The sequence below is a fragment of the Garra rufa genome, chromosome 21 (genome assembly GCF_049309525.1).
Source record: "Garra rufa chromosome 21, GarRuf1.0, whole genome shotgun sequence".
NCBI classification, from domain to species: Eukaryota; Metazoa; Chordata; class Actinopteri; order Cypriniformes; family Cyprinidae; genus Garra; species Garra rufa.
In genome coordinates this window covers 1,613,292-1,685,380 of record NC_133381.1, presented here as the reverse complement: position 1 = coordinate 1,685,380, position 72,089 = coordinate 1,613,292, and the positions used below count along the sequence as shown (strand labels likewise).

The following is a 72,089-nucleotide window of genomic DNA, read 5'->3' as shown; positions in this document are numbered from 1 at the left end:
GTAAATGAAGTCATAAGCCTAAACTTCATCATCATCATTTTCACACTCATTTCTAGAGTTGAATAATAATTAGAGATCTCATTACACAGGACTGACTCTGGCAAGTGCTGACAAGATCTCAGACACACACACACACACACACACACACACACACACACACACACACACACACACACACACACACACACACACACACACACACACAGCTAAAAATAAAGGTTCTTTTATTTCAGTGAACAGTTTCTGGCTTAGATTTTTCTTCTGTTTTCAGCCAAAATATCTACAAATTCTTAAATCAAGAAGCAGTTTCTATCTAGACGAGTAAAAATGATTGTCTTGTATTCAGGAAAAAAAGTCAAAATTAAGTGCATTTTTGCTTGAAACAAGCAAAATAGTCTGCCAAAGATTTTTTTGCTTACCACGTTGGCAGATTATTTAGCTTGTTCTAAGCAAAAACTGATTTTTACTCGTCTAGAAAATCCATCTTGATTTAAGAATTTGTAGATATTTTGTCTGGAAACAAGACAAAAAATCTAAGCTATAAAAGCATTTTTTTTTTCAGTGTGTAAAACATTTAAAAGACCTAAAGAACCTTTTTCGGCCATAAAGAACCTATTCTGCATGTGAAAGGTTCGATAGATGTTATTCATGGAACCATCAATAAAGAACCTTTATTTTTAAGAGTGCACACTCTAACACTCAGATGCAAGCAATATTGATTCTTCAGTGTGTTTCTGAATGATCTGAGTGTGTTTTTGTGAAGGCCAGATGCTCTCAGACTCGGTGCTGTATGTCTGACAGAAGCAGGAGCTGAAATCCGTCCATCTGCTGGTGTAATTCGGCTGCGGGCAGACGGCCAGCGGATTGACTTCCTGATCGCTGTGACAGATTACAAACGCCACAATACCACTGAAAACCAACACAAGCAGCACATGTGAGGAGAAACTGTGAGTGTCTGGTGTCGCGTGGACATTCAGTCAACTTCACTTCATCAGAACATGATTAACGGTCAGTCCACATCATCAAATATTCACCACACCGCTTCAGTAAACACTACTGCATTCACATTCCTCAACAAGAAGAGCTTCACAATAATCCACACCACTCCAGTCCATCGGTTAAAGGAGAAGTTCACTTCCAGAACAAAAATGTACAGATAACCTACTCACCCCCTTGTCATCCAGATGTTCATGTTTTTCTTTCTTCAGTCGTAAAGAAATGTTTTTTTGAGGAAAATGTTCTCCATATAGTGGACTTCTATGGTGCCCCTGAGTCTGAACTTCCAAAATGCAGATAGATGTAGTTTCCAAACTGAATTCCTGTAAATCAAAGCCATAAATCTAAAAAAAATTAAATAAGTTGCGCTCCAAATTTGAGGTTGACATCACAAAAAATGCTTTCTGTCAGATTTGCGAGTGGCAAATTATTAAAAAATTACTTTAAAATTTTTTTGGGAAAAAAATATCTGAAGAATTTTAACCATTAATTTCCTTTAATAATATCTTGTTTATTATGTTTACGTGCTAAATTCATTACATTTAATGTGTGCTATACCAGCTGTTGATTTAAAATGAAATGGATTAGATCAGCTTTAGATCAGGTTCCAACAACTTAATTTTTTTGAGTAATCAACCTAAAAATGTGTTTATGCTGCTAATTACCTAGTTTGTTGGACAAACCTAATTTCATTATTTAATCGAAAGTTGTCATAAATCAAAAAGACTGAAGCAAACTGTATTTACAGTTATTTATACATTTATTTATTTATTTTTAAGCTACAACATTTTTTTTTTTTTTTTGTAGTGTGTGAAACTGGAGCTTTAAAGGACTCTAAACGATCCCAGCCGAGGAAGAAGGGTCTTATCTAGCGAAACGATCGGTCATTTTCTCAAATAAATTAATATTTATGCACTTTTTAATAGGGGTGGGAATCTTTAGGCACTTCACAATCCGATTCAGATTCTGGGAGTCCAAAACGATTTTATATCTAAATTTTTTCCCAAATGAATTCTTCTACTGTACAAATACATATTTACAACTTTACACTTTACACAAAATGTAAAATCGCACTTTCAATGCTTTTTGTCTCTAGTTGTAATCTCTGTATGTCAGTACTGCCATCTTAAAAGTAGGGCTGTGAATTTTCACTGGTTTCAAGATTAAATTTTATAATTTTAATTGTCAACTAAATATCAGGATGCGTCACATTCTCAGTTTTCAATATTACTGCACATGGCTACATTTTTACATACATGTTATTTAGGTAACACTTTACAATAAGGTTCATTAGTTAACATTAGTTAACCATATTAGTTAACATGAACTAATAATGAACTGGACTTATACAGCATTTATTAATCTTTGTTAATGTTAATTTCAACATTTACTAATACATTATTAAAATCTTGTTAACATTAGTTAATGCAGTGTGAACTAACATGAACAAACAATGAACAACTGTATTTCCGTTAACTAATGTTAATAAAGATTAGTAAATACATTAACAAATGTATTGCTCATGGTTAGTTCATGTTAGTTAATACATTAACTAATGTTTAACTAATGAACCTTATTGTAAAGTGTTACCGTTATTTATTTTGTGCAAAATTTGCTTTATTTTTTATTATATAAGCAGGCTACTCCTAAAAAAAATGTACAATTTCTATACTTTTTAACCTCAAATACTCATTTTGTCCATTTTGACTCATGCGTACTCTGTGTACTCCAGTTCAAGACAGTTAGGGTATGTCTAAAAACTCCCATCTCATTTTCTCCTCCAACTTCAAAATCGCCCTCCATCGCTGCAGAAGGACAGAAGTGTTTACAAAGTGAATGTGCAAAGAATGTCAAACACCTTTTACAAAAAAAGGTACAACAGCGATGTAGGATGATTCTGAAGTTGGAGGAGAAAATAAGACGGGAGTTTTTAGACATACCCTAACTGTCTTGAACTGTTTGCATGCGCCTCAGAGAACTAGACAAGACCAGCATTTGAGGTTAAAAACTATACAAATTGTTATTTTCTAAAAAAAATTTTTTTTTTCGCTAGATAAGACCCTTCTTCCTCGGCTGGGATCGTTTAGAGCCCTTTGAAGCTGCATTTAAACTGCATTTTGGAAGTTCAAACTCACAGACACCATAGATGTCCACTATATGGAGAGAAATTCTGAAATGTTTTCTTCAAGAAACAATTTCTTTACGACTGAAGAAAGAAAGACATGAACATTTTGGATGACAAGGGGGTGAGTACATTATCTGTACATTTTTGTTCCAGAACTGAACTTCTCCTTTAACATCTTGAGAAGAAACAAATCCATCATGAAGACATTTTTAACTACACTGCAAAAATGCTTTTCTTTTCGTTTCCAGCCAAATTATTTAAAATTCTTAAATCAAGAAGGATTTTCTAGACAAGTAAAAATAATTTTCTTGTTTTCAGAAAAAAAAAACAAGTCAAAATTAAGTGTTTTTTTATTGAAACAAGATAAATGGGGTAAGCAAAAAATCTTATTTCAATTACCCCATTGGCAGATTATTTTGCTTGTTTCAATAAAAAGCACTTAATCTTGACTTGTTTATTCTGAAAACAAGAAAATAATTTTTACTTGTCTAGAAAATCCTTCTTGATTTAAGAATTTTCAAATATTTTGGCTGGAAACAAGACAAAAAATCTACGTAAGAAAAGCATTTTTTGCAGTGTAAAATGCGAGTCCATAATCCTGTTGAAAAAGTCCATCTGGTGTTGTCTCTCATTTGTTTAGAGCTGTAAACTGTGCTTGATGTGTGCAGATTTCTCTCCTGGTTCAGGTTGTGTTCTGCTGAGTGTGTGGTGTTGTAATTGTAGTGGTGTGTCAGTGATGGACTGAATGTGTTATCTGCTCTCTCACAGTGTGAGGATGAGGATGACAGACGTGATGAAGCTCAGACACATTCAGCTCTTATCATGTCAGCACACGTCTGCAGCGCCGCACAATAACTCAGCTCTACGCTCATTAACCAGCTAGTTATCTCACCTCATCTGATGCCTCTTATTTTCTCTTACTTCTTCACTTCTCTCATCGTTCCCCTCTCTCTCTCAATTTTTACATTTTCAATTTCTACTTTAATAGCACATTTGTGTTTACATACAATATTATGAACAAAAACACATTACAATTTCAATTACAAACAACAATTAAAAAAAGCATTAAAATAAGGCACTATGTAATTTATAAAAATAAGATATAAAGTTAATTATTTATAATAATATATGAGGGTCAAAGATGTTGAAATGTCCACATCAAAAGAAATGTACAAAAGTGATTTTATGTCCATAGAAAGCACATTAGATGTAAGTAAAGTGTTTACTTTTAAGATTTCAAATGTATTTGGAGAATAAAATGTCACAATTTGATTGAAATAATGTTACATTGTCATTGAGTCTAACAATATTTATGTAAAAATATATTTAGTTTATTCTGACTTGTACATATTAAAATATATAAAAGAATAAGGGCGCATATTACATTTTATTGTGTTTTAAATGAATAAAAAAATTCTTACTGACAAAATTTATAAAATTGTAGAATTACAACTAATTAGTATTTGGGGTGAAAGTAATTCATCTTTTAATATGTCATAAATTGATGTTTGTTGTAAATATGCCAGACGAGATTGACACTGAATGACATTTTAGTGAGTGTCTTCTGTAAATTAGGGGAAAATCTAGGATATTTAATGTAGGATATTTTTAATTTTTTTATACAAAAAAATGCAATGAAATTCAACAGATTTTCTGTTTATTCAATAAAATATTTTTTATTTTTATTGTTTTGAAAAACAACAATTTAAAGCAGTATTATACCTATTGTTTTTATGCTTAATCCCTTTTTCATCTTTGACCCATGATATAAAAGAGAGAGAAAAAAATTCTTTCTCTCAAATTTTTAATTTGCTATTTTAAATATTATTGGGATGATTGTATTTACATGCAATATTAAAATAAAAAATAAAAATAAAATATTAGAAATAATTGAAAAAAACTTAAATAATAAAAAATAAGTTAAAAATAAGCTAATTTTCAGCTAAAAAATATGTTATAAGAACTTTTTCCATAATGTTCCCGTTCATTCAAACCAGGCATTTTTTTTTGTTTTAAAATGTTTTCGAATGTCTTTAAAGAAACATTCACTTTTGCAAACATTATGGGATTGTTACTTTTAAATGGTTTTAATGTTCATATTTGTTCATATATAAACATCTATCAAAACATGCACAAAACGACCCTTGAATTTAAAATACTGTAACTCTCTCTCTCCCTCCCTCCCTCCCTCCATCTCTCTCTCTCTCTCTCTCTCTCTCTCTCTCTCTCTCTCTCTCTCTCTCTCTCTCTCTCTCTCTGTGTGTGTGTGGGTCAGTGAGGAGGACGCAGCGCTCACATCTCACTCACGTCTCACTCCTGTTCCTCTCAGGATCTTCATCTCCATGATTTGTGGTCCGGCGCTGGAGCAGCTCACATTGACTCTAGTGTGAGTGTGTTTGTGACGTCTGCAGATTCACTCGTGTTCAGATGGAACATTTCACTCAAAGTGGATTTATAAGCACTGGAGGAGTAAAAGCGCAGACGTTCAGCATGTTTACCTGAGCACATCTGCTGCTGGATGAGTCTTCTGTAAGTACAGCTTCAGTCTCTGGAGAACAGCGCAGAGCGGGGCATGTTGTCACACTTTTCTTTAAATCTGGACTCCAGCATTAATTGAAGATCACTGGACACACGCTGAGCTCTAGAGCGGGGCATGTTGTCACACTGTGTGGGGTAAGTTGTCACAGCTGTTTATTAACTTGAATATCTGTCTTAAGTTTACAATGTTGCTTTCATGTCATTGTTACAATTTTCTTTACTTAATTATATATTTTGTATATTTAACATATTTATTTAAATATAGTAAAAGACTCATTTTAAATAATAAAAACAAAGGATTATTAAATATATAAATAATATATAAAAATATTCAATCAATGTATTGACCAACTGGAATTGTTACTGATCAATTAATATTAAGAAGAATTAAGAAGAAACTATATATAACATATGTGACAACTTGCCCCGACCCAACATTAAGGACAAATGCTGAAAACACAACTCTGTGTTTATTGACTTGAATATCTGTCTAAAGTTAAAATTTCACTCTCCTTTTATCTTTACATTTACATCTTATAAATTATAAATTATCTTTATAACCTGTATATTTAAAATATTTAGTTACTAAATAAAATAAAGGTTTTTAATAGCTTTCAGCAAATTGCTGAAAATGAAATAAATATATAAATAATTTACAAAAATATTAAACCATTGTTTTGGCCAATTAAAAGTCTTGCTGATTAATTAATATTAAATTAAAATATATAAAATGCATGTGACAACTTGCCCCGATCTGACTTTAATGACAAATACTGAGAACACAGCTATGTGGGGTAAGTTGTCACAGCTGTTTATTGACTTCAGTTTCTATGTAGTTAAACTGTCGCTCTCCTTTCTTCTCTACATTTTCCTTTATTTAAATACAGTGTATTATTTAGATATTTAATGTCTTTATTTATAAAATATAGTAAAGGTTTTTAATGGCTCTCAGCAAACTGTAAGTAATAAAACAATGATAAAAATGTATGAAATAAATATATAATTTACAAAAATTTAAAACCATTGTTTTGGCCAACTAAAAGTCTTACTGATTAATTCATATTAAATTAAAATATATAAAATGCATGTGACAACTTGCCCCGATCCGACTTTAATGACAAATACTGAGAACACAGCTTTGTCACAGCTGTTTAGTGACTTCAGTTTTGCTCTTCTCTCTTCTCTACATTTTCCTTTATTTAAATACAGTGTATTATTTAGATATTCATTTATTAAATGCAGTACACCTTTTTAACGACTCTTAGCAAACTGTAAGTAATAAAACAATGATAAAAATGTATGAAATAAATATACAAATAATTTACAAAAAAATTAAACCATTGTTTTGTCCAACTAAAACTGTTTATAATTTAATATATATTTAAAAAAAACACATAAAACGTGTGACAACTTGCCCCGAGATGACTTTAGACATGAGATTTAAGAGCTTGAGTGAATTTATATGTGTGGATCTGTTTGTCTGGAGATCACATGTACGTTCACACACATTCACCATGAATCTGAAGTGAATCTGATGTCTGTGGAAATACAGCTTGTTCACACTACAGATGTTTTCATCACGTCTGGAGTTTTTCAGACTGTGCTGTAGTTTAGTGTTTCTGTCCGTCTCTGGTTTCCTCTGGACCATCAGGACTAATCACACATGAGCTGGACGCTGATTAGAGTCGCTCAGCCGTGATTTTAACGAGTCCTGCAGAGATCTGACCTGAGACACTGTAAAACATTCTCAAATCAGGCATATTCTGCTCAGATCGGTTTAGAGACACTGCATTTGTGATCAGGCTCTTTAGCATGACCGATGAACAAATATGAACATAATTATTGTTCACACAACTCGAGTATTAATCCAGCTGACACATCACCACCTTTCAACAGTGGAATGTATCAGTTTTGTATCAAAGTTTCAGTGAAAAAAAATGTTGAAACAATGTTTCATGCTAAATTTGAATTCATGTTAAAGCACTGAAATCAACACTGAAATTGTTTCATGTTTCAATATTTCGTCCATGCTTATGGCAAAAGAAACTTTTTTTTCTGGCAAAAAATTGCAAACAGTGAAACTTGAAATTAAAAATAAATAGTTTTACCAAAAGTTTTGTATACCAAAATATATTTTTAAATGTATTTCAGATCCAAGAAAATACATTTCCAGTCTTACAGTAGCCTACATTTACACTTTATTCATAATTCATTTTTATTAATATGTGTTACAGACTACAAATATAGTTTTTTTCAAATGTGACATATGGATTAGACTGAAATATATTATAGGCAAATGTATGTTTTTAATGCTCTTAAAATATATATTTTTTAACATTTCAACATAGTTTTATTATGGCGCTTTCTCCTATATATCTTCTTATATATACTGTATATAGAGTATATGTTTGTGGTCATATATATATATATATATATATATATATATATATATATATATATATATATATAATATATACAGTAGTCAACAATTGAAGTGGATCAAAAAAGTTCATCAAAGTTGTCCTAAGTTAAGAACGGGTATTCTTTTTGGTTTTAGGACAAATTTGATGAAAGGTTTTGATCCACTTCGAATGTTGACTACTGTGTGTGTGTGTGTATATATATATATATATATATACACACACACACACACACACACACACACACACACTACCGCTCAAAAGTTTGAGATCAGTACGATTTTTTTAAAGAAGTTTCTTATGCTCATCAAAGCAAAAATGTAATATTTTAAAATATTATTATAATGTAAAACAACGATTTTCTAAAATTATATACATTAAAAATTGATTTATATCTGTAATGATGATTTATCAAAGTTGAAAAAAGTTGTGCTGCTTAATATTAAGTTTGAACCTGTGATACTTTTTTTAGGATTCTTTAATAAATAAAAAGTGAAAAAGAACAGCTTTTATTTAAAATAAAAATATTTTGTAACAATATAAACTGCCATTTAAAAGTTAGTCAGTATATTTCTTCTTTGTTGTATTGTTTCTTTTTTTGAAAGAATTAATTATTTTATTCACCAAGGTTGTGTCAAATTGATAAAAAGTAATAGAAAAAACTCATATTGTTAGAAAAGATTTATATTTTGAATATATAGATGCTGTTCTTCTTAACTTGTTATTCATCAGAGAATCCTGGGGAAAAAAAATCACAGGTTCCAAAACAATATTTGGCAGCACAACTGTTTCCAACATTGATCATCTAATAATAAATCAGTATATTAAAATGATTTCTGAAGAATCATGTGACACTGAAGACTGGAGTAACAGCTGATGAAAATTCAGCTTTGCATCACAGGAATAAATTATATTTCAAAGTATATTAAAATAAAAAACATAATTTTATAATGTAATAACATTTTGCAATATTACTGCAATATTATTTCAGCTTTGCATCACAGAAATAAATTATATTTCAAAGTATATTAAAATAAAAGACTGTTATTTTAAAATGCAATAATAGTTCATAATATTACTTTTTTTTCTGTATTTTTGATCAAATAAATGCAGCCTTGATGAGCAGAAGAGACTTCTTTAAAAAATATTACAAGTCTGACTGACCCCAAACTTCTTTAGAGCTACACACACACACACACACACACACACACACACACACACACACACACACACACACACACACACACACACACACACACACACACACACACACACACACACACACACACACACACACACACACACACACACACACACACACACACACACACACACACACACACACACACACACACACACACACACACACACACACACACACACACACACACACACACACACATAAAGACCTCAGGACCAAAATAAATGCTAAATAATGTATGCTGTGACCCCTTTAAAGCATGCTGATAAATTATGAATGATGAATATAGAGAATATTCCTCAATAATCTGAATAATCAGGCCGTTTACAGGGTCACAGAGCAAAACCCTTGAAGCTCAGAATGTGAATGAGTTTTGTGTTTTGTTGACTCATTTGTGACATCAGGACTGAGTTCCCTACAGGAGAACACGTTTATCAAGTTCATTCTGACAACATTAATGGAAAAGTAAATGATCATTTCTCTGAAACACATTGATGTCAGCAAATAAGTGAGAAACACATAATGAGACGCTGGAATCGCTCCAATACAATTATCTAAAGTCTCTTAAAGCAAGATCCATAAGTTTGGAGGAGCAAAATGACAGAAGTAAAAGGAGAAATTGGTCAGAATTAAATTAATTTAAGCTTAAAATGAAAACATATCTACCAATAGGAACAGAAAAACCTGAAACTCAATTAATTTTGGCCAATTTCTCAGAAAGACTTGCATCTAAAGTAAACCGAATGTGATTTAAGGATGTTTAGATGTTTGTACTGGAAAACAAGACAAACATACTGAGGAAGAACATCAGTTTTTGGAGTGCACACTCTTATAAATAACGGTTCTTTATGATTCCACGAAGAACATTTAAAAAACATTCATGGAAACTTTAAAATGCAGAAAAGGTTCTTTATAGTTGAAAAAGAGTCTTTAGATCTATAAAATGTTCTTCAAAATGGTTCCTTCAAGAACTGTTCACTGAAAGGTTCTTTGGGGAACCAAAAATGGTTCTTCTATGGCGTCACTGTAAAAATACTATTTTAGAAGCTTTATTTTTAAGACTGCAGGAGTTGCAAAAACCACAAAAGCATGTTTAAATGATTTAAACTAGAAGTATAGCCTGAGTTTAAGATCAAATAAACTTTTTGCGCAGTATATTATATCATTTAACACTGCAAAAACTGATGTTCTTCCTCAGTATTTTTGTCTTGTTTCCTGCAAAGGTATCTACATTTACTTGTTATGCAAAATGAAGAGAAATCAATCAAAATTAAGATTACAATGCAAAAAAATGCTTTTCTTATTTAGATGCTTTGTCTTGTTTCCAGCCAAAATATCTAAAAATTCCTAAATCAAAAAGGATTTTCTAGATGTATAAAAATTATTGTCTTGTTTTCAGAAAAAAAAAACAAGTTAAAATTAAGTGCATTTTTGCTTGAAACAAGCAAAATAATCTTGTTTTCTGTTTGAAATAATATATATTTTTTGATTGTCTTGTTCTAAGCAAAAACTCACTTAATTTAGACTTTTATGAAAATCCTTCTTGATTAAATTTTTTTTAGATATTTTGGCTGGAAACAAGATAAAGCATCTAAGTAAGAAAAACATTTTTTGCAGTATATGCTTAAAACGAGCAAATATCTAACAATAGGATGAGAAAAACAGAACACTGCAAAAAATGATTCTTACTTTGATTTTGTGTCTTGTGTCCAGCCAAAATATCTAAACATTCTTAAATCAAAAAGAATTTTCTAGATGAATAAAAATGGTCTTGTTTTCAGAAAAAAATGGTCAAAATTAAGTTAAATTTTACTTGAAACAAGCAAAATAATCTGCCAATGGGGTAAGTAAAATAATCTTGTTTGAAATAAGATTTTTTTTTCTTACCCCATTGGCAGAACATTTTGCTAGTTCTAAGCAAAAACTCACTTCATTTTGACTTGTTTTTCCTGGAAACAAGACAATAATTTTTTATCTTTTTTTGTCTAGAAAATCCTTCTTGATTTAAGTTTTTAATATTTTGGCTGAAAACAAAACAAAAAAATCTAAGTAAGAAAAGCATTTTTTGCATTAAAACAAGAGCAAATATCTGACAATAGGCTCAGAATAAGAGTTTCAAAGCTTCGTTTTGGTCAGTTTCTCAGAAAACCAGACTGTTATTTTGCATTGCAGGTGAATTCATTTAGATGTAAATGGGTATAGATGTTTGTACTGGTGAACAATGCAGAAGAGCAGCAGTGTTTTTTGCAGTGTTGTAGAACACAAACGCACTGCATGATAAATGAGCTGCAGGATCTTCAGCGTCAGCAGCTTCACCTGAGACTCAAACTGCAGCGCTGGAGGAAGTCTGACCGTCGCAGCACAACTCAGGGACATTAGACACGGGTCAGATCACCGCGTACACACACACACACACACACACACACACACACACACACACACACACACACACACACACACACACACACACACACACACACACACACACACACACACACACACACACTGGAATGTGACGTGAGACGTTCAGAGACAGGAAACACACTGTGAGTCTCAGAGGTCGTCACTTTCATTACACAGCAGCTCTTAAATGGGTCACATCATGCAATATTTATATTATTTGTGACCCTGGACCACAAAACCAGTCATAAGGGTACATTTATTTAAATTAAGCTTAATGCATCATCTGAAAGCTAAACAAATGAGCTTATTATGACAGGACAATATTTGGCTGAGATACAACTATTTGAAAATCTGCAATCTGAGGATGCAAAAAAAATCTAAATATTGAGAAAAACACCTTTAAAGTTGTCCAAATGAAGTTCTTAGCAATGCATATTACTAATCAAAAATTAAGTTTTGATATGTTTATGGTAGGAAATTTACAAAATATATTCATGGAACATGATTTTAATATCCTAATGATTTTTGGCATAAAAGAAAAATCTGTAATTTTGACCCATACAATGTATTTTCGGCTATTTCTACAAATACACCCACTACTTAAGACTGGTTTTGTGCTCTAGGATCACATTTATGTATTTGCCCATTATAATAGTCAAGGTTTTTTTTAACAGGTGTAAACATGTAACTTTCTTGCCCCTGAAATACATTTTGAAATATATTTTAGATTTATGAAAGTTAAAACTAAATATATTTTGAGTTTCAAACATATATTCAACTGTTTACAACATATATTTTGCATATACACTGCTAAAGGAGACTGTTCTGCTCATCAAGGCGGTGTTTATTTGATTAAAAATACTGAAAACAACTGTAATATTGTGAAATGTTCATGCAATTTAAAATAGTGTTTGACACGACTGATGAAACTATAGTGTGACAAAAACACCTCTCAGATTTTGCTTCCATATCATGCTTTCTTTATTCTAAATTTTATTTATATGACCTTTTATTCCTAAAAACATAGTGAAAATGTGTTTGTTTTCTGTCTATTGACGGTATTTTCTGATTTTCTGAGTGATAAAAAGAGAAATCCAAATTTCCCTCTGGAAAAGAGCTTTGAATAAGGCTTTATCCAGTGTACAGATTTATGTGTGCAAATGAGTGCATATTGACATAGATAATGCATCATTTGAATATTTTTAACAGCATTTCAGAAGACTTGCAATACAAGATTTAGAATGGCTGAAAAACCTAATTCAAATTTTGTACTTAAATATTGTCAATATTAAAATTATATTAAAATTTTACTGGGCATAATTTCAGTTACTTTTTCAAACTACTTTTCAACCAATCAATATAAAAAAAATAAATGATTTGTGAGGTGAATGCATGTGTTTGTGAGTAACAGATCAGACCATCCGTCAATCATTTATTCATCTGCTTCCTTAGAAATCTGCCCACCACATACAGCACTGTGCCTTCACACAAACTCAAACTCACTTCAGATCTGTCTGTTTAGGAAGTCAGTTTTAGGGAAACACATGAAATGGTTTGGTTTTGCTGCAGCTTTATACACAAGAGTGATGCTGTGATTCAGTGAGTGATCATCAGTCACAATAATAATGATAATGAGAGAATCTGTGCTCAAGTTTCATCGAGCCATTATGCTGTTGAAATCATTTCAGTTCTGACTTAAAGGAGAAGTTGTCTTTCTTTCTTCAGTTGTAAAGAAATAGTTTTTTTTTTTTTTTTTTTTTGAGAAAAACAATTTAGGAATGTTCTCCATATAGTGGACTTCTATGGTGTCCGCAAGTTTGAACTTCCTAAATGCAGTTTAAATGCAGCTTCAAAGGACTCTGAAACGATCCCAGCCGAGGAAGAAGGGTCTTATCTAGCGAAATGATCAGTTATATTCTTAAAAAATAACAATTTATATACTTTTAACCTCAAATGCTTGTCTTGTCTAGCTCTGTCAAGACAGTTAGGGTATGTCTAAAAACTCCCATCTCATTTTCTCCTCCAACTTTAAAATCGTCCTACATCGCTGTTGTACCTTTTTTTTTATTTTTTATTTTTTATAAAGGGTGTTTGATCTTCTTTACACGTTCACTTTGTAAACACTGGGTCGGTACTTCTGCAGTGATGTAGGATGATTTTGAAGTTGGAGGAGAAAATGAGATGGGAGTTTTTAGACATACCCTAACTGTCTCAAATCTTGCACAGAGTTCATGCAGAGCTATAGACAAGATGAGCATTTGAGGTTTAAAAGTATATAAATTATAATTTTTTTTTTAGAAAATAACAGATCATTTCGCTAGATAAGACGCTTCTTCCTCGGCTGGGATGGTTTAGAGACCTTTGAAGCTGCATTTAAACTGCATTTTGGAAGTTAAAACTCACGGACACCATAGAAGTCCACTATATGGAGAGAAATCCTGAAATGTTCTCCTAAAAAAAAAAAAAATTCTTTACAACTGAAGAAAGAAAGACATTATTTTATCTAAATTATCTGTACATTTTTGTTCTGGAAGTGAACTTCTCCTTTAATATGAACATATTAGACTAAACTCCAGTGACTTCACTCTTAAAAATAAAGCAGGTTTTCACAGGAATGCTATAGAAGAGCTGTTTTTTTTTTTTTTTTTTTTTTTTTAAAGAACCATTTGTTTCTTAGTGTGAAAATTATTTTAATACTCTAATGAAACCATTTTCCACTATAAAGAATCTTTTATGCAATGCAAAGGTTAATGGAAGTTGAAGGATCTTCATGGAACCATCAATGCCAGTAAAGAAGCTTGATGTTGAGACTGTAGGTCTTCTTTCTTCTGGTTTTCTGGCAGGTCTGATCTGAATAATCACATCTGTGCTTGTACAGTCGTGGCCAAAAGTTTTGAGAATTACATAAATATTGGAAATTGGAAAAGTTGCTGCTTAAGTTTTTATAATAGCAATTTGCATATACTCCAGAATATTATGAAGAGTGATCAGATGAATTGCATAGTCCTTCTTTGCCATGAAAATGAACTTAATCCCGAAAAAAACTTTCCACTACATTGTTAAGAAGGCTTCAGGGCGTCCAAGAAAGTCCAGTAAGCGCCAGGATGGTCTCCTAAAGAGGATTGAGCTGCGGGATCGGAGTGCCACCAGTGCAGAGCTTGCTCAGGAATGGCAGCAGGCAGGTGTGAGCGCATCTGAACACACAGTGAGGACAAGACTTTTGAAAGATGGCCTGGTGTCAAGAAGGACAGCAAAGAAGCCGCTTCTCTCCAAAAAAAAATCAGGGACAGATTGATCTTCTGCAGAAAGTATGGTGAATGGACTGCTGAGGACTGGGGCAAAGTCATATTCTCCGATGAAGCCTCTTTCCGATTGTTTGGGGCATCTGGAAAAAGGCTTGTCCGGAGAAGAAAAGGTGAGCGCTACCATCAGTCCTGTGTCATGCCAACAGTAAAGCATCCTGAGACCATTCATGTGTGGGGTTGCTTCTCATCCAAGGAAGTGGGCTCACTCACAATTTTGGCCAAAAACACAGCCATGAATAAAGAATGGTACCAAAACACCCTCCAACAGCAACTTCTTCCAACAATCCAACAACAGTTTGGTGAAGAACAGTGCATTTTCCAGCACGATGGAGCACCGTCCCATAAGGCAAAAGTGATAACTAAGTGGCTCGGGGACCAAAACGTTGAAAATTTGGGTCCATGGCCTGGAAACTCCCCAGATCTTAATCCCATTGAGAACTTGTGGTCAATCCTCAAGAGGCGGGTGGACAAACAAAAACCCACTAATTCTGACAAACTCCAAGAAGTGATTATGAAAGAATGGGTTGCTATCAGTCAGGATTTGGCCCAGAAGTTGATTGAGAGCATGCCCAGTCCAATTGCAGAGGTCCTGAAAAAGAAGGGCCAGCACTGCAAATACTGACTCTCCGCATAAATGTCATGTAATTGTCGCTAAAAGCCTTTGAAACGTATGAAGTGCTTGTAATTATATTTCAGTACATCACAGAAACAACTGAAACAAAGATCTAAAAGCAGTTGAGCAGCAAACTTTGTGAAAACTAATACTTGTGTCATTCTCAAAACTTTTGGCCACGACTGTACATTAACTAGAAGCATTTGTATTGGTGTATCAAATGATTATTCCTGTGGGCTTTGATTCGTCTGTTCACATTCTCATCTAAAGGACACGTTCTGTCACGTTAAACGCATCCAGAAGGCACATGCGCTCGTCCTCGAGTGTTTGTTTGGTTTGTCTTCAGCGTTTCACTCGGATGATGTTGATTTATCATTCAAAAGAAATCACTCCTCCGTTTCCCTGGAAACAAAAAGCCACAGAGACATCAGCGATGAGCGTCCATCCGTCCGTCTGTTCACGTGTGCAGCGACTGCCAGAAAAACTTGACCTGTTATTTAAGCCATTATGTTCCTGTTGTAAATTTATAGTTGAGGTTTAGTGATGACTTCTGGATAATAATAATAGTCACTTTGATTAGTACGCATTATAGGCAATAATTCAGATCAAGTTTTACTGGTTAGTTAGTCCTTGCTGGAAGAAGTTTCTAATTACACCATTTGAATCTCCTCTTTAAAATCTTTGCAAGTATGAAACAAATCACTGTTATTTCATGATATTGCAGTACACGTTTATTAGTGACCGATTGGTTCTTCTTTAGAGGCTTATAAAGTGTGAGATGGACTAATATCTGGTGATCTGTCTGAGGTTTTAGTAGATGATTTATAGTTATTTGTGTGATTGTGGTGACTGTATGTGGTATGAATCTCACAGATGCAGCATGAAATGTTGAATGAGATCTCAGTTCTGCCCTCTAGAGGCACTTCACACTGAACAACCCACCATGCATTTATTTCCAAATGGACTTTATTTTAAATGGGATGATGTAATGATTTTAAACGCAAAGGCAATAAGTATAATAGCTCTTATCGTAGCTCTTGTCATTTAATCTTAAGAGCTCTAATGTATTTTTAGATGATTATGATGATAGCAATGACATTCTGATTATCTAAATCAATGAACCTTCACAAACCATCTTACTAATTTCTTTTTAAGCAGTTTAGAAACATTAACAGGTACATTAAGATTTCTGACAGACACTTTAACACAGTCTCTTCAGATTTTGTTTCTAAAAAATGATCTAAACCTGTGTTATTTTAGTATATAATATAGCTTTTATTAAAAGTTCTAAAAAAGTTTAAATTTAAGTGCTTTCAACATTTCTACATTTCTTCATTTTTTTAATATGTCTATTTAGATTTTTATTTCAGTTTTTATTTGAACATTTTTAGTTCCATTTTTTATTTTTATGTATTTCCAGTTAGGCATTTTATCACTTCAACTTATTGCAGTTAGCTGCTAAAGCAATGTTTTTAGTCATATGTAATATATTACAGTTAAAAATTTTAGTTTTTTTTTTCAATAAACATTTTTAAATAATTTAACTTTTAGTTAACAAAAACAACACTAGATTAAAAGTCCAGACTATTTATTTATTTATTTATTTATTTAGAGTTTTAGTCTTTATTTATTTTCAGTTAGACATTTTGGGCTACAGCTTAAACTTATTTTAGTGCTAATGCAAAATTTATCATTTTCAGTATTATTTTAGTTTACAAATATAACTCCACATTAAAGGTCCAAACTATTTAGATTTTTTTTTTTATTATTATTTATTTATTCATTCCATTTTTAGTTTTTATTTCATTTAAATTAGACATTTTTTCATATAATATTTCTATTTGTGACCCTGGACTCAAAATCTGTCATAAGTAGCACTGGTATATTTGCAGCAATGGCAAAAAATGCATTGAATGGTTCAAAATTATAAATTTTTGTTTCATTAAGATCATGTTCCAGGAATATATTTAGTAAGTTTCCTATCGTATATATATATTAAAACTTAGTTTTTGAATTATAATATGCATTGCTAAGATTTTATTTGGACAACTTTAAAGGCGATTTTCTCAATATTACATTTTTTTTTTCACCCTTGGATTCCAGATTTTCAAATAGTTGTATCTCAGCCAAATATTGTTCTAGCCACAGCATGGTAGAAGCTTTCCCATTCTTAGTCATTGTTCTGATGGCATCTAATGTCTGTTTTTGTGTTTCCTCAGGAGATGGCCGTGCTGAACCGCATGTGAATCACTATGGATGGAGAGAAGAACATCACCATCAGCGCCAACATCTCCGACGCGCACCTGCTCCCTCACAGCTTGTGGGAGGTGGTCACCATAGCGACCGTCTCCGCCGTGGTCAGCCTCATCACCATCGTGGGCAACGTTCTGGTGATGCTGTCCTTCAAGGTGAACAGCCAGCTGAAGACGGTCAACAACTACTACCTGCTGAGCCTGGCCTTCGCCGACCTTATCATCGGCGTCTTCTCCATGAACCTCTATACCTCCTACATCCTGATGGGCCGCTGGGCTCTGGGCAGTCTGGCTTGCGATCTGTGGCTGGCTTTGGATTACGTGGCCAGTAACGCGTCCGTCATGAACCTGCTGGTCATCAGTTTCGACCGGTACTTCTCCATCACGAGGCCGCTGACGTATCGTGCCAAACGGACGCCGAAGCGCGCCGGAATCATGATCGGTTTGGCTTGGCTCGTGTCTTTCGTCCTCTGGGCTCCGCCGATCCTCTGCTGGCAGTATTTTGTGGGGAAGCGAACGGTTCCTGAAGGACAGTGTCAGATCCAGTTCTTCTCCGAACCCGTGATCACATTTGGAACAGCGATAGCCGCCTTTTATATTCCCGTATCCATCATGACCATCCTCTACTGTCGGATTTATAAGGAAACCGAAAGACGCACTAAAGATCTGGCTGAGCTTCAGGGAGTCAACTCTTCGACCAATTCAGACGTTCCGAATCAAAAGATTCGTTCGTGTTTCACCTCTAAAGAGACGTCCTGGTCGTCTAAACCTGTGGACGAGCAGCTGACCAACTTTAGCTACGCTTCATCCGAAGATGAAGAGCGCTCGGCTTCTCCTTGCGTCTCCAAAGAGGAGAACTCCAAGACGAGTCCTGCTCGAAACAAGAAGTGCGTTTCTTATAAATTCAAAGACGTTCGTCCGATTAAGAGCGCTAACGGAGACGAAAAGCCTTCGTCTTTCTCATCAGCCGAGTCTGTGAATGCTCCGTCCTCCTCGTCTTCTTCCAAACCCATGGACGGCACGCTGAAAAGCCAGATCACCAAAAGGAAGAGGATGGTTCTGATCAAAGAGAAGAAGGCGGCGCAGACTCTGAGCGCCATCTTGCTGGCCTTCATCCTCACCTGGACGCCCTACAACATCATGGTGCTGATCTCCACCTTCTGCTCCGACTGCATCCCACTGTCGCTCTGGCATCTGGGATATTGGTTGTGTTACGTTAATAGCACTGTCAACCCCATGTGCTACGCGCTCTGCAACAAGACCTTCCAGAAGACCTTCCGCATGCTGCTGCTGTGCCGCTGGAGGAAGAAGCGGCTGGAGGAGAAACTCTATTGGTGTGGACCCAACCCTGCCGCTGGAAACAAACTCACCTGAGAGAGTCTGGACTGAGATCTGAGACCAAACTTTGCGATTCCATTCGGACTGTCAAATGCACCGGACACCTTCACCACTGTTCAGCTTTTCAGGTTTCTGAAAGAAGTCTATTCTGCTCACCAAGGCTGCATTTATTTGAAAATTACTGTAAAAATGGGAGATATTATTACAATTTAAAATAACTGTTTTATATGTTAATATCTTTTAAATTGTAATTTATATCTGTGATAAAAGCTGAATTTTCAGCATCATTACATCATTTCAGCTTCAATGTCACATGATTCTTTAGAAATCATTCAACATGCTGATTTGCTGCTCAAGAAACATTTCTGATTATTATCATTGTTATTATTATCATTTATTTTCATCAACAAACATTTCTGATTATTAGCAATGTTAAAAACAGTTGTGTCGCCCAATATTTTTGTGGGAACACTACCTGTGATACACTATTCAAAAGTGGGTTTTTTTTTCAAAATAATATTTGTATTCATCAAGGATGCATTAAATGAATCAAAAGTGTCAGTAAAGACATTTATAATGTTTTAAAAGATTTCTGTTTTAAATAACTACTCTTCTTTTGAATTTTCTATTCATCAGTGAATCTTGAGAAATAATGTATGACAGTTTTCACAAAACAATTGGGCAGCACAACTGTTTTCAACATTGCTTAAGTTATAATCAGAAATGTTTGTTGAGCAGCAAATCAGCATATTAGAATGATTTCTAAAGGATCATGTGACACTGAAGACTGCAGTAATGATGCTGAAAATTCAGCTTTGATCACAGGAATCAATTACATTTTAATAAATATTCACATAGAAAACAGCTGTTTGAAATTGCAATAATATTTCACTGTTTTTGATGTTTTTCACTGTTTATAAATGCAGAATTGTGAGGAAAAGAGACGTCTTACAAAATAATAAAAACTCTCCAAAAATGACAAAAAAGCCCCATAAAAATATCCTAAAAGTACCATAAAACTGGCTCATATGACTTTTATGACTATATGTTCATATTTGAAGTGGGAACGATTTAGTTAAAGGATGAATCTGCTCATTTTAAATCAGTTTTGTATTATTACAGCAGTGCAACCAGATCATCCACTTGTTTGTCAACAAATATCTGGCTGATGATGTAAAACAAGTCATTTAAAGGATTACTTCACTTCCAGAACAAAAAAACAGAGAATTTACTCAACCTCTTGTCATCTAAGATGTTCATGCCTTTCTTTCTTCAGTTGTAAAGAAATATTTTTTTTGAGGAAAACATTTCAGCAATGTTCTCCATATAGTGGACTTCTATTGTGGCCGAGAGTTTGAACTTCCAAAATGCAGTTTAAATGCAAAGGGCTGTAAACAATCCCAGCCGAAGAATAAGGGTATTATCTAGTGAAACGAGTGAAATTAAAAAAAATAATAATAAATTCAATTTATACACTTTTTAACCACAAATGCTTGTCTTGTCTAGCTCTGTGATGCACATGTGTACTCTGTGCACTCCGGTTTAAGACAGTTAGGTCTCATCTCATTAAAAAGTGTATAAATTGTATATTTATTGCAGAAAATAATTGATAGTTTCGCTAGATAAGACCCTTCTCGTTTGGGATCATTTAGAGCCATTTGAAGCTACATTTAAGCTACATTTTAGAAGTTCAAACTCGCGGGGCACCATAGAAGTTCACTATATGGAGAACATTCCTAAAATGCTTTCCTCAAAAATGAGGAACTGAAGAAAGAAAGATATGAACATCTAATCCTTTATATCATTCGTCAGACATCTGACAGCTGCATCTTCAGCCAATTTTTATTAAAAAAAGCCCCTCTTTCAGCAATGAATTCTTCCTTTAATATTTTCATAAATATTATTCCTTTAACTCTGTTGGAACTCATGTGTGAGCTCTATACAGCAGCAGCAATGTTCAGATAGATCGTTTGAGTCAGTGTAAGTCTATCATTGGATTCTGTGATGCTTTCACCACATCGATCCATTATGTCAATATCATAAGAGTATGATGAAGGACATGTCTCATGAGTTCAGAACAAACTCCCCATCAGAGATGATCTTCTTCATGTCTGTCAGTCTTAAAGGGCTAATGTTGTATTTCAAAGGCTTGATGTCGATTGTACCACTTCAGATGCCTTATTGTGCCATTATGAACGGCTTTAATGACGCAAGGAAACTCAGAAACGACTCTGAAGATGCAGTGATCTCTGGATGTTTGCCGTGTTAATGAAGTGAAACAAACTTATTTTGTTTTAATGAGGACGTGTGATTTTTATCTATAGGTGCTCAGAAGATTTGTTTCGATGTGCCGTAAACAACTCAATGAAGGTGATCAAACATGCCAGAACTATATTTCATCAGCTTTATTGCTCGTTCATTCCCAGTAACCCATGACCGTGTGTGATTTTGTATCAGTTTCATGAGACCTTTTGGACTCTTTGGTACAAATATTTCTGACGTTTAAATGTTTATTGAATAAAATGATATATTTGGTCCAGATAATTTATTCTAATGTGTTGAATGGGTTAATAATTGTTCCCTTTCGAGGGAACATCGAACTGCGTCCTCTAGTCATAGCGACCCCTAGAGGACGCAGTGTCTCGTTCCCTTCTCAGGCAACCAAGCTTACATATGTAACCTGAGATGTTCCCTTTCTCAGGGAACCAGGATTGTATATGTAACCTAAGATGATTTTCGTACTTAGTATTTCTGTCTTGTTTTCCAGTACAAACATCTGAACATTCTTAAGGTGAGATACATTTACTTAAGAAGATTCTTTTCTGAAAAATGTATCAAATTGAGTGAATGTTCTTAATCCTCATAAAGCTTCTTTTCTGAAAAATGTATCAAAATGAGTAATTGTTCTTAATCCTCATAACTTTGTTTTGACCTGAAAGAGATACATAAAAATTTCGGGGAAAAAAATGCATAGTTTTTAGTAAGGGAACGGAACTTTGCAAATGTTTTAAGACCCTCAAAATACACATTATTATTTGTTCCAGATTTTTATGATTACATTTTTAGTCATGTGTTCGGCTCATTTTGACCCAGTATGTATGGAGCACCATTAGTGTCAAAAATACTTTCTGTAAAATGATCTATGAAGTTATATTAGTGTCAAAAATGTTTGTGAAATGTTTTTCACCTTTTCTCCATATCTCACACATGTTTGGAATGAATCTTGAGGATGAACATAAATATGTCTTCCTATTAATGAACCATTTCAGCATGAAAAATTCATCACTCTTATTAAATCTCACATGAAAGTGAAATTTCATGCAAGCAAAATTAATTTATTTAATACGAAAACTTTTCAGAGTAATATTTATGTTGTTTTGGTGGTTTGTTAGAAATAAATATGTAGGTTTCATAAATTTGGACTGTTTTTGAGCAATCATAAGTTATAAGTTCAAATGAATTGAATTAAATTATATTCATTCCAATGTAGGTAATAATAGTTAACAGACTTTATGGTTTTTATATTTATTTTCATACAATTGACAATTTTTTGATTTACTTGATTCATGACTCTATTAATCGACTCCACTGATTCGCGACTCTATTAACCGACTCCACTGATTCATGACTCTATTAATCGACTCCACTGATTTGTGACTCTATTAATCGACTCCACTGATTCTTGACTCTATTAACCGACTCCACTGATTCATGACTCTATTAATCGACTCCACTGATTCGTGACTCTATTAACCGACTCCACTGATTCATGACTCTATTAATCGACTCCACTGATTTGTGACTCTATTAATCCTGACTCTATTAATCGACTCCACTGATTTGTGACTCTATTAATCCTGACTCTATTAATCGACTCCACTGATTCGTGACTCTATTAACCGACTCCACTGATTCATGACTCTATTAATCGACTCCACTGATTTGTGACTCTATTAATCCTGACTCTATTAATCGACTCCACTGATTCGTGACTCTATTAACCGACTCCACTGATTCATGACTCTATTAATCGGCTCCACAGATTTGTGACTCTATTAATCGACTCCACTGATTCGTGACTATATTAATCGACTCCTTTGATTCGTGACTCTATTAATCGACTCCACTGATTCGTGACTCTATTAACCGACTCCACTGATTCGTGACTCTATTAATCGACTCCACTGATTTGTGACTCTATTAATTCTGACTCTATTAACCGACTCCACTGATTCGTGACTCTATTAACCGACTCCACTGATTCGTGACTCTATTAACCGACTCCACTGATTCGTGACTCTATTAACCGACTCCACTAATTCGTGACTCTATTAATCGACTCCACTGATTCGTGACTCTATTAATCGGCTCCAATGATTCGTGACTATATTAATCGGCTCCTTTGATTCGTGACTCTATTAACCGACTCCACTGATTCGTGACTCTATTAACCGACTCCACTGATTCGTGACTCTATTAACCGACTCCACTGATTCGTGACTCTATTAATCGGCTCCAATGAGTCGTGACTCTATTAATCGACTCCTTTGATTCGTGACTCTATTAATCGACTCCACTGATTCGTGACTCTATTAACCGACTCCACTGATTCGTGACTCTATTAACCGACTCCACTGATTCGTGACTCTATTAATCGACTCCACTGATTCGTGACTCTATTAATCGGCTCCAATGAGTCGTGACTCTATTAATCGACTCCTTTGATTCGTGACTCTATTAATCGACTCCACTGATTTGTGACTCTATTAATCGACTCCACTGATTCGTGACTCTATTAATCGACTCCACTGATTCTTGACTCTATTAACCGACTCCACTGATTCATGACTCTATTAATCGACTCCACTGATTCGTGACTCTATTAACCGACTCCACTGATTCATGACTCTATTAATCGACTCCACTGATTTGTGACTCTATTAATCCTGACTCTATTAATCGACTCCACTGATTCGTGACTCTATTAACCGACTCCACTGATTCATGACTCTATTAATCGACTCCACTGATTTGTGACTCTATTAATCCTGACTCTATTAATCGACTCCACTGATTTGTGACTCTATTAACCGACTCCACTGATTCATGACTCTATTAATCGACTCCACTGATTTGTGACTCTATTAATCGACTCCACTGATTTGTGACTATATTAATCGGCTCCACTGATTTGTGACTCTATTAACAGACTCCACTGATTCGTGACTCTATTAATCGGCTCCACAGATTCGTGACTCTATTAATCTACTCCACTGATTCGTGACTATATTAATCGACTCCTTTGATTCGTGACTCTATTAATCGGCTCCACAGATTTGTGACTCTATTAATCGACTCCACTGATTCGTGACTATATTAATCGACTCCTTTGATTCGTGACTCTATTAATCGACTCCACTGATTCGTGACTCTATTAACCGACTCCACTGATTTGTGACTCTATTAATTCTGACTCTATTAACCGACTCCACTGATTCGTGACTCTATTAACCGACTCCACTGATTCGTGACTCTATTAACCGACTCCACTGATTCGTGACTCTATTAACCGACTCCACTAATTCGTGACTCTATTAATCGACTCCACTGATTCGTGACTCTATTAATCGGCTCCAATGATTCGTGACTATATTAATCGGCTCCTTTGATTCGTGACTCTATTAACCGACTCCACTGATTCGTGACTCTATTAACCGACTCCACTGATTCGTGACTCTATTAACCGACTCCACTGATTCGTGACTCTATTAATCGACTCCACTGATTCGTGACTCTATTAATCGGCTCCAATGAGTCGTGACTCTATTAATCGACTCCTTTGATTCGTGACTCTATTAATCGACTCCACTGATTTGTGACTCTATTAATCGACTCCACTGATTCGTGACTCTATTAACCGACTCCACTGATTCGTGACTCTATTAACCGACTCCACTGATTCGTGACTCTATTAACCGACTCCACTGATTCGTGACTCTATTAATCGACTCCTTTGATTTGTGACTCTATTAATCGACTCCTTTGATTCATGACTCTATTAATCTACTCCACTGATTCGTGACTCTATTAATCTACTCCACTGATTCGTGACTCTATTAATCGACTCCTTTGATTCGTGACTCTATTAATCGACTCCACTGATTCGTGACTCTATTAATCTACTCCACTGATTCGTGACTCTATTAATCTACTCCACTGATTCGTGACTCTATTAATCGACTCCTTTGATTCGTGACTCTATTAATCTACTCCACTGATTCGTGACTCTATTAATCTACTCCACTGATTCGTGACTCTATTAATCTACTCCACTGATTCGTGACTCTATTAATCGACTCCTTTGATTCGTGACTCTATTAATCTACTCCACTGATTCGTGACTCTATTAATCGACTCCTTTGATTCGTGACTCTATTAATCGACTCCACTGATTTGTGACTCTTTAAACTGAATTTTTTCCACATTCACTCAAGTTGTTGATCAGATACAATATGGTTTTATTTGAAGTATATGTTATAAAATAATGATTCTTCTAGTACAAAGAGAATGTGAAAATAGTCTACAGATTCTGAATGCATAATGAGAGTTAACATAAAAACATTTGTTTTCCCTTTAGTTTATTTTTCTGAGCCAGTTCTTGTTTTAATCATAATCTCACTTCATTTTGATCAGTTTCTCTTCTTTGATCACTGTGAATCTCCAGTAAATGTGTTTGTACTGGAAAACAAATCCAAAATACTGTGAAAGAGCATAATTTTTTGAAGTGTAAATCAAACATGTATTCCCACAAACACAAATCTCCTGACACACAGTGAAGTAGAGTTAATTCAGAATAATTAGACAGTTTTTCCAATTAAAAAATAGTGTGTGTTGGAGTGTATCAGAGTTCGTCTCTCGTACAGTCTCCAGAGCGAATCACTTTGAGCTGCTCTGAGGGTTTCACCATCATCCAGGCGTATTTGCACAGGTGCTCTTTGTTGCAGTCTTTCTGCCAGTAGATGACGTTCCTGCGGTTCAGGTTTGCGCCGGCGCATGCGTCGTACCACCAGCCGCCACCCGCTACGCCCTGGAACTCCAGCAGGGCACAGTTCTGGTAGTAGTTGTCGTTGTCGCGGTCTTTGGTGGTGAAGCGCTGGTTGTCGTGCAGATAGTTCTCGGTGTCGAGCGTCAAGGCGTCCACCGCGGTGCCCTCAAACAGACCTAGACGCAGACGGTACTGGGCTGCCTCATCCTCCACCAGCACCGGGTCGTACTCGCCCGTCTTGGTCACGGCGTCCTTGTCCACCAGCTTGATGCCGAGTTTGTAGCGCGCCGGGCCGTGGGTCAGTCGGTGCAGGTGCTCGTTCCCCAGCCAGTGGTTTCCGGTCAGGGATCCGAAGCCGTGCTTGTATTCGTCCCAGCCCTGGTCGAAGTCCACACTGCTGTTGACCGTGATGTGCTGCACCACCGTCCATCCGCCCTCCTGCATGGCGCAGTATACGGCGATGGGCGAATCTCCGGGGCGGATCAGATACAGGCCGTCTCGAGCCTGACCGCCGGAGCTCTGCCACAGATCATAACAGTCCCGGGGAAAATCTGAGAGGGAACAACAACAGAATCACGACTGAGACACGGACAGACTGCAGACTGATGGTGAGTGATTCACAATCATCGTGAAACTGACTCTACTGATTCGTGACTCTATTACATGACTCAATTGATTTGTGACTATGTTAATTAACTCCATTGACTCATGATTCTGTAAAAATGTCTCCATTGATTTGTGACTCTATTAATCGATTCAATTGATTCGTGACTCTATTAATCAATTCTGTTGATTCATGACTCTATTAATCGACCATATTGATTCATGACTCTAATAATCGATTCAATTGATTCATGACTCTATTAATCAATTCTATTGATTCATGACTCTATTAATCGATCATATTGATTAATGACTATAATAATCGATTCAATTGATTTGTGACTCTATTAATCAATTCTATTGATTAATGACTCTATTAATCGATTATATTGATTCATGACTGTAATAATCGATTCAATTGATTTGTGACTCTATTAATCGATTTCATTGATTTGTGACTCTATTAATCGATTTCATTGATTTGTGACTCTATTAATCGATTTCATTGATTTGTGACTCTATTAATCGTCTCCATTGTTATATGACTCTATTAACTGACTCTATTGATCCGTGACACTATTAATTGACACCATTGACTCATGACTCTGTAAAAATGACTACAGCGATTCGTGACTCTATTAATCAATTCTGTTGATTCATGACTCTATTAATCGACCATATTGATTCATGACTCTAATAATCGATTCAATTGATTCGTGACTCTATTAATCAATTCTGTTGATTCATGACTCTATTAATCGACCATATTGATTCATGACTCTAATAATCGATTCAATTGATTCATGACTCTATTAATCAATTCTATTGATTCATGACTCTATTAATCGATCATATTGATTAATGACTATAATAATCGATTCAATTGATTTGTGACTCTATTAATCAATTCTATTGATTAATGACTCTATTAATCGATTATATTGATTCATGACTGTAATAATCGATTCAATTGATTTGTGACTCTATTAATCGATTTCATTGATTTGTGACTCTATTAATCGATTTCATTGATTTGTGACTCTATTAATCGATTTCATTGATTTGTGACTCTATTAATCGTCTCCATTGTTATATGACTCTATTAACTGACTCTATTGATCCGTGACACTATTAATTGACACCATTGACTCATGACTCTGTAAAAATGACTACAGCGATTCGTGACTCTATTAATCGATTCCATTGATTCATGACTCTATTAATCAATTCTATTGATTCATGACTCTATTAATCGATTATATTGATTCATGACTCTAATAATCGATTCAATTGATTTGTGACTCTATTAATCGATTCAATTGATTTGTGACTCTATTAATCGATTTCATTGATTTGTGACTCTATTAATCGATTTCATTGATTTGTGACTCTATTAATCGTCTCCATTGTTATATGACTCTATTAACTGACTCTATTGATCCGTGACACTATTAATTGACACCATTGACTCATGACTCTGTAAAAATGACTCCAGCGATTTGTGACTCTATTAATCGATTCCATTGATTCATGACTCTAATAATCGATTCAATTGATTCGTGACTCTATTAATCAATTCTATTGATTCATGACTCTATTTATCGATTATATTGATTCATGACTCCAATAATCGATTCAATTGATTTGTGACTCTATTAATTGTCTCCATTGTTATATGACTCTATTAATCGACTTCATTGATTCATGACTCTATTAACTGACTCTATTGATCCGTGACTCTATTAATTGACACCATTGATTCACGACTCTGTAAAAATGACTCCATTGATTTGTGACTCTAACAATCGATTCAATTGAATTGTGACTATTACCTGATTTCATTGATTCATGAATCTATTAATCGATTTCATTGATTCGTGACTCTATTAATTGACTCCATTGATTCGTGACTCTATTAATTGACTCCATTGATTCGTGACTCCATTAATTGACTCCATTGATTCGTGACTCTATTAATTGACTCTATTGACTCATGACTCTATTAATTTATTCCATTGATTTGTGACTCTATTTATTGACTCCATTGACTCATGACTCTGTAAAAATGACTCCATTGATTCGTGACTCTAATAATCGATTCAATTGAATTGTGACTCTATTCATTGATTCCACTGATTCATGACTCAATGACTATGGTCTTATTGTGCATAATTCATCAGTGACATTATTGTAAAACTGTTGTTGTCACTAACTAAAACTATTTTACAAACAAATACATTTTCAAGTACTAAAGTACTAAATATATTTTTAAAAATGTAAATTAAAGTTAAATTAAAACATCTTTAAACATGAAAAATTTAAAGTAAAAAATATGTGAAATGTATATACAGAAATAATGATAAATAGAAATATAAAATAAGAAGAAATGTTGCAATGTCATCTAAATAGAAATATATATATATATATATATATATATATATATATATATATATATATATATAAAAAGAAAAATAGGAAAAAAATGCTATAACGGAAATAAATACATTTAATACATTTAAAGTTATTTAAGTTAAAGTACAACAATTTTTAAAACTATGATTAAAATGAAATGAAATTTAAAAAGCATGTAATATATATAGAAAGAGTGTTGCTTTGATAGCTATAAAATAATATCAAACTTATATAAAAATATATCAAACTTTATATATATATATATATATATATATATATATATATATATATATATAGTTTTCAAGTAGTAAGTTTGTGCTTTTTTCTGGTATGTATGTGTATATATATATATACATACACTAAAAAAGCACAAACTTACTACTTGAAAAGTGAAAATCTAAAATGATATTACACTACAGATACCATATCTTATAAATAATGCCAAAATACCACTGTTCTTAAGAAAAAGTTTGTCTTAATCTTTCATCAGTCTTTGATCTGTTAGCAGACATTATCTCTAGTGTTTGTAAACCTGATGTAATTAGTCTTTATCAGGACTAATTATATGAACACACCCTGAGTCCTGCTTGACCTTTGACCTCTGCTCTGATGGGTTAGTGGAACCAGACCTGCTCTAAATTCCCTCTAGTATTTCCGCATCTGAAACATGAGCGCCTCCATAAACAAGCTGTTGAGTTTGATTGATTAGAAGCAATAAACGACTGTGATTCTACAACAACAGCAGCCTAAAACTAGAACTAAAAAACAACATTATAATTACTAAGATGCCCAGGCGATGTCAGATTCTTTCTGTCACTGCTGAATGATTTACTGGAGGATGAATTAATAATCAGTGTTGATGTGAATCACAGTCGACACATGAGCAGCAGAAGCACGATCTGACCTTTCTGTCCGAGGTTCAGGATGAGTTTGTGCTCCTCTGGAGCGAGCAGATGGATGTTTTTGGCAGGAAGCGCTTCGGTCAGAACGCGAGCCAGCAGGAAGAGACAAACCCACAGCCTCACCATCATCTGAATGACAGACAGAAAGAGAAAAGCATGAGAATTCCATGATGTGCATTCATGCAGTGAGTGCTGATGTGAAGTCTTACCGCTGAGAGTGTGTGACTGACTCCAGGAAGAGAAAGAAGCAAAGTGTCAGTCCAAATACCCCGCTATCACGCTGGACTTCAACCCATCGCTGTAAGGGTTAAAGGCTTTATCTGGACTCGTTAGTGTAGTTTCATTTGTTTTATCTGATTCATTTCAGCCTTTGACTCCGTTTTGCAACAGCAGTGACTGAATCATGACCTGAATACCGGCAGAGATCCGGCACAACAGCACAGGAATCGCCGTGAGTTTGTGTTTACACGTGAAACTGATAAACATCTGTCTGTTTTCATGCATGTGAACATCAAATTCAGCAGAAATTAGAAATTGTATTTATTTTTTAGCACCATTAATAATTTTTCTAAACATTTAAATGCATAGACAAATTTTAAATACATTTATTTATACTGATTTTAAACAAAAATGTGAGTGTTTCAGGATTGTACAAAAGGTCAAAAGTTTACATAACCCTTTCAGAATCTACAAAAAGTTCATAATTTTAGCAAAAAAAAAAAAAAAAAATACAAAATGTTACTGTTGTTGTTTATTTAGTACTGACCTGAATTTATAAAAAGTTTACTTCCCCTTGATTCTTAATACTGTGTTGTTACCTGAATGATCCACAGCTGTGTTTTTGTTTAGTGATAGTTGTTCATGAGTCCCTTGTTTGTCCTGAACAGTTAAACTGCCTGCTGTTCTTCAGAAAATTCTTTGGTTTTATATCATTTTTGTGTATTTGAACCCTTTCCAACAATGACTGTATGATTTTGAGATCCATCTTTTCACACTGAGGACAACTGAGGGGCTCATATGCAACTATTACAGAAGGTTCAAACACTCACTGATGCTCCAGAAGGAAAAAACATGCATTAAGAGCCGGGGGTGAAAACTTTTGGAATTTGAAGATCAGGGTAAATTTAACTGATTTTGTCTTCTGGGAAACATGTAAAGTAAGTTCTGTTGCCTCCGAAGGGCAGTACTAAATGAAAAAAGAAATGATATTAAGGCAAAATAATCAAATCTGTTCAAAAGTTTTCACCCCCGGCTCTTAATGCATTGTTTTTCCTTCTGGAGCAGGACTGTTCAGGACAAACAAGGGACTCATGAACAACTATCACTAAACAAAGAACACAGCTGTGGATCATTCAGGTAACAACACAGTATTAACAATCAAGAGGAAGTAAACGTTTTATCAATTCAACTATTATGTTCTATATGTAAACATCTTTTATGTGAAATATCTCATTCAGGTCAGTACTAAATAAACAATAACATGCATTTTGTATGATCCCTCTTATTTTGGTAAAATAATTACCATTTTGCAGATTCTGTACTTTTGACCTCAACTGTTTGATTGCATCTAATAACAGTCATCATGGACAATAATGAGATTTTTAGGTAGAAAATGTTGCGAGCTTAAAACTTATGACATAGAAATGTCATAATGTAGAACTATTTCAATTCTGCATCTTTTTCCGGTGATTTTTGTAGTGAATTTGATGTTAAAGATCAATGTTTTGATGAACTTTGTCTTTACTCAGGCCTTTGTGTGTGTGTGTTGCTCTCCTAGGAGTATCTCACACACACACACACACACACACACACACACACACACACACACACACACACACACACACACACACACACACACACACACACACATTAATAGTGTTTCTTAAACAACTATAATAGTTTATATTAATTTTATTCAGTAACATAAACTCCTTCAATAAGTAAAATAATCTGGTGATACTTTACAATAAAGTTCCATTGGTTAACATGAACTAACAATATACATATTTCTAAAGCATGTATTAATCTTAGTCAGTTTCAACATTTATTAATATATTTGTAAAATCAAAATTAGTATCTGTTAATATTATTTAATCGTCCTGAGCTAACATGAAGTAACAATCAATAGTTGTGTTTTTATTAACTAACATTAACAAATATTAATAAACAATGTAACACATGCATGGCTTGTTAGTTAGTGCGTGAACTAACATAACTAATAACTAATGGGACTTTATTGTAAAGTGTTACTAATCATTTTAATATTTCAATATAAGTCTTTGGCTTTACTAAGCACAGCAGATATATCTGTAGAGTTTTCATGCTCTTAGCTTCTGTTTTATTAATCTTTCATCTTCCGCCTTGAAGCCACGCCCCTTGGACTGGGAGCTCCACCCCGAGGGCCTCTGGCTCCGCCTCCTGCCTTCCCCTGACTTTTAGGTGGTGAGAAGAACTTGGTCATGAGCTCTGAGACGTCTGGAAGCTCCTGGTTGGAGTTCAGCATGTTCATGGACTGCTCCATCTCCTGTCAATCATTTATTCAATCAATCAGCCGCAGGATCAATCAGAGTGAAGTGTTCATGCAGTGTGAAGGAGTTCATACCCGTCTCATCTCTGGATCACTGGGGTTGAAGATTTTAGGAAGAAGAAGGATTATCAGAAGAGGAAGAACCATCATGAGAACCTGAGAGAGTGAAGAGTAAAAGTAAGGAAGAGTAAAAGAGGATGAGAGAAATGTTTTATAGTGACGCACCATCGGGTTCATGAGGAAATCGGACCAGCCCCAGGTTTCTCGTGGGATGAAGTATGAATGCAGTCCGACGCATCGCATCTGAAGCGGGTACGGCAGGCGGATCACCTCTGAGGTCTTGATGTAGTTGACCACACGAGCCCTGAATGAACAATGAATCACGACAGCAGATTTAAAGGGGTCATCAGATGCCATTTTCCACAAGTTCATATGATTCTTCAGGGTCTTAATGAAAAGTCTCTAATATACTTTGGTTAAAAATTCTCAATAGTAGTGTAAAAAACCACCCTTTTACCTTGTCAAAATCAGCTCTGCAAAATATCAGCTCATTTTAAGACATGGCCCCTTTAAATGCAAATGAGCTCTGCTCGCCCCGCCCCTCTCTGGGATTATGTTTACTTTAGCCTCATTTAGCTGTGTTTATCAGCGAAACTTGCCAACAAGCACATTATTAAGAAAGGCCATTTGCAAAGATGCATAAAAACTCTAATATTCAGTTCTGCTGTGGGTGAAGCTGCATCAGGAACGATTCACACGAACATACGCATATGTAGATCGGGATCGGCGCTTTGCATTTAAAAACGAAAGTAATGTTAAACCTCTGCGTCTTCAGCGGCTCAGATGTCGGGAGTAAATGACGACTGCTGTGTTCATTATTACATCCAACAGCAGAACACCTCAATCGCTCAATTAGAGTCTTCCTCTGCACCTGAGTCACACAATGAGGATCGTATTCGGACTGTTTGAGCTCGGTGAGGATGGGTCTAAGTCAATCAAATATGTTTCGTCACAGCGACAAGCTGAGAATTAACTGGTTTTAAAAAGGAATATAACTTTTAAAGATTAAAAAACACCACTGGGTGTATTTTTATCATTGTAGGGTGGTTGTGTTCACAAACTGCCAACACACATTAATGTTCAAACAACTTGTAAAGGTTAGTTTTGCAGCCGATGATCCCTTTAAAGGATTACTCCACTTCCGAAATAAACATTTTATAATAATTTACTCATCCACTTGTTATCCAAGATGTTCGTGTCTGTCTTTTTATGTCGCAAAGTAATTACGTTTTTGAGGAGAACATTCCAGGATTTTTCTCCAAAAAGTGGAGTCCAGTGGTGCTCAACAGATTGAAGGTTAAAAATGTAGTTTAAATGAGGCTTCAACGATCCCAGCTGAGGAATAAAGGTCTTATCTAGTGAAACAATTTGTTATTTTATTTTAAAAATTACACTTTAACATGCTCATCTTGTCTAGCTCTGTTTGAACTCTGTGCACTCCTGTTCAAGACAGTTAGGGTATGTTGACTCAACTTTAAAATCGTCTACATCGCTGCAGAAGTACCGACCCAGTGTTTACAAAGTGAACATGCAAAGAACAAAGAAAGATAGATAGAACAAAGAAAGAAAGATAAAACAGCAATGTAGGACGATTTTGAAGTTGGAGCAGAAAATTAAATGAGAGTTTTTCAACATACCCTAACTGCCTTGAACCGGAGTGCACAGAGTATGCATCACAGAGCTAGACAAGACCAGCATTTAAGGTTGAAAAGTATATAAATATTAATTTATATAAGAAAATGACAGATCGTTTCGCTAGATAAGACCCTTCCCAGCAAACACATTTACATTGTGGCAACATCTGTGCAACATTACATTTTTACAAAGGCAACGTTGCCGTTTACATGCTCGCAACATTGTAACAATGTAGAAATGTAAGACACGAAAGGGCTGAAGCAACCGTGAGGCGACGTTTTTACTAAATGTATTTTTTATTCCAGATTGTAAATATAGCCTTTTCTGTGTGTCATATCAGACCCGTGATAAGTATGTAATACTTTTAAATACTGTTTAATATTAAAAATGGTTCATTAAACATTAATAGTGTTTAACTTAACATCTGCTTGTGTAAACTTTGAAGAGTAAAAATTCAATACGAATTCATGTAATCAAACTTTATTTCATACCAAACATTACATACATACAAAGGATTTCTAAGTACGTTACCAAAAGGTATACATTTGGGGGAAAAAATGTAATATAGAGTATATTAAGAATGTAAATATACTAAGTCATTTAGTTTAAGTATATTCAATAACAAATAAAAAAGCAAAGGCATCTGAGAACGTTTATTAAACAAAAGAAAAGCAGCGAAACAGTGGTCACAGCCTAAGCACAACCTTCAGAGATGGCCCTGAACCGTGAATGAATGGCAACATTGTGACAACGTAGTAACAACCCGAACAACACAATGTAGAACCAACAACCTTTTAGCCATGTTGTTACAACGTTGCTAAAAGGTTGGCTACGTTGTGGCAACGTTCTGTGTTTGTTGGGTTATTCCTCATCTGGGATCGTTTAGAGTTCTTTGAAGCTGCTTTTATAACCTTCAATCTGTTGAGCACCATTAAAGTCCACTAGAAGAAGAAAAATCCTGGAATGTTTTCCTCAAAAAACAATTTCTTTGCGACTGAAGTAAGAAAGGCTATATTTTGGATGACATGTGGGTGAGTAGCTTATCAGGATTTTTTTATTCTGGAAGTGGAGTAATCCTTTAATGCTCCTCTATAAGTTTCAGAGGACCAGTTATTTTCACTGTATCATCCAGTGTGAGTGTGTTTTACAGCAGTAACTGGGTCAAACTGACTGTAAAAGTCAAAGTTCACATCCACACACCTCATTTTCCCTGTAGTGGTGATGTCAACCCGCACAGGCTGGAATCTGTAGGTGGGAGAGGAGACTTCTAGGACATACGATCCGGACGGAACATCACTGACTGTGAAACTTCCATCATCTCTGCAGAAAGAAGCAGGACTGATCTGGTACTACAGTACAAGGATGCTGTCAGATGATAGAACCGTCATAGCAAACACAGAACACTTCCTATTGGGTAACCAAATTCATTTTTCGAAATTAAGATTTATACATAATCTGAAAGCTGAATAAATAAGCCTTCCATTGATTTATGGTTTGTTAGGATAGGACAATATTTGTCCTATTTGAAAATCTGGAATCTGAGGGTGCAAAAACATCAAAATATTAAGAAAATCACCTTTAAAGTTGTCCAAATGAAGTTCAAAATAGATAAAAAATTAAGTTCTGATATATTTATGGTAGGAAATTTACAAAGTATCTTCATGGAACATGATCTTAATATCCTAATGATTTTTGGCGTAAAAGAAAAAATGGATAATTTTGACCCATACAATGTATTTTTGGCTATTGCTACAAAGTTCTGTGAACGTACTAAGAACTTTTTTTGGGACCAATTAAGAATGTTCTTTGAATGTACTGAAAACAATTTCTAAAACATTTTGGCGACCAAATAAGAACGTTTTAAGAACATGCTGGGAATGTTATTATTTACTTCCTACTTCATATTTACTTTACTAAAACGTTCCTACCTAACCAACAGAACATTAGAACATTGGATTTGTGACCCTGGAACACAAAACCAGTGTTAAGTAGAACTTTGTAGCAATAGCCAAAAATACATTGTATGGGTCAAAATTATCAAATTTTCTATTATGCCAAAAATCATTAGGATATTAAGTAAAGATCATGTTCCATGAAATATATCAAAACTTAATTTTTGATTAGTAATATGCATTGCTAAGAACTTCATTTGGACAATTTTAAAGGTGATTTTCTCAATATTTAGATTTTTTTTGCACCCTCAGATTCCAGATTTTCAAATAGGACACATATTGTCCTATCCTAACAAACCATACATCAATGGAAAGCTTATTTATTCAGCTTTCAGATGATGTATAATTCTCAATTTAAACAAATTGACCCTAATTACTGGTTGTTCGCTGGGATGGTATTGAATCATATTCATATTCATTGCTTTTGCATGCACGTATTACATCTGCTCTCGCTCACGTGCGTTTGTTTTGGCGTGCACGCGCACCTGAGAAACCCCACGTGTTTGTCTCCATCCAGCAGAACCCGAGCAGATGAGATCCAGTCCTGAGCTCTGACACCCGGAACCAGCGCTCGACCCGACACCTGAACCCTCACATCTCCTTCAGGCGTCTTAAACATCACATCTTCATCGTCTTCCTCTAGACTGATGTCCTGAGAGAAACACGCGCGCAGCCCGAACAGAAGCAGCAAACAGGATCGCACGTGCAACTTCATCGGATTCTTTGACTTTTCACTGTCTAAACAGTGGCTCTTTAAAGCTGCTCTCACTTTGAGATAAAAATAAACCAACACATGACAGGTTTACACAACTGTTTGCTGTCAAAGTTTGACAGACGCTGCGTGATGACGTCACCGGGCGCGTCAGACTGAAGTCAACAACTATTTATATATTCCATATACATAAGAAAACGTATGTAGACCAAATTTTATCCCATTTTATTAATGACTTTAAATTTTATTTAAATCTCTTGGAACAAACAAAAAAAAAAAGCACTGAAAACATGTTATGCTCTGAAAGCATTGAAATGTATGTAATTTTGTTTCTTTTTTCTCTTTTTGTTTCTTTTTTCTCTCTCTGGCAGCTAGTGTTAATTTGACATGAAAATGTAATACCTCTGGTTCTTGTGGCATTGAGTTGATAAAGAATAAAAAAAAAAAATTTACTCATATATATCACAGTTAATGTTCTTAGGGGATTTATATGTGAATGCTTTCTTTTTTGTTTTGTTTTCATAACTGACTCAAAGTCTTGTTTTGAATCAAATGATTATCTGCACTATAAAGTTCCAATATGAATCAAATGATTCACAAACTCGCAACGAAGTCTCGATTTGAATCAAATGATTCGCGCTTTTAAGTTCCGATCTGAATCAAATGATTCGCGAACTCACACCTACATTTTAATTTGAATCAAATGATTCGTGGTCCACGCTTCTAAGTTCCAAACTGAATCAAATGATTCACGAACTTGCACCGAAGTCTCGATTTGAATCAAATTATTCGCGCTTTTAAGTTCCGATCTGAATCAAATGATTCGCGAACTCACACCTACATTTTAATTTGAATCAAATGATTCGTGGTCCACGCTTCTAAGTTCCAAACTGAATCAAATGATTCACGAACTTGCACCGAAGTCTCGATTTGAATCAAATTATTCGTGATTCGTGCTTTAAAGTTCGGATCTGAATCAAATGATTCACAAACTCACACCTACATTTTAATTTGATTCAAATGATTCGCAATCCAAGCGTCAAAGTTCTGATCTGAATCAAATGATTCACAAACTCACACCTACATTTTAATTTGAATCAAATGATTCACAATCCAAGCGTCAAAGTTCTGATCTGAATCAAATGATTCACAAACTCACACCTACATTTTAATTTGATTCAAATGATTCGCAATCCAAGCGTCAAAGTTCTGATCTGAATCAAATGATTCACAAACTCACACCTACATTTTAATTTGAATCAAATGATTCGCAATCCAAGCGTCAAAGTTCTGATCTGAATCAAATGATTCACAAACTCACACCTACATTTTAATTTGAATCAAATGATTCGCAATCCAAGCGTCAAAGTTCTGATCTGAATCAAATGATTCACAAACTCACACCTACATTTTAATTTGAATCAAATGATTCGCAATCCAAGCGTCAAAGTTCTGATCTGAATCAAATGATTTGCGAACTCGCACCTACGTTTTAATTTGAATCAAATGATTTGTGGTCCACGCTTCTAAGTTCCAAACTGAATCAAATGATTCATGAACTTGTCTCGATTTGAATCAAATTATTCGTGATTCGTGCTTTAAAGTTCTGATCTGAATAAATGATTTGCGAACTCGCACCGAAGTCTCGTTTTGAATCCAATGATTCGCGATCTGCACTATAAAGTTCTGATCTGAATCAAATGATTCGCAATCCGCAGTTCCGATCTTAATCAAATGATTCCCGAACTCGCACCTGTTTCGATCTGAATCAAATAATTTGTGAACTCAAATAAAATGATTTGTGAACTCGCACCAAAGTCTCGATTTAAATCAAATGATTTGCTCTCTGCACTTCAAAGTTCCTAACTGAATCAGATGATTCACAAACTCGCACTGAAGTCTCAATTTAAATCAAATGATTCGCGATCCAAGCTTCAAAGTTCCGATCTAAATCTAATGATTAATTCATTTGGTTTGTCTGTTCCTCCACTTTTCGTGTCTTCAGTCATGTTTACACGACACCCACTACTACTACTGTCTTAGCTCACTAGTTTGATGACATTAACTGAAATAAGCGAAACAAGTATCTTCTTCTTTCTCTCTTGGTTTGCTCCCTTCAATCAGGGGTGGCCGCAGCGGAGTGATCCGCACCACCAATTTGACACATGTTTTACGCCGGATGCCCTTCCTGACGCAACCCAGTCCTGAGAGTGCAAGCGAAACATGTATGATGTTTACAAATAATAATATCCATATTTCCATTGCAAAGATAACATCCAACACAAATCTAGGAACATACTGAGGTGAGGTAAGCGGTTTACTTCTTACTAGTGCAACACTCCATTAATATGACCAGCTGCAGCTCAAAACACACGTTAGATGTTCACATTGTGCATTATGATGGAGTTTGTAGCTTAATTCACTATATTTGAAATAGTTTGAGCTGCAGTTCAGTTGCTGACAGTTTAATAGGAAATCAACTGAAAGCATCCAGTCATCTCATACCATTCAATTCAATCTTACATTGATCAGTATTTATTTAGTAAAAAATATTTGAGCAATTATTATTTTTTGCGTCAAAAATTTATATCGGAAAAATTAAACACTTATTTCATAGATACATAGTCTTTCAGTAATTCAAATACCTCTTTAGGAATATTGCTATTTTCAAGAGTTTTCCAGGCCTTCCATTTAAAAAAGTTAAATTCAAGTACCTTGTAAGAACCCTTAATAAGGCTAAAAAATGACATTCAGTAGCATTTCCATTCATTGGTTTAATTATAGCAGTCTAAACATGAACACACTGTAATCACACACTATTAAACACGTTAAACTGCTAGTATTCCAGTAAACGATGGATATCCATCAGTGTTTCAAGATTCAGATCAGTGTTCATCTGTGATGATGTTCCTCACAACTGAATCAAATGAGACTCAACAGCCTGAGAAACAAAAGCAGTTTCGATTAGCAGTTTGATTTCATTATTGCGTTAAATATCAGCAGTTCATTACCTTCCAGAAGTCAGCGGTTGTTTGTGAAGCGGATGTAAGGTGTGTTTTCAGCGTCCAGAGCTCCTGCAGCTGCTGCTTCAACACGCCGATGTTCCTGCAGGTCAAATCAACATTTAACAGCTGTATTTGTGTAATCCTTTCAGTTTTAAGATGAAGGTGTATTACCTGTGATCTGATGACTGACGGTTGGCGATCAGCCGTGAGCTCCAGCGTTCCAGCGCTGCGTGAATCCAGATTAAAGCGCTGATGATGTAGCTGAAGCAGAGAGATCACATCAGCATCGTCATGAACACCAAAGACACGATTGATGGAGACACAGCGCTTACTCTTCAAAACAGCTCTCAAGAAGGTTCTTGACCAGAGGAAAGAGATCCACACAGAAGCCCAGCGTTTCCTCTTGAAGGCTGCTGGGAACAGATCTATCATGAAGTGTTCAGACAGTAAAACCAGCTCAAGATCTGCAGGATTTACCTTCTAGTCAGAGCAGGTAAGCAGTCGACCAGCACACTGACGTCCTGCAGACTGTAGAGAGGAATGAAAACTTTGACTAATGTTATGAACAAATGTCTAGTTATCTGGTCTTAAATAATGTTCTTGAAATGTTAGCACAAAAACATCATTTATACATCATTCATGGAATGGTTTGTTCTGAAACACTTTGGATGTTGGTCTAACATTGTCTAAATGTTACTACTTGTTTCAGAACATACAGAGAACATTCAAAAGTAACATTCCACGTTTGCAAAATGATCAAATGTAACATTCCTTTAATGTTTGCATAACATCTGTGCAAAAACAAAACAAAGCCATTAAAAATAGTTACTTTTCTCATTTTCTGATAAGTTTAAGTAAAATAACTAAACTAAAACTGAAAATTAATAAAACTACAGACATAACGCAATATTACTAAAACTAAAATAAAAAAAACTGCTAAAACTTGAACTAAAACCATGCATTAAAAACTTGAACTAAAGTAAACATGAACTGAATTAAAATAAACATTGATCATTTTTGTTTAGTTTAAGTTTAAGTAAAATATATAAACTAAACCTAACAATTTATATATATAAAAATATGTATATTTGAAATAAAAAAGAGTAAACCTTTAACTAAAATCTAAAAAAATCTAAAATAAAATTGAATTCAAAATATTAACTAAAACTACAGTATATTATCTTAGTGATACTAAATATCATTGAGATAATATACTGCTGTGTGTCTAAATGTTACTGCTTGTTTTCAGAACATACATAGAACATTCAAAAGTAACATTCCACGTTTGCAAAATGATCAAATGTAACTTTCCATTAATGTTTGCATAACATCTGTGCAAAAACAAAACAAAAACAAAACCATTAAAAATAGTAACTTTTCTAATTTTTGATGAGTTTAAGTTAAAATAAAATAACTAAACTAAAAATGAATAAAAACTGTACAGACATACTTCGAAAAAAATCACAAAAACGCAACATTACTAAAACTAAAATAAAAAACTGCTAAGACTTGAACTAAAACCATGCATTAAAAAACTTAAGTAAAAATAAAGTAAACATGAACTGAATTGAAATAAACATTGTTCATTTTTGTTTAGTTTAAATTTAAGTAAAATATATAAACTAAAACCATTTATAAACAAAAATATGTAGACATATTTACTTTTTTTTTTAAATGAGCAAAACTTTTAACTAAAATATAAAATAAAATATAAAATAAAATCGAATTCAAAATATTATCTCAATGATACTAAATAACACTGTTTTTAAAATCAAGATATAATTTAATTAAACATGACCATATATTCATATTTTGTATATTTATATTGAGTTTGTTCAGTTCATGTTAAGATTAATTTTTTCTGTTTAAATGGAAGGGTTTCATGTTGAAAGAGCAGTATTATTTGATATTTTGATTCATTTTTTCCTGTTGTTTTCTGTTTAAATATAATTACTTTAAAATTAGACATCAAGCATTGAAAAGGTGGATCAGCGTGATCTGCACGTTCAGAAAAAAAGTGAAATGTTCTTGGAACATATTTTTGTTTGAATGACTAAAGTCACTCTTGTCATCTGTCTGACGCTGTTTTACCGTTCTAGGAAAGACAGCAGCTCTCCTGTGCTTCTCCTCCAGAGCGTCAGAGCCAGACTGAGCCTCAGATTTCTGCCGTGAAGAACGTCTGTCAGCAGATGATGCTCTTCAGAGATCTGCAGAAGCAGCAGCGGTCACCTTTATTTATTTATAGATAGCGCTTTTTTTTAACAATACAGATTGTGTCAAAGCAACTGCACAGTATTTAAACAGCACAATACAATAGTGTGTAAGTAACGCATTATTGTAAATAATCCATTTTCAGTTGAGCAAATGCACTTTATAAGTGATTCTCTGATTTTCATTTTTTAATGCTAGTTTGTCATTTGATCCACTGGATTGATTCATTCAAGTAATAAAAAATAATTTAACATCACTGAACTAATTTATGGGTCGAAGACGAAAAAAGGTTTAAGCATATAAACAATAAGTGTAACACTGCTTTAAATTGTTGATGTTTTTCCAAAAAAATCTTAAAACGTTTTCTGTTTAATTTAATAGCATTTTTGTTTTTGTTTTTCAGAGCAAAAAATAAATATTATGCATTTTTCCCTAATTTACAGAAGACACTAAAATGTCATTCAGTGTAACAATCTTGTCAGGCATATTTACAACAAAAATCAATTTATAACATTAAAAGATGAATTACTTTCATACTAATTAGTTGTAATTCTACATTTGTAAAAAATTGCCACTATCCTAGGTTTTGCCCATTTGTCTAAAATGGGCAAAAACTAAAATTTTAAAACATACATAAAAAATTATTTTACGCAGCACTAATTTAATAAAAAAAAAACAGTAAAAATGTGAAATATTATTACAATTTCAAACAATTTCAATTTCAAAACAAAGATGTTTTTTATGTGAATATCTGTTAAACTGTAATTGATTTCTGTGATGCAAAGCTGAGTTTTCAGCACCATTACTCCAGTCTTCTGATTATTATCAATATAAGATTTATATAATTATAATAAATAATCATTTATTTGACAAGAACACATTCAATTGGTCAAAAGTGACAGTAAAGACATTGTTGCAGAATTACATAATGTTACAGTAGATTTCTATTACAAATAAATGCTGTTCTTTTAAACATTTGTAAAAAAAATTGCCACTATTCTAGGTTTTGCCCATTTGTCAGTAAGAATGTTTCACTCATTTAAAAACATAATAAAATTCAGTATGCTTCCTTAATCTTTTATCAATTTTAATATGTACAAGTCAGAATAAGCACAAATATTGTTACACTGAATGACAATGTAACAATTTTATTCTCCAAAAATTTATTTGAAACCTTAAAAGTAGACACATTTAATGTGCTTTCTATGGAAATAAATAATTTCGACCATTTCTGTGTCTTTGACCCATATGCACAATAATTTATACCAGCAAAACTGATTATTATAGGTTAAAAACAACAAGTGCAGGTCATCACTTAATACAGTGTTAAAACATCATTTCATTATCACTTTTATCCAATGTGTGTTTCAGCTTTTAAGTAAAGCTCCTCTGCTGGTTTACCTGTGAACAGCATCTCCAGTGGCTCAGGCTCTCGCTGTGCTGAGGTTTGTTTTCATGCATCGTCTCTCGGACAGGTTTCACGGGTGTCGAGGCTCTTCTGTGAGCGCCGGGTCCCTTCATGTGATAATGATGATGGTGTGTTTTCCTCTTGCAGGACACGACTCTCTTTAGCCGGCCAGCTGCATTCGAGCGACTGAAGATCAAGCACACATTTAGATGATCAGAAGATCTTCTGTTCTCACACCTGATTTGAGAAATGGATTAGGATTTGGATTCCCGTGAGACCTGACGCAAATCTAGCGGTAGTGTTAAATGTATTGTATATACCGTAAATATATATTAAAACTTAATTTTTGATTAGTAATATGCATTGCTATGAACTTTATTTGGACAACTTTAAAGGTGATTTTCTCAATATTTCGATTTTTCAAATAGTTGTATCTCGGCCAAATCTTAACTTATTTATTCCTCTTTCAGATGACCCTTATGACTGGTTTTGTGGTCCAGGGTCACGTATTGATAGTGCAAAAATTATATACAATATTAGAATGTTTGCAGGAGTGGACACAAAAATCCTGGGAGAGGTTGCAGGTCAAAAAAAGCCAGTCATCAGCCTAAAATCTCACCTCTTTTTACCAGTGTCTTTCATTTTGTTACATGCATCCTGTGAAAATAAAAAATTACATGTTAAACCAATAATTGCTTCTCTAAATGTATGATACTACAGAACTCAAATTTTCAAACATACATAAAAAATTGAAATAATTGTGATTTATTAATTGAAATAAGTCTTTTATGCAGCACTAATTTGATAAAAAGTAAAAATGTGAAACGTTATTACAGTTTCAAACGGCTGTTTTCTATATGAATAGCTGTTAAACTATTTTATTTCTGTGATCAAAGATGAATTTTCAGTATCTTTACTGCAGTCTTATGATTATTTTCAATATAACATTTAAATAATTATAATAAATAATCATTTATTTGTCAAGAACACATTAAATGGTTCAAAAGTGACAGTAAAGGCATTGTTGCAAAAATGAATAATGTTACAGTAGATTTCTATTTCAAATTAAATGCTGTTCTTTTCAACTTTTTATTCATCTGTGAATCCTGAAAAATAAAATGTATCAGTTTTTACAAAAATATTGAGTAGCACGACTGATTTCAACATTAATAATCAGAAATGTTTCTTGAGCAGTAAATCAGTATATTAGAATGATTTCTGAAGGATCATGGACACTGAAAATTCAGCTTTGATCACAGGAATAAATTACAGTTTAACAGATATTCACATAGAAAACAGCTGTTTTAAACTGAAATAATATTTAGCATTTTTACTGTATTTTTGATCAAACAAATGCTGCATTAAAAAACATTTATTCTAAACTTTTGACTTTTTGATAATCATTATGTATGTTTTACTATTTCAGTTTTGTTATTTAAACACAGCAAGCAATTTAATATTATTTTGCATTATCACTGTTCTACTATATTTTGTTATAACACTATAGTGAGTGTATATTTTCAAGTTGTCATCAGTTGTAGTTTAATTGCATTGTCAGTACAGTTATTCTTCACCTGTTGTAAGTGTTTTGCCTCTGAGATCTGAACCGTGTATCTGTGATCTTCCTCATCCTCATCCTCATCCTCACAGCAGGACATCAGGAATCAAACACAGGCTGCAATGCGCTGAAACACCAGCAGGAGTCACAGTTACACTGGTGAACACAGTCAACATCACTGATTTATCTGACAGACAGCTGTCAATCATCATCATTTTCCATCCACATCCATTACAGCGCAAGAAAAAAAAAACTCCGTTGACGAACGCTTAAAAAAATGTTCAGGCAGTTACAAATAAAAACGCGAAAAAAAAAAAAAAACAATATAAATAATAAATATTTTTAAACAATTATTATAATTATTACAAAAGTACAAACAGAAAAACAAGGCAGCGCTGAGCTTCTGCACTGCAGGACAAAATCAAAACAATGACGAGAGCGCGCACGTACACGTACGTCACGTGATCAGCACCTCAGCTGACGGAGAAACAGGTCATGTGACCAACTGAAACAGTTTGAGGAAGAAACACTTAACAATTTACAGTTTTGTAAACGACAGGTTTGTAAAAAATCAGCTGCTTGTTTGTTTAGGTTTTGTTAGTTTAACTCTAATCTGTCGTATGTTTGACATGTTTGTCTAGTGCTTAAACGTATTTATTTAGCTGACTTGTTTATTTAGGGTTTATTCATATGGTGTTAGCGGTTGTTTACAGGTAGATTTTAGTTTATTTGGGTTGTTTTAGTGTTTATGTGGGTGTTTGGCTTCTGATGTGTTTGTTATTTCTAATGATAAGTGTATTAGGGTCATTACTAACGCGAACTAAACTAAAATTAAGCAATTCTATTTTTGAATGCATTAAATGAGACGTTTTTAAGAACAAATATGATTTTTGACAGGTGATATACAAAGGTCTAATAATTTAAATAATATATAAAAGGCTTTCCTCATTACAGTAATGACAAATTCAGGTGTGGCAGGTTTGAAATGTCATATATATCTGACCCTGGACCACAAAACTAGTCATTTGAGATTTTTGCATAATTTTAAAGTTGAATACATAAGATTTCTACTGATGCATGGTTTGTTAGAATAGGACAAAATCTGGCTGAGATACAACTATTTGAAAATCTGCAATCTGAGGGTGCAAAAAAATCTAAATATTGAGAAAAACACCTTTAAAGTTGTCCAAATGAAGTTCTTATCAATGCATATTACTAATCAAAAATTAAGTTTTGATATATTTACGGTAGGAAATTAACAAAATATCTTCATGAAACATGATCTTAATATCCTAATGATTTTTGGCATAAAAGAAAAATCGATAATCTTGACCCATACAATGTATTTTTGGCTTTTGTAGCTACAAATATACCTGTGCTACTTAAGACTGTTTCTGTGGTCCAGTGTCACATATAATATTGAGTTCATAAGGTATTTAGTGGTTGTTTAGAGATTTATTTGGGTTGTTTTAGTGTTTTGGCTTCATCTGTGATATCCCAAAAGTTTGGGATCAATAAGACTTGTAATGTTTTTTTAAAGTAGTCTCTTCTGCTCATCAAGACTGCATTTATTTGATCAAAAATACAGACAATTATAGAATATTATTGCAATTCAAAATATTTTATTTTTTATTTTAATATACTTTAAAATAGAATTTATTTCTGTGATGCAAAACTGAATTTTCAGCATCGTTACAACAGTCTTCAGTGTCACATGATCCTTCAGAAATCATTCTAATATACTGATTTATTACTTTTATTATCAATGTTAGAAACAGTTGTCTTGCTGAACCTGTGATACTTTTTCAGGATTCTTTGATGAAAAAAGTTAAGATTCAAAATATAAATCTTTTCTAAAAATATAAGTCTTTACTATCACCTTTTATTAAAAAAAAATAAAGAAAAAAATTACCGACCTCAAACTTAGAACAAGGTGTTAATTGTTACAACTATTTAACTTGGTACCATTCTATTTAAAATAAATGCTGTTCTTTTTAACATTTTATATATCAAAGAATCCTGAAAAAAGTCACAGGTTCCAAAAAAATATTAAGCAGCACAACTATTTCCAACACTGATAATAAATGAGTATATTAGAATGATTTCTGAAGGATCATGTGACACCGAAGACTGCAGTAATGATGCAGAAAATTCAGCTTTTCATCATAGAAATAAATTATATTTTAAAGTATATTAAATTAAGAAACCACTATTTTAAACTGCATTAACATTTCACTAATATTACATTTTTTTTCTGTATTTTTAATCAAATAAACACAGCTTTGATGAGCAGAAAAGTCTCCTTTAAAAAGCATTAACAATCTTACAGATCTGAGAACTGTATTATTATTGTAACTAACACTAAAACTCTGTTTAATTACAGGTGGATTAATACAGTCCTCCATGAAAACATGACTCACTGCAGCTGATATAAAGCAGGTAAAAAAGTGTTTCTGAGCAATTAATAATTCACTTAATTATTCTGCCATTGTGCATAAGTTTGATAGACACCCGAAGCAGTTCAAGACACATGCATGAACTTGAACTGCTTCTGTCAGCACTTTAGCTTTAGATCTTGTGATAAACTATTACACAGTTTGTGATGCTCATGTGACTCTCTTCTGTTTTGTTGTGATCAGATGAAGAGATGATTATGATGAAGATGGAGCTGTGTCTGCTGTGTTTGTGTGCTTTGATCGCTGCTGTTTGCTGTGTGCCGCCCATCGGAACTCAACCTGAGCAGGTGCACATCTCATATCCAGGTAAGATTTCACCTTTCATGACTGACAGCTGTCTGATTTAAACTAATGCACTCAAATATGACCATGGATGAACAAAACCAGTCTTAAGTTGCACGGGTATATTTATAGAAATAGCCAAAAATGCATTGCATGGGTCAAAATTATATTTCTTATATGACAAAAGTAGATAGATCTTGTTCAATGAATATATTTTGTACATTTTCTACCGTAAATATATCAAAACTTAATTTTTGATTAGTAATATGCATTGCTAAGAACTTCATTTGGACAACTTTTAAGGCGATTTTCTCAATATCTTTAATTTTTTGCACCCTCAGATTGCAGATTTTCAGATAGTTGTATCTCAGCAAAATATTGTCCTATCCTAAGTCTCAGTTTTTAAAAAAATTACCCTTATGACTGGTTTTGTTGTTCAGGGTCTCAAAGGAGTTTGTGCATTACATGAATACATCTGATAATCTGACTGTTTTATAAGAACAATATGGTGCAAAACGAAGACAGATGGGTTTTTGCATGGAAAAACTCTGCTGTTATTGTATGATTTCTTAGATTTATAGTCCTAATACCAGTGATAGACGGTCATTTTTTGGCTCTCGTGAGTGTAATATTCTGTTATATAACAGCGGAACGCTCAGCTGTTTGTCATTTAGCATTTTATTTAAAATTAGTTGAGGTTTTTCAGCAGAAGTTAGTTTGAAAATGCCAAATGCACAGGTCACACACCTCAACAAATAAGAAATTAAATTTAGAATGCATAAAATTAGATGTATAGTGTGAACAATTATGATAGTTTAAAGACTTGACAATTTAAATAATATATAATCATTTATCTCATTACAATAATGACTATTTCAGATGAAGGAAGGTTGAAATACCATGATATTTAATATTTAATTTGATATTAGTTGATGTTTTTCAGCATAATGTTGTTTGAAAATGGCAATATATTTATTATTTTATTTATTTTAGTTTATATTTGTCAGCAGAATTTATGAAAATCATTAAAAATTTCACCCCTTAAAAATTAAGAAATTATATTTTAAAGACATATTTTGAGAACAGTTATAATTTTGACAGATGTATGAAGACTTCACAGTTTAAATACATAATGAATTGTCCTCATTATAGTAATCACAATTTCAGGTAAGAGTGTTGAAATATTTTATTTGACATTAGTTGATGTTTTTCAACATAATGTTGTTTGAAAATGTCTATTTATTTATTTTTTTATTTATTATTTGATATTTGTCAGCAGAATTTTTGAAAATATCATCCAGACCAGATGAAGGAAGGTTGAAATACCATTAAGTTTAATATTTTATTTGATATTAGTAGATTTTCTTCACCATCATGTTGTCTAAAAATGTCAGTATATTTATTATTTTATTTATTTGTGTTAATTGTTCCGCAGAATTTTTAAATATCAATCAAAATGCACATTTAACCTATAAAAAATTAAGAAATTATATTTTAAATACATATTTTGAGAACAGTTATGATTTTGACAGATGTATGAAGACTTGCATGATATTTAGTTATTTTATTTGATATTAGTTGATGTTTTATTAGCATAATGTTGTTTGAAAATGTCAGTGTATTTATTATTTTATTTACTTTAGTTGATATTTGTCAGCAGAATTTTTGAAAAATGTCATCCTATCAAAGTTCACACTTAACTCTTTAAGGAATTATATTTTAACACTGCAAAAAATGCTTTTCTTACTTATTTGTTTTGTCTTGTTTCCAGCCAAAATATCTAAAAATTCTTAAATCAAGAAGGATTTTCTAGACAAGTAAAAATTATTTTCTTTTTTTTTTTTTCAGAAAAAACAAGTCAAAATATTTATTTTTATTTTTATTTTTTTAAACAAGCAAAATAATCTGCCAAGGGGTTAAGAAAAATAATCTTGTTTTCTGTTTGAAATCATATAATTTCTTAATGTTTAAAAAGTTAAATGTGAACTTTGATTGGTCTGGATGATATTTTCAAAAATTCTGCTGACAAATTTCAACTAAAATAAATAAAATAATAAATACACTGACATTTTCAAACAACATTATGCTGAAAAACATCAAGCAAAATAATCTTCCAATGGGGTAAGCAAAAAAATATTTTTTTTAAAGGCATTTTAATGTTGCGAACAGTTATGATTTTGACAGCTGATGTTTGAAGACCTCACAGTAAATAATATATAATATTTTTTCATCATCGCAGTGATGGCAGTTTTAGCCGAGGGATGTCATGAAAATTATATCTCATTGTTTTTGCACTTTGCACAGTGACAGTAAAGAGTGAGCAGGTGATTATAATGTGAATAACTGAGCGTCCTTCCTCAGGTGTGAAGAACTCGATGTTAGTCACATGGTCCACCGCTAATAAAACCGAGAGTATTGTTGAGTACGGTCTGTGGGGCGGAAAACTCTTCAGTCACACGGCGAAGGGAAACTCAAGCGTGTTTGTCGATGGAGGACCGGAGAACAGAACAATGTATGTTCACCGCGTCACGCTGACCGATCTGATACCAGCGGCTTCATACGGTAACCTTCATACGTGCATCATTCAGTGTGTGTGACATAGATGATGGGGATATTAATACATACGTGTGTGTGTGTTTCAGTGTATCACTGCGGCAGTGACGCCGGATGGAGCGACATCTTCTACTTCACGTCTCTGAATGAAAGCGTGAGCTTCAGCCCCAGATTCGCTCTGTTTGGTGACATGGGTAACGAAAACCCTCAGTCTCTGAGTCGACTGCAGAAAGAGACACAGATAGGGATGTACGACGTCATTCTGCACATCGGTGAGACTCGAAACACACGCACGGTCTTGATTAAAGAAATAGTTCACCAAAAATGAACTATACGTTTGCTGATGATTATTAGAGATGTAGATGATTAGAAACATATCATTTCATCACTGTCTCACATCAGTGTTGGGGGAAACGCATTACAAGTAACACAAGTTACGTAATAATATGACTTTTTAGTAACTAGTAAACTAAAGCATTACTTTTTAATTGACAAGAAAATATCTGAGTTACTTTTCCCCCATTTATTGATTAAAAGCTCTCCTGTCCCCATGTTGAGAGAAATCGTGAGTAAGATGTTCCTTTAGTTCTAGAATAAATGTGAACATGCATTAATTCATCTCACTCACTAAACAAACAGATACAGTGTTCTTCAAAATGAATAAAAACACTGAAATGTAATGCAAACCTGCAATAATTAAATATTTTAAATAATACAAATATCCTTTATGTATTTAATCCCATTTTATAAACCGATGTGTTTGCTGCCGACCTTCGATGATCCAATTCATCCATACTAATAAGCTAAAATTACTCAAGATAATCATTTGTTTTCTTTTTTTATTGCTGAAGAGTTTAAATGTTTTCTTCTGCGGTCTACTGTACAGACGTCAATTCACTTTTCTCTACGCCTGAGGCTTTTGGTGTGAAAAGGCTTTTACATTTGACTAAAATACAACTTTTTATATTAAAAACAAACAAGCCCTGCCCAGATTTAAAAACGAACGTAACGCATTACTTTCCATAAAAAGTAACTAAGTAATGTAATTAGTTACTTTTTTAGGGAGTAACTCAATATTGTAATGCATTACTTTTAAAAGTTACTTTCCCCAACACTGATCACCAACAGATCTTCTGCAGTGAATGGGTGCCGTCAGAATGAGAGTCCAAACGGCTGAAAAAAACATCACAATAATCCACGAAACCACTCCAGTCCATCAGTTAACATCTGGAGAAGACAAAAGCTGAAACAAATCCATTAAGACATGTTTAACTCAAATACATTGAGTCTGTAATCTATAATAACGCTTCCTCCAGTGAATAATTCACATCAAAATCCAGCCACATATTTGTTTTGAGCTGTTTTGGCTTGTAAACGGTGCTTGATCTGAGCAGATTTCCCTCCTGATTCAGACCACACTTTTTCACTGGAGGAAGAAGGGATGCACTGAAAGCGAAAAGGCAGAATAAATGATAGCAAACAATGAGGTGACGTGATCAAACAGAGGCGTGCACTAATGATCAAACATGTGGTCAGTGTGGAAACATTTTAAACTGTCCGAGAAAGAGGCAAAAATCATTCCAAGCAGCGACAGCGAGAGACTGTTTAGAAGCGCATCGCATGTCTTCATGAGAAGAGAAAGGTTACTGTATGATGACTGAAATCATCCATTAGTCAATCAACTCCAGAACGTTCTGTTGTCTAATACACCAGACACCAATTGTGTTTATTCTGACAGCAGCTCCTTAGCCAGGGTTCAAAGACCAAAGATGACAATCATTCACAAATCTGCTGCTGCCAGCAAAAACTAGGACTGAGCTCTTCTTGCGGGTTTACCACAAAATAAAAGTCAACATTCATAAACATTAGTATTGTCGTTTTACTGTTGAGACAGTACAAAAGACAGACAAAAATAGCTCTAAACAGCTCTATTAATACATTTATTCTAACATTGTCCTTTGCTCAGCAAGGCTGCATTTATTTGTCCATTATAAACACATGCCTGATTCAAGACGGCGGTCTTAAAAATGTCCAAAGAATATTATTTTACTAACTTATTAATTTGAATATTTTTAAATTGTTGTTTTGTAATTGATTTATTTTTTTGAAAAGCAAGACAAAACTGTAAAAATCAAATATTGGCTATAAATTTAATTCATGCAATGGTGAGAAAAAATTGGCATGGGGGAAAAACACGAAAAACTGTGTTCAGTAATCTGCCTTCGGCATTCGGCCCAGTGTTTAATTTTGTTCGGCTTCGGCCAAGAATTTCATTTCAGTGCATCCCTAGGAGGAAGCGTTTCAGCTTTTGTCTTCTCCAGATGTTAACTGATGGACTGGAGTGGTTTTGTGGATTATTGTGATGTTTTTATCAGCTGTTTGGACTCTCGTTCTGACGGCACCCATTCACTGCTCAGGATCTATTGGTGAGACAGTGATGGAATGCTTTAGTTAAATTTTTTGGTGAACTATTCTATTAACTGAGTAGGAGCAGATTAGTTTGTCATCCCAGTTTTAGTTCTAGTTTAGTGTCTCAGTTTTGCTTGTGCATGTGGTGAATGTTCTTTACAGCATGTGATTGTTTTCACAGGGGATTTTGCGTATGACATGCATGAGGTAAGAGATGTAGTGTCACATCACAGTACTTTAGTATCATTCAGATACTATTATAGTTTTTGTTAACATTTTGAATTCATTTTATTGTTCGATTTTCTGATTGTTTTTGAGTGAACAGTTTTTGCTGCTGTGTCTTTAAGGCGTCTATATTTAGCACAAAAGTACAGAACATTCAAACAGTCATGATCAAAATATGTAAATGATGATCCACATCATTTTGACGGTAATGTGTAATGTTGCCCGTAATATCATAATCAGAGACAAAAACCACAGAAACAGCTGTTCAGACCTCAGTGGAAACAGTGTCTGAAAACTCATCAGTGCAACAAAACCCAACAACCGACCACAACATTCCCAAAACCACTGCTCCGAGTTTAGTTATGATTATGTAAATATCTGGAAAACATCAACTGATCACGATCACGACTGAGCTTTCAGATGATAGACTGCTGTCATCTACATTCATTAGGTTGGCTTGAGAAAGGAAACTTACTGAAATGCTATTTAAAGCTAATATTCTTCTTCTTCTGAGATTAAAATAATCTACTCCTCCAAACTCAGCCCAGATCTTCAGACTGATCTCACCGGGTGTGATATATCTTTTCTAACTGATCCGACTCACGGTTTTCCTAAAAATAACCAATAAAACTGGGAAAAATCCCATAGACTTGCATTTTAGAAACATGCTGGTAACATGCTAATAAATTGCTAATCATGCTAGAATTATGCTAACATGCTAGTAACATTCTAAGAAATTGCTAATCATGCTAGAATTATGCTAACATGCTAGTAACTAATCATGCTAGAATTAATGCTAACATGCTAGTAACATGCTAATAAATTGCTAATCGTGCTAGAATTATGCTAACATGCTAGTAACATGCTAATAAATTGCTAATCGTGCTAGAATTATGCTAACATGCTAGTAACATGCTAATAAATTGCTAATCGTGCTAGAATTATGCTAACATGCTAGTAACATGCTAATAAATTGCTAATCATGCTTTAATTATGCTAACATGCTAGTAACATTCTAATAAATTGCTAATCATGCTAGAATTATGCTAACATGCTAGTAACTAATCATGCTAGAATTAATGCTAACATGCTAGTAAATTGCTAATCATGCTAGAATTAATGCTAACATGCTAGTAACATGCTAATAAATTGCTAATCATGCTAGAATTATGCTAACATGCTAGTAACATGCTAATAAATTGCTAATCGTGCTAGAATTATGCTAACATTCTAGTAACATGCTAATAAATTGCTAATCATGCTAGAATTATGCGAAATGCTAGCAACATGCTAATAAGTTGCTAATCATGTTAGTTATGCTAACATGCTAGTAACATGCTAATAAATTGCTAATCATGCTAGAATTATGCGAACATGCTAGCAACATGCTAATAAGTTGCTAATCATGCTAGAATTATGTTAACATGCTTGTAACATGCTAATTATGTTAGCAACATGCTAGTAACATGATAATCGCGATAAAATCGTGCTAGCAACATGCTAGTTACATACTAATTATGTTAGAATCATGCTACCAGCATGCTAGTAACATGTTAATTAAAAAATTAGCTAGCAACATGTTAGTAACTGACTAATCATGCCATCAACATGCTAGTAACATGCTAATAAATTGTTAATCATGCTAGAATTATGTTAACATGCTAGTAACATGCTAACATGCTAGTAACATGCTAATAAATTGCTAATCATGCTGGAATTATGCGAACATGCTAGTAACATGCTAACATGCTAGTATCATGCTAATTATGTTAGTCATGCTACCAACATGCTGGTAACATGTTAATTGTGCTATCAACATGCTAGTAACTGACTAATCATGCTATCAACATGGTAGTAACATGTTAAATGCGATAAAATCATGCTAGCAACATGCTAGTAACATGCTAATTATGGTAACAACATGCTAGCAACATGGTAGTAACATGCTAATCGTGATACAATCATGTTAGCAACATGTTAGTAACATGCTAATTTTGTTAGAATCATGCTACCAACATGACAGTAACATGCTAATTGTACTAGCAACATGCTAGTAACTGACTAATCATGCTATCAACATGCTAGTAACATGTTAAATGTGATAAAATCATGCTAGCAACATGCTAGTAAAATGCTAATTATGGTAACAACATGCTAGCAACATGCTGATCATGATAAAATCATCCTAGCAACATGCTAGTAATGTGCTAATCATGCTAACAACATGCTAGTAACATGCTAATTGTGATGAATTAATGTTAGCAACATGCTATAAACATGCTAATTATGGTAACATGGTAACATGCTGGCAACATGTTGATCATGATAAACTGATGCTAGCAACATGTTAGTAACTTGCAAATGATGTTAAAAACATGTGAGCAACATGCTAATAACATGCTTACCGTGATCAAATCATGCTAGCAACATGCTAGTAACTTGTTAATCATGCTAGAATCATGTTACAACATGCTAGTGACTTGCAAATGATGTTAACAATTTGTTAGTAACATGCAGCATGCTAGTAACATGCTAATCATGCTAGAAACGTGCTAACAACAAGCTACTAACTTGTTAATCATGTTAGCAAACATGCTAGTGACATGCTAATCATGGTAGCAACATGTTAATCTTAATAAAATCATGCTAGCAATATGCTAGAAACATGCTAATCGTGATAAAATCATGTTAGCAACATGCAAGTAACATGTTCATCATCATGTGAATCATATTGTGAGATCCTCTAGTCTAGTGAAAGACGCCTCATTGTACCACCACAGAGAGGTATTAAATCACTGTCCAGAACATTCTCGTTCAATGTCCCTGCCTGGTGGAATGATCTTCCCACCCCTATCCGGAATGCAGACTCCTTAACAGCTTTCAAACGACTGCTGAAAACCCATCTTTTTCGACACTATCTGACTCAAAAAAAAAAAAAAAATCCTCCCTTCTAGCCTGTTTTTCCTCTCTTTCTTGATCTTCTCCTTCTAGCCTGCACTCTTCTAACAACGCCTGATATATGGTATTTTTGAACACTTCCTATGTTGATCTGCCTCCTTAGGATGAATCACTTGTTGTATTCCCAATTGTAAGTCGCTTTGGATAAAAGCGTCGGCTAAATGAATAAATGTAAATGTAAATGTAAATATTACAACATGCTAGTAACTTACTAATGATGCTAAAAACATGCTAGTGACATGCCAATCATGCTAGCAACATGCTAGTAACTTGCTAATCATGCTAACAACATGCTAGTAACTTGTTAATCATGCTCACAACATGCTAGTAACTTGCTAATCATGCTAACAACATGCTAGTAACTTACTAATGATGCTAACAATATGTAAGTAACTTGTTAATCATGCTAGCAACATGTTAGTGACATGCTAATCATGCTAGCAACATGCTAGTAACTTGCTAATTATGCTAACAACATGCTAGTAACTTACTATTCATGCTAACATGCTAGTCATGCTAGAAACATGTTAGAAACTTGCTATCTATCCATCAAACTTTAAGCTTTTAAAACTACTTTAAACTTCAAACTATTTCAGACTGAAAACCTTCAAACTTAATTAAAACGTAAAAATTTTCCAAACTTCTTAAACTTTCTGGTCCGGCTTTCTCAAGCCAACTTAAAGTTTGTCTCGACGAACTTTTTTATCTAGTTTACAGATGCTTTTCTCCAAAACAGCTCATATGCATTTAAACAAAGTATTGACTGAATCAGTTCAATACTTAGCCTTCCTCTTGTCAGGTTTCACTGTTCACTTCTAATCCAAGCATAAGACTAATATTGTGAGCAATAATGAGGCCAGTTCTATCACATTGTGTTTGGAACATGACATCATGAAGTGATTATGAGCTGAGCTACTGAACGCAGAACAGCTGTTTCTAATCACAGTCTCCATTCTGAGGGCCTTTATGCGCCTGTTCTTGTAGTGTCATTGAGAGTTTTTAATAGAACCAATTTATATTTTTATATTTTAATTAAAGTTTTATTCCTTTTGTTTTTGATTTTTGTCATTTAATATTTTTTTAATGTCTTTATTAATGTCTTTATAGTTTTTATTAATTTTTATTTGCCTTTTTAGTTTTAGTTAAACTAAATGAAAATGAGATTTTTTTGGCAACAAGTCTAAATAAAATAAATGTGAACATTTATTTCAAGTAACAAAAATGTTTCTTATGGTTTTAGTTTTAATTACCTGTAATAAATAGATAGAATAAAAAAAATACTATTATAGTTTTTATTATTTTATTTATAGTTTTATTTTTACATTTTATTTCAACAAGTTTTTATTAATTTTTATTTCTGTTTTAGTTTTAGTTAAACTAAATGAAAAATGACAATGAGATTTTTTTTTCTGCCAACAAGCCTAAAGAAATACATTTGAATAGTTTATTATTCTATTTTAGTTAACTTTTGTTTTATTTCAAGTAACAAAAAATGTTTTTATGGTTTTAGTTGTAATTAACTGTAATAAACTATATAATAAATTCAATCAATTCAATTCAGTTCAATTTTTGTTATTTTATATATAGTTTTAATTAATGTTTTAGTAATTTTGTTGCTTGTTTTTGTCATTATTATTTTATTACATCACTTATTTTATTTCAGCTAGTTGCCCAGTCAAAATTCTTCATGTTCATTTAGTTTAACTTAATGTATTAAAATAACTAAAACTAAAATTGCAATAAAAATAATTTAAAATATAGACATATTAAAAGAAATGGAGCATAAAAAATGACAAAATACTCAACAAAATTGCTATAACTTTAACATAAATTAAAACTAAATTGTGTGTGTGTGTGTGTGTGTGTGTGTGTGTGTGTGTGTGTGTGTGTGTGTGTGTGTTTTCATTATTTATTTATTAATTTTTATTTTAGTTTTATTTTATGCCACAAGCATAAATAAAAATATTAAATAGTTTATTATTCTATTTAGTTTTTTATGTAATACTTTTATAGTTTTTAATTATAATTATATATTTTTTTCTGTTTTCTGTTTACATTTTAAATTTAATTAAAGTTTTAGTAATTTTGTTCTTTGTTTTTGTAATATTTTTAATATTATTATTACTTATTTTATTTTAGCTAGTTGCCAAGACAAAATTCCTCACTTTCATTTAGTTACCTAAAACTAAAACTGCAATAAAAACAAATTAAAAACTATATAGACACAAAAAAAGAAACAGAACATATAAAAATACAAAAATAAAATTTTAACAAAAATGAAGATTAATGTATGTGTGTGTTTAATCAGGATAATGGGCGAATCGGTGATGAGTTCATGCGTCAGATCCAGTCCATCGCTGCATACACGCCGTATATGACCTGTCCTGGAAACCACGAGTGGGCCTAGTAAGTGTGTTTCACCTGATCTCAACCTAAACCTGATCTCAACATTAAGGTCTTCGAGTAGGTCTGTCATCAGGAGATTTTAACCAGGTTAGAGAGTTCAGAAATCAGAGTTTTCCAATATGAAATCGCTTTTGCCGTCTGGGACAAAATAATCTGTTCCACAGCGGAGATTCAGAACATTTTTGGGAAACTTTTCTTGACGTGAGTCATTTTAATCGCATGTCTGGATTCGCTCAAGAGCCGTCGACATCTAAACAACATCGGCAGAGCCAAAGAACACGGAGAAACGGCCGGCGAGACACATGCGCTCGTGCCTCAAATCTACTGCAAAACCAGTGTTTTTTAGGATTTTGATTACTTTGGGATATTATTGTGACACATGCAATTTTACCCTCCAGTTGTGTTTAACCCTCATAATGCGTTCGGAATCTGTTGACTATTTTCCGGGTCTGTTTGGACATGAAGAATTGTTATTTAATAACTTTTTTCAAATAAAACCATATTGTATCTATTTAGCAACTTCTCAAAAATAAGTTTATGTGAAAAAAAGTTTTGAATGTTACCATGTTTTTACTTCATTTACCTCTTTATTATTAATTAAAAATGTATTAAGTTCTTTAAGTTTTAAAATACATGAACCACTCCAGAAAAAAACTATCATGCAAAATATATATATATATATATATATATATATATTTATACTTTTTTTTTTTCAATATTGGTGAAAAAGTTATCATTATATGAAATTTATGAATGGAATTTAATTAAATTCCTTTGAATGTATAACTCCTAACTGCTTAAAAACAGTCTAAATGTATAAAAAATACAAATATATTTCTATCAAAATGTGCAAAAGTGTCTAAGATATGGAGAAAATGTGAAATATGTTTTACAAAAGTTTTATGACACCAATTTAAATTCATAGATAATTTTACAAAAAGTATTTATGACCCTAATGGTATGCCATACATGATGACAATATCAAAAAATAATTGTATAAAATGTAAAAAAAACAAAACAAAAAACAAAACAAAAAAAAACAACCGCCCCCCCCCCAAAAAAAAACAAAAAAAATGTGTGTGTGTATATATATATATTTATTTATTTTTTTTTTTTTTCAACATTGGTGAAAAAGTTTATTTGACGTTATTATTGAATGAAATTTATGAGAAAATTATTCTGAGAATTATCAGTATTAACCCTCGTTAGAATAAATAGAATTTAATTAAATTCTTTTGAATTTATAACTCCTAACTGCTCAAAACAGTCTAAATTGATAAAAAATACAAATATATTTCTAACAAAACAACATCAAAACAACATTAATATTACTCTGAAAAGTTTTCAAACAAAATAAATTCATTTTTACTTTCAGATTAAAAAAATTAGTTTTTTTTTCAACAAAATTCATTCCAAAAGTGTCTAAGATATGGAGAAAATGTTATACAAAACAGTTTTTCGACACTAATATAACTTCATCAATAATTTTACAAAAAAAGTATTTTTGACCCTAACGGTATGCCATACATGCCCCGGTCAAAATGATGTTCAATATTGATGATATCATCAAATATAATTGTACAAAATGTAAAATATGTATTTTTCAGAAATATTTCTGTATCTCTTCCGGGCTAAATTCATTATGAGGGTTAAATATTTCAATCTAAAATATTAATGGCCCTAAAATAGATTAATTTCCTTTAATAAAAATATCACTTCTTTTGATTTTGAGGTTACTCAAGCATGTTTCCCTGAGATTGACCCAAAAGCACACTGACAGAGTGTTACGAGAGTGTTTAATAAGAAGCAGTGAGTGTTTTTGTGTCTGTGGTGTCAGATGGACCGATGCAGCAAATGTTCCTCGGCTCTCGCTGCAGACAGAAGAGAACGTCCAGTCAAAGGTTTATTTGATTCTGGGACATTAAATCAAAGCCACATGGACGTTTGACCCTGTTGAGCGAGAGCCCAATGCCTGACATGATGGTGATGATGTGACGTTCAGAGAGAAGTTTAGTGTCGTCAGTCAGATGTTTCTAGATAAACCATCACCAGATGAACATCAGGATGAGATGAGATAATTTTAACCCCACAGGCGTCTATTTGAGTAAACACCGTTGTCACGATGAGTTATTGATTCCACATTTGCACATGCATGTTTTGTAAGATTTTCTGAATCAAAATCGAACTAGACATCACTAAACGAAGCAAAATGATTTTGTTGCTCAGTATTTTTGTCTGTTTTCCAGTACAAATGTCTAAACTTAAATCAAGACACATTTACTGCAGTTGCAAAATGAGAGAAGATAAAAAGAGAAATTGATCAAAATGAAATGAGTTTAAGCTTAAAATTAAAACCGATATCTGCCAACACTCATTTATATTTGTTAAATTATCAAATAGAATGCCTATTTTAAAATGATATTAAACAACTTTTGTGACCCTGAGCACAAAACCAGTCTCAAGTAGCACAGGTATATTTGTAGCAATAGCCAAAAATACATTGTATGGGTCAAAATTATTGAATTTTCTTTCATGCCAAAAATCATTAGGATATTAAGATCATGTTCCATGAAGATATTTTGTACATTTCCTACCATTAATATAACAAAACTTAATTTTTGATTAGTAATATGCATTGCTAAGAACTTCATTTGGACAACTTTAAAGTTTTTTTTTAATGGTTGTATATCAGCCAAATATTCTCCTATCCTAACAAACCATACATCAATGGAAAGCTTATTAAGCAATTATTTATCTTTTAGATAGGTGTTGTATACATCTCAATTTAAAAATAAATTGACCCTTATGACTGGTTTTGTGGTCCAGGGTCACATATATCTTGATTTAAGAATGTTAAGGTGAGACGAAAATACTTTTTGCACTGCATTTTTTCAGATTCACATCCATCTTAGTAAGTGATTTAGAAGACAGCCTGCTGACTTTTCCCCTGTGTTCATGTGTTTTAAGTAGTTTGGTTGTTAGTAATTTGCCTGTTGACCACTGGAGGGAGTCACAAACCTCTGGATGGACTCAATAACTCTAATGTTAAACATGATTGATTATGCATGGGGCTGGTTTTTGAGGTCAGGGCTGTAATTCGTATTTGTGTTGAAATATTTTATTCTGTAACGTCTGGCCTGTTGTTTTCCTAGCCTTGACTTTATGACCCCTGTGAGATCTCAGCACATCCATACCAGAATGACGGAAATGCAAAAAAAATGATCCTGACCCCCCGCATCCTCTTGACCTTTGACCCCATACTCTAGGGGTCAACGACAGTGAAACCCCCCCCCGTATCTCACTTTTATGAGCTAAATTAATCTGTGAAACACTAGAGCATTTAGTGTGTTTCTGTTTCGTTTGAAGGCCTAAATATGTTCAGTGTGTAATTCAGTAATGGCTGCTGTGGCTTTCAGTCTGTGATTTTCTGTCTGTGTTTGTTTTTCCAGTAATTTCTCCCACTACAGGAGTCGTTTCAGTATGCCGGGACACACGGAGAATCTGTGGTACAGGTACGAACGCTCACACTCAAAGCAAGGCCATATCTTGCTGTTTATATCTCACAATGCAGACTACTGTAATCAAAAACTCCTTTTCTTCATCCTAATGGAAAGAAAACAAGTGCTTATTTTATTAGGGGTTTGAGCACATAGTGCTGAAACCCTATTGTAATTGTTAGGATTTTTATTGTTGTTCTTCTGGTAAAACTGGTCATGCAGACCAAACCGTAAGGCCTAGAGAACTGAAACTTTGTCAGATGGTACTCAGGCACAAAGACCTGCCCCAATCGGCCTATAGGTGGCTCTACAGCGATCGAACGTGTAAAACTGCTCATAACCCCTAGACTGTTTGCCATAGACCCAAAAATGGATTTTTGTAATCCTTGGGTCAAGGCAATTAAAAGAAAGAAGATCAGATTTGCTCTACAAGATCTGGTTTTCCCACCATTTTAAAGTAAATTCAAAACCTACTTTTGCGAACTAGTTCTAGGTTTTACGCCGGATCAGAACCTAACCAGTGCACAAATGTTCCCTGGATAGTGAATATGAATAATTATCAAAAAAAAAAGTTGAACTTTCGACTCGTGGTCGAAAAGGACGCCAAAACCTTCGAAAGACGCGGGGCCACTAAAATGGCTGCAACTTATGAATGGAATCAGATATCTTGACCAAACTTGGTACATATGTGTATGAGCTCAGTCTTTGGTCAAACTAAAAAAAATTCAGAGCTTTAGCACTTGGTGGCACTATGAGAGGGAAAAAACATAAAAATAACTATAACTACACAACCGTTAGTCCAGTCGACTTAAAAATTGGTATGCGGTGTCTCTGGCCAACGTGCCACAAGGGTCTATGAGGACATTTGCGTATCTAAAAAAACATCGGCCAATAAATTTTGAGCACCTATTAGTCAAGATTAATGGAGGCCGATCGCAGCGAAACTCAGTGGGCATGTTCAATTCATGGCCCTAAAAGTCTGTAAGAATTGAAAAAGAAATCAGCCACTAGTTGGTGCTAATGAGATTTTTTGCCTCTGTAATCACATGGTGTTTCACACATCCACACAATATGCATATCCTCAAGAACTATTACTGTCAATCAAATCGTTGAGTAAATATTCACAGTTATGTTAAAAACCTACTTTTGCGAACTAGCCTTAGGTTTTTCACTTAATCTCGATCAAACCACTGCAGCGCAGTTCTTCAGACTCTCTAGATCAATAACTATCAAAAAAAAATTGAATTTTGTCCTTTGGTTAGCTTTGATGGGGTCATTTAGAAAAGGGGCATGGCCACATGTACCCAAAAGCCCATAAAACTTAAACAAAAACTCAAAACTTTACAAAAATTGGTGAAAACATGTGTCAGATGATTCTTAATAAGCATGCAAAGTTTCATGGAGATCGGAACATGGGTGGCACTATAACAGTTAAAAAGGCTTACAAAAACACAAGATTTATATGGTAAATGGCCTTAAATTGCTAAAAAAAATTCAACTATATATTCACTAGATCTTCATATCATACGATAGATCCTCTCATTCTGAACAACTTTACCTCTTGGAACACTAATGTCAATCCAACTTATCTTTAAATATGTGATATTATGTAAAAAAAAACAAAAAAAAAAACTACTTTTGTGACCTAGTCCTAGGTTTTTAACTGAAAATCAATAAAACCACTGCAGTACAATTCTCTGGACTCTCTATATCAATAATTATTTAAAAAAAAAAAAGTTGAACATTTGCATTTGGAGAGTTATAACATGGTCGTTTAATAATATGGTCATCCAAAACCTGTGCATCCTATAAGAAAACTCTAAACTTCACAAATCTATTTAAACTCATGCATCATGTGTTCTGGTGTCAGCCAATTGGCCTACGTCCTAACAGCATAGAAGCCATAAAGCCCTTATTTCCTCGAACCCTGGTAATTGCTGCTAGCAGCTATATTTGTACTTTATATCTATTATATCTTTAAATGCCATGACGTTTTTCCCAGAAATTTCCAATTAGACTATAATGAAAGAAGCTAGAAAGACTCTCCCTCTTTTATTCTGTGTTTCCTCACATGAGCTCAATTATAATGTCTGGATAAACGATTTGCGAAAGGTCGTGAGGTGCAGATTATAGTCAGTTCAGTACGTTTGTTATGCTTCCCTGGGAAAACTCAGAATCATCTCTGAGCTGGAACGTCATAATTGAGAGGGCGATATATCTGGGCTCAAGGGAGAACGCTGGAAAAACTACTGAGGCTCTGCTTTAAACACAGAGGATGACGATTCCAGCTCCGCTTTGTTGGATGATTGTTTTTTCCAGTCTGAAGAAACATTCAGTGTTTGCACAATCAGTTTTTGAAGACTGAAGCATGTTTATAACTGTGCGTGTAGCTGGAACGTCGGGCCAGCTCATATCATCTCCTTTTCCACTGAAGTCTATTTCTATCTGGAATACGGCCTGGATCTGCTCTTCAGACAGTATGAGTGGCTTCAGGCGGATCTACAGGTACAGAAACACTACACATGCTGCTGTGATGCTCACAAATACACTTTACTGTAGCTGTAGATGAGTTTGTTTCTTCATCAGATTTGTATAAATGTGTCATTCCATCACTGTCTCACCACTGGATCCACTGCAGTGAATGGGTGCCGTCAGAATGAGAGTCTAAACGGCTGATAAAAACATCACAATAATCCACAAAACCACTCCAGTACATCAGTTAACATCTAGAGAAGACAAAAGCTCAAACAAATCCATCATTAAGACCTTTTTAACTCAAATACATTGAGTCTGAAATCCATAATAACGCTTCCTCCAGTGAAAAAGCCACATCTAAATCCAGCCACAAACGGTGCTTGATCTGAGCAGATTTCTCTCCTGATTCAGACCAGACCACTTTTTCACTGGAGGAAGTGTTAATATGGATTATAGACTTGGATGTGAGTTAAAAATGTCTTAATGATGGATTTGTTTGAGCTTTTGTCTTCTCCAGATGTTAACTGATGTACTGGAGTGGTTTTGTGGATTATTGTGGTGTTTTTATCAGCTGTTTAGACTCTCATTCTGACGGCACCCATTCACTCTAGAGGATCTAGTGGTGAGACAGTGATGGAGTGACACATTTCTACAAATCTGATGAACAAACACTCATCTGCATCCAGGATGTCCAAGACCCCCTTGTCATCCAAGATGTTCATGTCTTTCTTTCTTCAGTCGTGAAGAAATTATGTTTTTTGAGGAAAAAACTCCCATCTCATTTTCTCCTCCACCTTCATAATCATCCTACATTTTACCTTTTTAGGTAAAGGCCGTTTGATCTTCTTTGCACGTTCACTTTGTAAACACTGGGTCGGTACTTCTTCAGCGATGTAGGATGATTTTGAAGTTGGAGGAGAAAAAGAGACGGGAGTTTTTAGACATACCCTAACTGTCTTGAACCGGAGTACACAGATTTGACGCAGAGCTAGACAAGATGAGAGTCTGAGGTTAAAAAGTGTATAAATTGTCAATTTTTTTAGGAAATGTCACTAGATAAGACCCTTATTCCTCGGCTGGGATTGTTTAGAGCTCTTTGAAGCTGCATTTAAACTGCATTTTGGAAGTTCAAACTTCCCAAAGAAGTCCACTATATGGCAAGAAATCCTGCAATGTTTTCCTCAAGAAACATAATTTCTTTTCGACTGAAGAAAAGAAAGACATTAACATCTTGGATGACAAGGGGTGAGAAAATTATCTGTAAATTTTAGTTTTGGAAGTGTACTAAATCAAGGGAATATTCTTTAAATCTTGATGCAGTATTGTGTGTTTTTGTGCTTCTTTCTGTCATTGATAAAGGAAGCGAACCGTCCTGAGAACCGAGCGCAGCGGCCGTGGATCATCACGATGGGACACAGACCCATGTACTGCTCCGATGATGACGGAGACGACTGCACACACTTCCAGAGCTACGTATGTGATCTGAAATCTGATGCTTTGCCTCTGAATGTCTGTCAGTTCATCAGTTCAGTCATTTTGTTTTAGTGACATCTAAAGATGAGATCAGCTTGGTTGTCTTTGGTTGTGTCTGCTGTTTGATTGATTATCCTGTTTTAGGTTCGACTTGGACGCAATGACACAAAACCTGTTGCTCCTGGACTGGAGGATTTATTCTATCAGTACGGTAAGCACTGCAAAAAATGCTTTTCTTACTTACATTTTTTTGTCCTATTTCCAGGCAAAATATCTAAAAATTCTTAAATCAAAAAGGATTTTCTAGACAAGTAAAAATTATTCAAAATTAAGTTAAAATGTAGTGCGTTTTTGCTTGAAACTAGCTAAATAATCTGCCAATGAGGTAAGAAAAATAATCTTGTTTTCTGTTTAGAATAAATTTTGGCAGATTATTTTGATTGTTCTAAGCAAAAACTCACTTAATTTTGACTTGTTTTTTTGTGAAGACAAGAAAATAATTTTTGCTTTTTTAAAAAACCCTCCTTGATTTAAGAATTTGTAGATATTTTGGCTGGAAACAAGACAAAAAATCTAAGTAAGAAAGCTTTTTTTTTCCTGTGAGAGGATTCAGCACTGGTCTCTTTTGCTGTCATATCATGTCTTCTTTCAGACTAGTGGAAAGAAAACATTCATTTAAGTGTTTATTTTATTGCACTTTCTCTATTTGCATCTGTTGATTTCAATTCTAATCCATGTTTTGAAGGAGTTTCTTCTCTTACTCACACCAAATGTAACAGTTTTATTCCTTTCTATATTCTAAAGGTTTGTTCATATTTCATTCACACTGATTTATACATTTTACTCCTAAAAACATGATTTTTTTTTCTTTTTGTTGCAATGACTGTATGTCATCTTGTTTTCCAGTACAAATATCTAAGTTTTCTTAAATCAAGATACATTTACTAGAGATGCACAATGACATAACATTAAGTTTTGTTTACTGAAATGATTGTCAATATTCTGTTAGATTTAGCTAAAAACAAGAAAAAAGTCCAGGTCACACTGCAAAAAGTGCTTTTCTAGCTTAGATGTTTTGTCTTGTTTCCAGCCAAAATATCTAAAGATTCTTAAATCAAGACGGATTTTCTAGATGAGTAAAAATTATTGTCTTGTTTTCAGAAAAAAACAAGTCAGAATTAAACGTTTTCCGTTTGAAATAAGATTTTTTTTTCTTACCCCATTGGCAGATTATTTAGCTTGTTTCAAGCAAAAACTCACTTCATTTTGACTTGCTTTTTTTTTAACAAGACTGTTTTTACTCGTCTAGAAAATCCTTCTTGATTTAAGAATTTTGGAAACAAGACAAAAAATCTAAGTAAGAAAAGCATTTTTTGCAGTGTTATTAATTCAAAGGAAAATCTAGATTCTTTTTCTTACCCTATTTGCAGATTTTTAAGCAAAAACTTTTTTGATAAATAAAAAAAATATATATATTTCAATAACATCAAACTAGTATTTTAAATCTGGCTTAATGCAACGTTTAGATTTCTTTTTTGGAAATGTATGCAAATCAGTGCATATTTAATTAGATGAATGCTTCATTTGCATATTTCAACATAACATTTGAAAAACTTGTAACAATGATCTTAACATACTGTGATTAATCAGCTGGATGTATGGTGGTATATATAAATAATGACAGGACGGTGTTTCTCAATCTGTACAATGAATCTTTACACTGCAAAAAATGCTTTTCTAGCTTAGATTTTTTGTCTTGTTTCCAGCCAAAATATCTAAAGATTCTCAAGTCAAGAAGGATTTTCTAGATGAGTAAAAATTATTGTCTTGTTTTCAGAAAAAAACAAGTCAAAATTAAGTGCATTTTTGCTTGAAACAAGCAAAATAATCTGCCAATGGGGTAAGAAAAATAATCTTGTTTTGCGTTTGAAATAAGATTTTTTTTCTTACCCCATTGGCAGATTATTTTGCTTGTTCTAAGCAAAAACTCACTTCATTTTGATTTTTTTTTTTTCTGAAAACAAGAAAAAAATCCTTCTTGATTTATGAATTTTTAGATATTTTGGCTGGAAACAAGACAAAAAAATCTAAGCTAGAAAAGCATTTTTTGCAGTGTAATGACTGATTCTAAGCCTAAACTGGCTCAGAATGGATCAGCAGATGCTGTATGTGTGTGTGTTTCAGGAGTGGATCTGGAGCTCTGGGCTCATGAACACACATATGAGAGACTCTGGCCTGTCTACGGTTACAAGGTAAAGCACTGAACTGATCTGAAAGCGCTCTGGCATCAGCTCTAGCATTGAGAACTTACTCTATCAGATGTGATGTGTGTTTGTGTCTTGCAGGTGTTTAACGGAAGCTCTGAAGAGCCGTATGTGAATCCTAAAGCACCTGTTCACATCATCACAGGTTCAGCCGTGAGTATCGCCAGTAACACCAATAACATTAGTCTCATGAGGGTTTAGAATGGCACTGTTCCTAAAGGAGTACTAGATTACTGTATACTACACTGCTATACTACACTGTGTGCTATTTATTAAAATAGTATGTTGAGCAGCACATACAGAGTGCATTACTGTACACCCATTGTTTTTTCCATAGAGATTTTAAAATAGTAATTTTAAATGTTTAATCCACAAACCAACACTGCAAAAAATGCTTCTCTTACTTATCTTACTAATATCTAAAAATTATTAAATCAAGAAGGATTTCCTAGGCAAGATGAGTAAAAACAAGTCAATATTAAGTGAGTTTTTGCTTAGAACAAGCTAAATAATCTGCCAATGGGGTAAGAAAAAAAATCTTTTTTTCAAACGGAAAACAATATTAGTTTTCTTACCCCATTGGCAGATTATTTAGCTGGTTTCAAGCAAAAACACACTTAATTCTGACTTGTTTTTTTCTGAAAACAAGAAAATAATTTTTACTCATCGAGAAAATCCTTCTTGCTTTAGGAATTTTTAGATATTTTGACTGGAAAAAGACAAAACATCTAAGTAAGAAAAGCATATTTTGCAGTGTATGAGGAGAATCACAACAAACTTTGATTTCAATATTTTTTACAAATCAGACAAAACGTCAAAGACATGTTTTAGAACATTTTGCTAACATTCCAGTTAGGTTTAAAAATGTAACTTTATTTTTAAACATTCAAAAGTTTTTTCTTGGATGTGAACGTTACTTTTTATTATCTTGCAACATTATGGGAATGTTACTTTTAAATGCTTTCAGAATGTTCAAAAACTAGTTGTAACATTTGCAAAAGATGATTCAGAAAAGTTCCAGGAACATTGTATAACAGTTTAAGAGCATTATTAAAAACCAGATAAGTTTGGACAAACATTCTATGAATGTTCCTGGAAGAACATTTGTTCAGAACATTCCTTGCCAGAAAGCCTTGCCAGAACATTCTGAGAACCCTGTTAAATTAGAACCATACAGACAAACAATGACCACAAAATTGGTAAAACTAAAATTAAAATGAAAAAATTAATTCTAACTATCAGTAAAATTATAATAGTATTTCAGTGATATTAAAATAACACTGTCTAGCATGCATTTATGCAGAAAAATAATGCAAAAGTTGTGAAATGCAATGCAATGGCCTCTAAATAACTTCCTTTATACCAGAATGCATTGCAATAAAAATCATCCACCAGCTTCTTTTGTCCAACAATAAACATTTAGTATTCACACTGCAAAAAATGCTTTTCTTACTTAGATTTTTCCAACCAAAACATCAAAAAATTCTTAATCACAAAGGATTTTCTAGACAACTAAAAATTATTTTATTGCTTGCAGAAAAAAAACAAGTCAAAATTAAGTTTGTTTTTGCTGGAAACAAGCAATGGGGTAAGAAAAATAATCTTGTTTTCTGTTTGAAATAAGATTTTTTTTTGCTTACACCAATGGCAGATTATTTTTTTTGTTCTAAGCGAAAACTCACTTTATTTTGACTTGTTGTTTCTGAAAACAAGAAAATAATTTTTACTTGTCTAGAAAATCCTTCTTGATTTAATTATTTTTAGATATTTTGTCTGGAAACAAGACAAAATCTAAGTAAGAAAAGCATTTTTTGCAGTGCAGTTTGTTGTCACATAACCTCATCATGTTGCATGTTTGCTTTTTAAATTCAGTTTTACATGAATAAATGACTTCCAGCTCGTTCATCACTGGAAACAGACGGTCAGATTGAGTGCAGTGCATTGCATTGTGGGATACGGCATGCCATGTGGTGGTGTTTTAGCAGATTTGTGATTTGGTTTTATTCAGGGCTGTCGAGAGAAACACGACGGCTTCATCCCTAAACCCCGCGACTGGAGCGCGTTCAGAAGCACAGATTACGGCTACACGCGCATGCGTCTGATCAACACCACACACCTGTACCTGGAGCAGGTGTCTGATGACCAGGTAACTCACGTTTCACTCAGAGTTCATGTGAGAGACGTCTGATGTCTAACTCCAGCTGTCTCTGACCGTCTGCAGAACGGCAAAGTTATCGATCAGATGATGCTGGTGAAGGAGAAACACGGAGCAGACGCCTGGCGCTGAAGATGCCGATGTTAACCCTAGTCGACGGTGAGATGCACTACAAGACAATCTCCAGCAGCACATGCTTTGAGTTCTTCAGACTTCTTCCAGACAGTTTTACTGTGCAGGACCATATTCTCCTTCATCTAACAGGTTTCTTCAGAGTGTTTGTTTGGATGGACTGAATGCGGGTTAAAATGTCTATTTCAAACTTATAAATGTGGCCCTGGACCATAGGACCACACTGCAAAAAATGTTTTTACTTAGATTTTTTGTCTTGTTTCCATCCAAAAAATCAAGAAGGATTTTCTAGACGAGTAAAAATTATTTAAAAAATCAAAGTCAAAATGTAGGCGTTTTTGCATAAACAAGCAAAATAATCTGCCAATGAGGTAAACAAAACAATCTTATTTTAAGCAGAAAACTACATTATTTTGCTCACCCCATTGGCAGATTATTTTGCTTATTTCAAGCAAAAACTCACTTAATTTTGACTTTTTTTCTGAAAACAAGACAATTTTTACTTGTCTAGGAAATCCTTCTTGATTTAAGAATTTTTAGATGTTTTGGCTGGAAACAAGACAAAAAATCGAAGAAAAGTTTTTTTGCAGTGCAGTGTTAAGTAACATGGGTATATTTCAGTAGTCAAAAATACATTGTATGGGTCAAAATTATTGATTTTTCTTTTATGCCAAAAACCATTAGGATATTAAGATCATGTTCCATGCAGATATTTTGTAAATTTTCTACTGTGAATATATCAAAATGTAATTTTTGATTAGTGATATGCATTGCTAAGAACTTCATTTGGACAACTTTAAAGACGATTTTCTCAATATTTAGATTTTTTTGCACCCTTAGATTCCAGATTTTCAAATAGTTTTATCTCAGCCAAATATTGTCCTAACAAACCATACATCAATGGTTTTGTAATCCAGGGTCACACATGATTATATTTTAATAAGGAGAAAAAGTACTCTACAGTATGTAATCTACTTGATTTTTTAAAACCATGAACTCTGTTCCCAAACCTAGTAAGCTTCCTTCTTAGTCAACATTTTGAGCATCACAAAAAAAACGTTCTGCTGCCTTCTAAAGGGCCGTTCACACACAACATGATTAAAAACATAAACACAGGGTTTAAAAACTAAACCTAAAGCCTTTATATATAAACCATTATAAAAGTAGTTTTAATGCATGCCTAAAAACGCAGCTTATAATGCATCATGTGATCTCATGAATAATTGTAACCACAGTTAAACACAGTAACAACTTTTAGAAAGAACAATGCACAACAAACCTCCAACTATTATAATGCATTTTCAATTATTTATGTAAGGGTATAATGCATTAGAATGCACGTTATGAATGTCTTTATAATGCATTATAAATAAAAGGCTTTAAGCAATGTGTTAGAACCTTTCTCAACTTAAAATGCTTTTATACTTGCATCTTTTAACTTGAACAATGCATTTTACAAAACTGTTGCAAAAGTTAAAAAACCATATAAAAAAAAACAAAGGCATGCAACTAAATTACTAAAATTTTAAGTATTACAACAGAAAATATTTTTTTAATAAATCCCATAAATAAAAAAACTATAA

The 72,089-nt window shown here is 33.7% G+C and overlaps 4 protein-coding genes across 5 annotated transcripts; 2 read left to right on the top strand and 2 right to left on the bottom strand.

Moving 5' to 3' along the window:
* The first annotated feature begins 17,853 nt into the window (after positions 1-17,853).
* Positions 17,854-19,719, top strand: chrm5a (cholinergic receptor, muscarinic 5a). Of its 2 annotated transcripts, XM_073827322.1 has the most exons (2): positions 17,854-18,721; positions 18,794-19,719. In XM_073827322.1, exons 1-2 carry the CDS (start codon positions 17,854-17,856, stop codon positions 19,225-19,227), a joined length of 1,302 nt encoding a protein of 433 aa, XP_073683423.1. In that variant the 3' UTR covers positions 19,228-19,719. The 2 variants fall into 2 exon arrangements, with proteins under 2 accessions (XP_073683423.1, XP_073683422.1); XM_073827321.1 differs by having other exon boundaries at positions 17,854-19,719.
* A 5,868-nt stretch (positions 19,720-25,587) lies between these two features.
* On the bottom strand, positions 25,588-30,915 carry LOC141296085 (fibrinogen-like protein 1-like protein). Its single transcript, XM_073827366.1, has 3 exons — positions 30,363-30,915; positions 30,156-30,282; positions 25,588-26,787 (listed from the first exon to the last, which is right to left on the bottom strand). Exons 2-3 carry the CDS (start codon positions 30,280-30,282, stop codon positions 26,093-26,095), a joined length of 822 nt encoding a protein of 273 aa, XP_073683467.1. The 5' UTR covers positions 30,363-30,915; the 3' UTR covers positions 25,588-26,092.
* Positions 30,916-32,087: 1,172 nt separating this feature from the next.
* On the bottom strand, positions 32,088-37,168 carry emc7a (ER membrane protein complex subunit 7a). The gene is made up of 5 exons (XM_073827330.1): positions 36,813-37,168; positions 35,576-35,695; positions 32,906-33,044; positions 32,756-32,836; positions 32,088-32,677 (listed from the first exon to the last, which is right to left on the bottom strand). The coding sequence occupies exons 1-5, from the start codon at positions 37,040-37,042 to the stop codon at positions 32,495-32,497; spliced, it is 753 nt and encodes a 250-aa protein (XP_073683431.1). The 5' UTR covers positions 37,043-37,168; the 3' UTR covers positions 32,088-32,494.
* Positions 37,169-45,710: 8,542 nt separating this feature from the next.
* On the top strand, positions 45,711-70,506 carry LOC141296015 (acid phosphatase type 7-like). Its single transcript, XM_073827299.1, has 15 exons — positions 45,711-45,780; positions 47,605-47,660; positions 47,861-47,983; positions 50,321-50,521; positions 50,602-50,784; positions 53,103-53,128; positions 58,413-58,510; positions 61,960-62,022; positions 64,398-64,512; positions 65,842-65,955; positions 66,100-66,166; positions 68,140-68,207; positions 68,301-68,372; positions 70,228-70,365; positions 70,441-70,506. Exons 3-15 carry the CDS (start codon positions 47,869-47,871, stop codon positions 70,504-70,506), a joined length of 1,326 nt encoding a protein of 441 aa, XP_073683400.1. The 5' UTR covers positions 45,711-45,780; positions 47,605-47,660; positions 47,861-47,868.
* The last annotated feature ends 1,583 nt before the right edge of the window (positions 70,507-72,089 follow it).

Excerpts from the sequence above, each read along its gene's own strand:
- chrm5a (XM_073827321.1), top strand. The coding sequence starts at position 17,854 with ATGGATGGAGAGAAGAACATCACCATCAGCGCCAACATCTCCGACGCG.
- LOC141296085 (XM_073827366.1), bottom strand. The coding sequence starts at position 30,282 with ATGATGGTGAGGCTGTGGGTTTGTCTCTTCCTGCTGGCTCGCGTTCTG. Across the intron at positions 26,788-30,155 it reads CCTGAACCTCGGACAGAAAG|ATTTTCCCCGGGACTGTTAT; the intron begins GTCAGATCGTGC and ends GTTCCCTCTCAG.
- emc7a (XM_073827330.1), bottom strand. The coding sequence starts at position 37,042 with ATGAAGTTGCACGTGCGATCCTGTTTGCTGCTTCTGTTCGGGCTGCGC. Across the intron at positions 35,696-36,812 it reads AAACACGTGGGGTTTCTCAG|AGATGATGGAAGTTTCACAG; the intron begins GTGCGCGTGCAC and ends TTCTTTCTGCAG. Across the intron at positions 32,678-32,755 it reads GTGATCCAGAGATGAGACGG|GAGATGGAGCAGTCCATGAA; the intron begins GTATGAACTCCT and ends AATGATTGACAG.
- LOC141296015 (XM_073827299.1), top strand. The coding sequence starts at position 47,869 with ATGATTATGATGAAGATGGAGCTGTGTCTGCTGTGTTTGTGTGCTTTG. Across the intron at positions 58,511-61,959 it reads GGAAACCACGAGTGGGCCTA|TAATTTCTCCCACTACAGGA; the intron begins GTAAGTGTGTTT and ends TTGTTTTTCCAG. Across the intron at positions 65,956-66,099 it reads GCACACACTTCCAGAGCTAC|GTTCGACTTGGACGCAATGA; the intron begins GTATGTGATCTG and ends ATCCTGTTTTAG.